This window comes from Labeo rohita, unplaced genomic scaffold, assembly GCF_022985175.1.
Source record: "Labeo rohita strain BAU-BD-2019 unplaced genomic scaffold, IGBB_LRoh.1.0 scaffold_532, whole genome shotgun sequence".
NCBI classification, from domain to species: Eukaryota; Metazoa; Chordata; class Actinopteri; order Cypriniformes; family Cyprinidae; genus Labeo; species Labeo rohita.
Genome location: NW_026129454.1, coordinates 1 through 53752, shown reverse-complemented (window position 1 = coordinate 53752; position 53752 = coordinate 1). Strand labels below are relative to the sequence as shown.

Below are 53752 nucleotides of genomic sequence, written 5' to 3'. Positions count from 1 at the left end.
AGCTGATCGGCATAAAAACAGAACCAGCATCATCCCAGGCCTTTTGTAACTGGTCTCCCATCCAAGGACAGACCAGGCAGGGGCCTGCTTAGCTTTACTGAGGAACCAGACTCTGGCTACTGCAGGCAAAAGACATTCTTTTGCTCTTGCCCCTGAATATAGCTGCTCTAATAGAGGGGTAGCGCATCCTGATAGCCTCAATATGGCCGTCAGGATGCGCTACCATCTTAAACAATAGGTCTAGTTGATTACATACATGTCAGGGAATGAGCGCCCCCTGTTGGTCGGCTTAAAAATAACTGGCCCCACCAGCATGCTTGGTCTTCTCATATTGGTCAGCCACTGTAGTACAGACCAGGGTCTGGTCTCCTTAGCTTTTAGTGAGGAACCAGACTCTAGCTACTGCATGCAAAAAGACATACTTGCTGTCGGAACTTTAATAAAGCTGCTCCAACAGAGTGGTAGCGCATTCTGACAAGCTCAATACCCACCCTCAGGATGCGCTACCATCCTTTACTCTAGACCAAGTTGATTATTAACGTGGGCATTAAGGACAACAGTTGGTCAGGAAGCCAGTTTATTTCCTCACCTGAAAGACGCTCCTTCTTACAAGGACCGTTTGATCGCTTGATCAAAAGGTTGTTTCTTTTTACAGTCTGAAGTCCGCATGGTTATACTAGGAATTTTGGAACCATACATGTCAGGAGATGAGCGCCCCCAGCTGATCGGCATAAAAACAGCATCATCCCAGGCCTTTTGTAACTGGTCTCCCATCCAAGGACAGACCAGGCAGGGGCCTGCTTAGCTTTACTGAGGAACCAGACTCTGGCTACTGCAGGCAAAAACATTCTTTTGCTCTTGCCCCTGAATATAGCTGCTCTAATAGAGAGGTAGCGCATCCTGATAGCCTCAATATGGCCGTCAGGATGCGCTACATGCGCTCAGTTGATTACATCTTAAACAATAGGTCTGGTTGATTACATACATGTCAGGGAATGAGCGCCCCCTGTTGGTCGGCTTAAAAATAACTGGCCCCACCAGCATGCTTGGTCTTCTCATATTGGTCAGCCACCGTAGTACAGACCAGGGTCTGGTCTCCTTAGCTTTTAGTGAGGAACCAGACTCTAGCTACTGCATGCAAAGGACATACTTGCTGTCGGTACTTTAATAAAGCTGCTCCAACAGAGTGGTAGCGCATTCTGACAAGCTCAATACCCGCCCTCAGGATGCGCTACCATCCTTTACTCTAGGTCAAGTTGATTATTAACGTGGGCATAAGGGACAACAGTTCGTCAGGAAGCCAGTTTATTTCCTCACCTGAAAGACGCTCCTTCTTACAAGGACCGTTTGATCGCTTGATCAAAAGGTTGTTTCTTTTTACAGTCTGAAGTCCGCATGGTTATACTAGGAATTTTGCAACCATACATGTCAGGAGATGAGATGATCCCCCTGCATGATCAGGCATAAAAATTTTGTCCATGCCATCTCAGCAGACCATAAAAACAGCATCATCCCAGGCCTTTTGTAACTGGTCTCCCATCCAAGGACAGACCAGGCAGGGGCCTGCTTAGCTTTACTGAGGAACCAGACTCTGGCTACTGCAGGCAAAAGACATTCTTTTGCTCTTGCCCCTGAATACAGCTGCTCTAATAGAGGGTAGCGCATCCTGATAGCCTCAATATGGCCGTCAGGATGCGCTACCATCTTAAACAATAGGTCTGGTTGATTACATACATGTCAGGGAATGAGCGCCCCCTGTTGGTCGGCTTAAAAATAACTGGCCCCACCAGCATGCTTGGTCTTCTCATATTGGTCAGCCACCGTAGTACAGACCAGGGTCTGGTCTCCTTAGCTTTTAGTGAGGAACCAGACTCTAGCTACTGCATGCAAAAGCATACTTGCTAGCGCATGCTGACAATAAAGCTTACTTTAATAAAGCTGCTCCAACAGAGTGGTAGCGCATTCTGACAAGCTCAATACCCGAAGCTCAGGATGCTCAATACCCCCCTCAGGATGCGCTACCATCCTTTACTCTAGACCAAGTTGATTATTAAGTGGGCATTAAGGGTTTTAAGGGACAGTCAGGAAGCCAGTTTATTTCCTCACCTGAAAGACGCTCCTTCTTACAAGGACCGTTTGATCGCTTGATCTTTTTACAGTCTGAAGTCCGCATGGTTATACTAGGAATTTTGAAATATACATGTCAGGAGATGCGCGCCCCCAGCTGATCGGCATAAAAACAGCATCATCCCAGGCCTTTTGTAACTGGTCTCCCATCCAAGGACAGACCAGGCAGGGGCCTGCTTAGCTTTACTGAGGAACCAGACTATGGCTACTGCAGGCAAAAGGAAAATTCTTTTGCTCTTGCCCCTGAATATAGCTGCTCTAATAGAGGGGTAGCGCATCCTGATAGCCTCAATATGGCCGTCAGGATGCGCTACCATCTTAAACAATAGGTCTGGTTGATTACATACATGTCAGGGAATGAGCGCCCCCTGTTGGTCGGCTTAAAAATAACTGGCCCCACCAGCATGCTTGGTCTTCTCATATTGGTCAGCCACTGTAGTACAGACCAGGGTCTGTTCTCCTTAGCTTTTAGTGAGGAACCAGTCTCTAGCTACTGCATGCAAAGGACATACTTGCTGTCGGTACTTTAATAAAGCTGCTCCAACAGAGTGGTAGCGCATTCTGACAAGCTCAATACCCGCCCTCAGGATGCGCTACCATCCTTTACTCTAGGATCAAGTTGATTATTAACGTGGGCATAAGGGACAACAGTTCGTCAGGAAGCCAGTTTATTTCCTCACCTGAAAGACGCTCCTTCTTACAAGGACCGTTTGATCGCTTGATCAAAAGGTTGTTTCTTTTTACAGTCTGAAGTCCGCATGGTTATACTAGGAATTTTGCAACCATACATGTCAGGAGATGAGCGCCCCCAGCTGATCGGCATAAAAACAGCACCAGCAGCATCCCAGGCCTTTTGTAACTGGTCTCCCATCCAAGGACAGACCAGGCAGGGGCCTGCTTAGCTTTAGCTTTACTGAGGAACCAGACTCTGGCTACTGCAGCAAAAGACATTCTTTTGCTCTTGCCCCTGAATATAGCTGCTCTAATAGAGGGGGTAGCGCATCCTGATAGCCTGAATACAATCAGGATGGCCGTCAGGATGCGCTACCATCTTAAACAATAGGTCTGGTTGATTACATACATGTCAGGGAATGAGCGCCCCCTGTTGGTCGGCTTAAAAATAACTGGCCCCACCAGCATGCTTGGTCTTCTCATATTGGTCAGCCACTGTAGTACAGACCAGGGTCTGGTCTCCTTAGCTTTTAGTGAGGAACCAGACTCTAGCTACTGCATGCAAAAGACATACTTGCTGTCGGTACTTTAATAAAGCTGCTCCAACAGAGTGGTAGCGCATTCTGACAAGCTCAATACCCGCCCTCAGGATGCGCTACCATCCTTTACTCGTTTTAGTTCATTTTACTGACGCATTTCAAAAACTTGCGTGTGGAGACGGAGACTGCTAAATGCGCACCCTGTTTATTTTCCTTGTTTTGCAAAAGTATAATGTTTTGTTGATATTGTGAGTGTACTCAAATAAAAGTAGATCCTCTACAGATTTAAATGATGTATTACTCTTATATGTACGATCAAAAATGAGGGAGCATTTTAGGTTTTTTTTGCTTGTGTCATGAAAATATGCATCGTCGACCCCGGGAGGTTAAAATCAACTCAATCTGAGTGTACATGCGTGAATCCAGCAGACCCATATGTATCAAATCACATGTGGGCCTCTGTAAGCAAAGATGCGGTGTTGACGACAATGTGAAATCTGAATGTGACCCTAAAGTGGCCCATGTAGTAAATAGTGAATATGGCCAAAATATTGCCAACCAAATGTGAGCCACCACTGGCACAAATGTGGCATTATCAACAAAGGCTAATTAGGGTGTAAACCAAATGTGGTCCACATATGTTTCAGCAAATGTGACCCACTTATCCTAAAACATATCTGGGCCAGTTTTGGCAAAATATGGCACAGTAAGCACTGGCTAATGTGGCTGTAAGCCTAAAGTGGCCCACATATGATGCCACAAACGTGGCCCAGTTATGCTAAAACGTATCTGGGCCAGTTTTGGCAAAGAAAGGGCATAGTAAGCACTGGCTAAAGTGGCCTGCATATGATAATACAAATGTGGCCTAGTTATCCTAAAACATATCTGGGGCAGCTTTGGCAAAGAAAGGGCACAGTAAGCACTGGCTAATGTGGCTGTGTGCCTAAAGTGGTCCGCATATGATGCTACAAATGAGGCCCAGTTATCCTAAACCATATCTGGGCCAATCTGGGCCAAGAAAGGGCACCGTAAGCACTGGTTAAAGTGGCTCACATATGATGCCACAAATGTGGCCCAGTTATCCTAAATTGTATCTGGGCCAGTTTTGACAAAGAAAGGGCACCATAAGCACTGGTTAAAGTGGCCCACATATGATGCCACAAATGTGGCCCAGTTGTCCTAAACCGTATCTGGGACAGTTTTGAAAAAGAAAGGGCACAGTAAGCACTAGCTAAAGTGGCCCAAATACAATGCTACAAATGTTGCCCAGTTATCCTAAAACATATCTGGGCCAGTTTTGACAAAGAAAGGGCACCATAAGCACTGGTTAAAGTGGCCCACATATGATGCCACAAATGTGGCCCAGTTGTCCTAAACCGTATCTGGGACAGTTTTGAAAAAGAAAGGGCACAGTAAGCACTAGCTAAAGTGGCCCAAATACAATGCTACAAATGTTGCCCAGTTATCCTAAAACATATCTGGGCCAGCTTTGGCAAAGAAAGGGCACAGTAAGCACTGGCTAATGTGGCTGTGAGCCTAAAGTGGCCCGCATATGATGCTACAAATGTGGCCCAGTTATCTAAACCATATCTGGGCCAGTTTTGACAAAGAAAGGGCACTGTAAGCTCTAGCTAAAGTGGCCCACATACGATGCCACAAATGTGGCCCAGTTATCCTAAACCGTATCTGGGACAGTTTTGACAAAGAAAGGGCACCCTAAGCACTGGTTAAAGTGGCCCACATACGATGCTACAAATGTTGCCCAGTTATCTTAAACCGTATCTGGGACAGTTTTGACAAAGAAAGGTTTTGACAAAGACACAGTAAGCACTAGCTACAGTGGCCCACATACGATGCTACAAATGTGGCCCAGTTATCCTAAACCGTATCTGGGACAGTTTTAACAAAAAAAGGGCACAGTAAGCACTAGCTACAGTGGCCCACATACGATGCCACAAATGTGGCCCAGTTATCCTAAAACGTATCTAGGCCAGTGTTGAAAACTCAGAAGCGAAGACCAGGAGACTCTTGGGTATCTTCAGCAGAGTTCTTTATTGAGAACACGCTGCATGGTGCTGCAGTCATCAAAAGTCTAACTAAGGCAGTGATACATTGTAGTTTACATACATTTAGGGGGCAGTGCTTAGAAATGGACACAAAGCACCTGGGTGACGACCCCAAAGAAAGTATGCAAATGAAGTATTCAGGTATTGCAACCTGCACCATTTACACCAGTCCTAATCCAATCACCATAACTACTCAACGACTGGGGCAGAGGCACCATTACAAACAAAAGGTGAACATCTCAGTAATCTGGCTCATTTGACTTATAATAAGAGAACAGGAACTGGCAGAAATCTCTTGCTACAAAGTTTGCTTGAGAGAATCATTTGTCTGATAACATCATATTTACCTTAAATGCTAAATATTTTAAACAGATTCTTAAATTTGTAATCCCACACCAGTTTTGACAAAGAAAGGGCACCGTAAGCATTGGCTAAAGTGGCCCACATATGATGCTACAAATGTGGCCCAGTTATCCTAAACCGCATCTGGGCCAGTTTTGACAAAGAAAGGGCACAGGAAGTACTAGCTAAAGTGGCCCACATATGATGCCACAAATGTGGCCCAGTTATCCTAAAACATATCTGGGCCAGTTTTGGCAAAGATATGGCACAGTAAGCACAGGTTAATGTGGCTGTGAGCCTAAAGGGGCCCGCATATGATGCTACAAATGTGGCCCAGTTATCCTAAACCGCATCTGGGCCAGTTTTGACAAAGAAAGGGCACAGGAAGTACTAGCTAAAGTGGCCCACATATGATGCCACAAATGTGGCCCAGTTATCCTAAAACATATCTGGGCCAGTTTTGACAAAGATATGGCACAGTAAGCACAGGTTAATGTGGCTGTGAGCCTAAAGGGGCCCGCATATGATGCTACAAATGTGGCCCACCCTTACGAAAAAGAAGTTTATTCAAGTGTGCTATTAGTATACTTCTTTTAAACTAAAAATAGGAAGGTATACTTTCAGTCTACTTTTTATGTACTTCTCAGAAATGTGCTTTATATACTTATCAGAAATATATTTAAAATGACATTTAAGTATACTTGAATTATACTTAGAAAAAGTATTTGAGCTATACTTGTGCTCTGAGAATCCGTGTTTTCATTGTTATACATGAGAGATGCTATTACACATCTTCTGTACAAAATTTCCAAAACACAAGCGAAGAAGAAACCAAAACAGATGCTTCCACACTGTAAAAAATGCAAATACATATTTTCCATTTTACGAAACATTTTGTCTCAAATACTAAAAAATGCTATTTTTTTAAACTAAAAACCCTTGTCAGACCAACAAAATCACACAAATGTTGTCCCAACTAGTCAAACACAGTTGTCTGGGCAAAGAATTTCATATTGTTGAAATGTTAAGGCTTTGTAAGTTCCCAGCATGCATTGCAGCATGAATAAATTATCCAGTTACTGTTATAGGATTATTGTTTTGCTGTTTGCTGACTTCATTTAAACTTTTTTTGTTGTTGTTTTGTCATTATTGTTAGTTATTTGTTGTACTGTGACATACAGATCTAATCTTTTTAATATTTGCTGATTGCCACCGTTCTTGAGGTTTGTGTATCTAGTTTTGAGGCCTAGATACTTTCAATTACTTATATGCATTCCCTGGATATCTTAATCTTGTAAAATGCTTTACAAACAAAGACAATGTTGTCTACTTATTAGACTAAGTTATTCATAATGTTTTGTATGTTCAGATATTCATATAGCTAAATATATACAAATTAATACCTAAATAGGGACACAGCAATATACTGAAAGTATGATATGAAGTTCACTTAAATAAAACTTATGAGCATACTTACAGTACAAAACTACTGATCTTGTAGTTTACTGAGACTATACTTCAAAATGTACTAAAAATGCATAAAAAAGTGTTTAATTAGTAAACTATCAGTATACCTATTACTTCACTTTTAGTATACTTGCAGTACAAACTGAAAACATAGATGTAAACTAGTTGTGTACTTAAAGTTTACTACTGTTATACTTAAAAGTATACTTTTATATACTAGAAAGTGGGGCAATTTAGTCCCAAGGAGTATTAAAGTAGTACACTGAAAAGTATACTACTAGTATGCTGATATTTGTATACTTACTACATAAAATATACTTAAAAATATACTTGAACTTTACTTAAATATACTTAATAAAATAAACTTGAAGTATACTTCTTTTTGGTAAGGGCAGTTATCTTAAACCGTATCTGGGCCAGTTTTGGCAAAGTCAGTAAGCACTTGCTAATGTGACTGTGAGCCTACAGTGGCCCGAATATAAAGTGACAAATATTGCATAAATAATTAATAACAATTTGGGCCACTTTTGTCAAATATATGACACAGTTAGCATTGGCTAATCTGTGTGTAAGCCTAACTTGTCCCACGTTTGGCATGACAAATATGCCCAATATATTCTAAAACAGATGAGGGCCACTTCTGGTTTGGATGTAGCACCTGACACTGGCTAATTAAAATGGAAGTTTTTAATTGTAAATATGGCCTAATAGAATTTGGCTACTTTTAGTAGGATCATAGGATGCAACACAGTTAACTGATGCAGGGTGATCTGGATATGATTCTTAAGAAGGCTACATACCCAGCAATTTATTTTTTGGAACATGCTTTGATGGCAGTTTTTTATATGTGTACTGTGCAGCATAAAAACAGAAGTGCACTATAATAATAGCTGTAACTGTCACGGTTTCGGTTAATTTGGACTTTTTCCTTTTTCACCATTTGCCTTGTTGTGTTGATTGTGTTATTCTGTTCAGGTGTGCCTAGGTAATTATCCTAGTTTGGTCTGAGTACTTATGTTCACTTTGAGTTTGTTTGGTCTTCCATCTACATATCTTGAATGTTGCTTTGCTACACTGTGTTTGGATTTACCCCTCTTGGATTAAAGACTTACGATATATAACCTTTTGTAGTGGACAGCACATTCCAGGGCCCAGTTTATGGCTGGGGCCCCTCCCTGACCACAATAGTGGTTTGCTACATTTTGATTGGATCTTGGTGGACTAACATAAGCAAACTGTCCAACGCCATCAGATAAAGATGCCAGGACAACAACCAGACATCTTGTAGAGGGCAAGAAGATCTTTGGTACAAAGCCAGGGAAGGACAGAACTTTCTATTGGTCAAAATGCAGTTTCTGCCCTCCACCCACCTTAAGACTGATTCCTAAGGTTTTGGCCTGTGACCATCCATAAAAATTCCTTAGGACCTCCAGACACAATAACAGTGGGTGAAACAAAGAGAAATCACAAAGATCCATCCGAATCCATTCATAACCATGTGTTCAAACCTTAAACTGATGCGAACCACAACACACACATCTTATACATACTCAGAGAAATAAGTATTCTTGGGGACAGCGATGTGTAGTACAACATCTTACACAAACTCAGCTGTTAATGGACAAATGAATGCATGCATGACAGTTCAACAGTTCAATCTTTTCTCATTATGTTTGGACTTAATGTGTTCGTAACATTGGCAAATGCATTCTGGTTAAGGTTTGGAAAGAAAGAAGGGACACTAACAGACAACTGGTTCTGAGTCTCCCATCCGGTGAGAAAACAGCAGATCAACCTCGGTTCTGAGTCCCGCGAGGGAAGGGTATAACAGCTACACTGTTCTGAGTCTGCAACCTGCAAGTGTGATACAACAACAGATATCTAGTCTGAGTCTCCAGCTTTTGAGGCAGCAACAGATGCGACCATGTTCTGAGCCTCCAGCCTGCGAGGAAAGAGATACTCTACGTTCAGAGTCTTTGCCCAGCGAGACAACAACAGATGCAGCACATCCTGAGTCTCCATCCTGGAGATACTAAGCAGATTGACCAAGTTCTGAGTCTATAGCCCAGAGAGGCAGAAGACACACAGACATTTTCCAAGAAAAATTCATTTTACTTATGTGCTGTGAGAATGACGTAAGAGAAGGGTATCAGGGCCCTAAATATAAAAATTTGAATCTTGGGAGTATGACGTAGCAGAATGTATTTATCTGACTCTTACTATGTGTGGAAAGTTATCGGTTAGGAGATGTAACCTTGAATTTACAAAAGACATTCGACTGAGTTTGTCTCTTACTCTGGTGAGAGTCAGTTTGATTTTGCCACAACAAAAACATTTCAGGATTTTTCTCCACATAATGCACTGATATGGTGCTCCAAGTTTGAACTTTCAAAATGCAGTTTAAATGCGGCTTCAAACGATCCCAAATGTGGTTGTAAACGATCCCAGCCGAGGAAGAAGGGTCTTATCTAGCGAAACGATTGGTTATTTTCTTACAAATAATACAATTTATGTACTTTTTAATGTCAAATGCTTATCTTGTCTTACTCTGCCTGAACTCCATTTTTTCCTGGTTCATAACAGTTAGGGTATTTCGAAAATCTCCCATCTCATGTTCTCCCTCTACTTCAAAATTGTCCTATATCGCTGTGTAGCGTCTGGACCAATCAGACATACATTAATTGTTACATTTAACAAAGAGTCTTTAAACACAACAGGCCAGCTACATGCTGGAGCTCTGGAGACAAACCCCCCCAAAGCAACTAACACCCCAAAAGGGCTCAGTTGCCAGGACAACGATCTGATACCACAGGTTTTATTGCTTCAAGGAATGCACATCTGGCCATGGTAAATTTGCCATAGGAAAGACACAATGCCTATAGAGATAGACTCCTTCCTATTCATTCACAGACAAACCTTTCTTTGACCTTCCTATCACACATAGCCCAGGTTATTGTGTACAGTATCACTGCAATGTATTTTAATTTTGTCTGTTGTATTTGTATTTGTCTTTCTACTGTTTTATGCATGTATTATGATAGATGACTAGTAGTATAACCCACCTATGTCATGCTTGGACTCTTTGAGTTCGTATTTTAATGATCTAAAAGATGGTGTAAATTAGATGTTGATACCTTTGCAACATGTTAGTGTTTTAAGAAACCTTAGTAGTTTTTGCATCAACACCCAATCGAATTACCTATGCAAATTACCATGCTCACAGACAAAGAGTCGTAAACTTTCTCTCCAAAGGTGAAAGTTACCATTGGTTCATGGACCTCCTGGAGGCACAGCCTCCAGAGAGTTTAAAGGCATCGACCCCTCTCTCTTCTCTCTCTCTTCACTTTCTCACTCGTCTGCAACATCTTCCGATTGCTGCCCGTGTGGAGGAACCCACGGGGAGCCGGAGCCGGCACAGGGCGTGCCCGGCGGGCCCGACAGGCCCAACATACAGAGCTGTGGCTCTCGACCACAAAGAGCCAGACAGTTCGACCTAACCCTGGAATTCATCTTCATGACTCGCCTCAGTCAGTCAGTGGTTCTTGGAGAACCTAAGAAGATGAGCTAGAACTCTTCAGGACTTCCCTAAGCGTGCGCCAGGCCTTGCGGCCTTGTCTTTCCATTCCCCAAAGATCACAGGACTTCAGCTGGGTCCCTCTCAGCTCTTGGTTCTTCCTCACTTTTCACATGGGAAGAAACTCCCAGTCACCAACGAGTCAGGACATCTTTGGAATTCATCATTCTTCAGACCCGGAAGAACGTGATTGCAATTCCAAAACCACCACTGCTCCAAACCATCAAGACTTTCAGAGACTGCATTTGGACACTTGTTCGACAACCAAGGCAATGCAAGTATCGTACACTTAACTAAACATACAGAGGTTTAGTATAAGCTGTAGACAGCACTGATGGTTTCACAGCAGGTGGTTAACTGACTCTTTTCATAGCTCCATGTTCCTTGTCTCTCTCTAACTGCTTCTCACTGACCCTTCTCCTATGTATGAGTGCTTTTATGTTTGTTGTTTAGATTAGTTATGTGTTAGTCCTTCGTTAATAAAACTCTTGTGCACAAATTACATGAGTGTTGATTCTAATTCTGCTTTGCAAATTAATGTCCCTTTACAATTCTGATTCGAGCTACATGCTCTAATGCAATGGTACTTTAAGAAAGTTATTTTCTGTGGCTAAGAAAATATCACTTCTTATAGTTGATATAAAGATTATACTGAATGTTCGCTGAGCGAACAGATTAGTTGATGGAAAATTGATTCTGCTACAGTTACTACTGGCAGCTGATATAAGTAATTGTAATTAATCATAATTAATTGTAATTATTTATATACATTTCCCTTTGAGCTAAAATTCGCTACAGCTGTTTACCCTTTTTCTTAAGAGTGATCTTCTTTGCATGTTCACTAGGTCGGTACTTCTGCAGCGATGTAGGATGAAGTTGAGGGAGCAAATGCGATTGGAGTTTTTCAACATACCCTAACTGAGTTAAGGCAGAACAAAGATATGAGCATTTGACATTAAAAAGTATTTAAATTGTATTTTTTTTATTGAAAATAACTGATTGTTTCGCTAGATAAGACCCTTCTTCCTTGGCTGGGATCGTTTACAACCACATTTCGGATTGTTTGAAGCCGCATTTAAACTGCATTTGGAAGTTCAAACTCGGGGCACCATAGCAGTCCATTATGTGGAGAAAAATCCTGAAACGTTTCCCTCAAAAAACACAATTTCTTTACGACTGAAAAAAGAAAGACATGAACATCTTGGATGACAAGGGGGTGAGTACATTATTGTTGTACAAATTGTTCTGGAAGTGGACTTACTGAAATTACTCTTATAAATACCTGGTTCACAAGCTATACTAAACCACCTTGCAAAAAATGCCTTCTCTTTCTCTACAGATGCCTCTTAAATGAGAATAAAGCAACTATTAAATGTCTTGCCGTAAAACTGACTGAGAATCTTGTTGATCATGTCAAAGTAAGTTTCTAAAGACCTGTTCACACTAAACATGAATTCAGTGGTACATACAGCTGCATTGTATGGCAGTGTGAATTGCAAATGGATTCAGAGACTATAAGTAAATTTTGGGTTTTTTAATCTGTCTTTGTCAGAAATTACTGCCACAGCTTGATGAGGAGATAAAAAAGCAGGTGTGGGACGTAAGAAATGACCTCAGGGAGTATGAGGAGCCTAAGGGAGCCAAACAATTTCTCACTAAAATAGAACCCCAAAACAATGCATCTTCTTGCTTCGGAAAATTATCATTAGAGGTCCAAGCTGCTGGAACCCTATTGTGTTTGTTTTGATTTTCTTCTCACTCCTTTATCTTTTTTTATTCTTTATAGTCCCAAATCTCATCTATTTTTCAAGCGCACACATACTCACCTCTGTCTGACACTAGGTGGTGCTATGGTTTATGGAAGAGTTCATCATAGAAATGGCACTTCTATTAAACTCGTATTGTTGCTGTGTTGTGAATGATTTTCTCATCTAAATGACTTTTTTTTTCCTTCCTCAAAGGCAAAATTTGCTCCATTATGATAATACTATAACATGCTCAAATTTTATCACAGATTTTAACAACATTCAATGGGAATATCATGTCCTTATCATCAGGGGAACTGGTTAATGCACAAAATTAGTTTGTCCAGCTTTGAGGGGAATTTAAGATGTGGCATGATCACCTTAACGATACAAAGCCATCCTGTGAGTATATTTTTTGACATTAAACATGCTATAATTTTTATATCACTGTTGTTTTGTAAGGTTTCTTAAGCTAATATGAATAAGTCAATTAATTTCATAAGAAATCCATCTTTTTCCTTAACAAGTTTATGGGTTGAAAGAGTTTGCCCAGAATTACAGAGGGTATGAAATGCTCGGCTTCAGCAACTACAGAGGGTTTGAATCATCTCTGCAGGTCCATGTAACCAAACTTAAGTACCCAGCCATTGCATTTACTCAGAGCTATAAGAGGTACCAACACACATCTTTCTGGTGTCCATTATAAAAATCAATCGACTGGACCACACCTGACTGACAGTTTCATCTAAATTTTGATGCTTGTGATAATTATGTCTTTTTGAATTATGTATTTCTCCTGAAGATATCAACCTCAGGTATTTCAAAGATGTGTGGTATAAATGTTTCCATAACAACCTTGTACTTCAAAATATCACTGAGGTAAATTTTGCTCCTGAGATATCTACAATATTATTCATTTAATATTTTTCAGCACTTTTTATGTTTTTTTTTTTTTTTTTTTGATGAGTCAGAATTACTATTATTATCATTTGTATGGTAATTTTTTGCGGCAATCAATGCCACAAATGCTTTTGATTGAACTTAATTTGTACTTAACCTGGAATATTCATTTAGCAAGTTCTCGTTCTTCTGTACATTTTAATTTTTTACTTCAAAGAACAAAATCAACAACATTCAGTCAAGTCAGCAAGTCAAGGCGGAGCAGAGGATCTCAGAGCAGTTTGCAATGGAAAACATGATCTACACTCAAGATCCCATCTACTTGAAGCTCTTAAATCAGATTAGTGAAGAGACATTTTCAGAAGATCAGCTACCCATCTTAAAAAGCAAATACAGTGAAATGCTGGAGGCATATTATGAGGTACAGCTTGTAGTTTTCAGTAACAAATATCAGTGTTTGTTCAGAGATTGTGTGGATGGAGTACACAACATCTTATTTGTTTTCTTTCAGATTGTGGTGCAGTGGATGGCTGACCAACTACCCATGATGATTTCCTTCTTCATGCTAAAGGAAACTGCTCAGTTCCTGTGTTTTGACATGCTTAGTTTACTGGATGGGGCAAATGTGAGTAAGCTTCTGTTCGAGGACTCTAAAATCGGTACAAGGCGCAGAGACCTACATGCTCGCCTGGACTGTCTGACTGCTGCTTATGAAGCCATTAGTGGTTTTGTTTAAAGGGATCTAATGACTAGGTTTTCAAACTTGTCCTGGTGGCCCTCCACCATTGTACATTTTGTACATCTTACTTATTAGTCACACCCAATTCAGGTCTGGGAGTCTCTGAGATGTGTGTTAGATAAGGGAGACATACAAAATGTGCAGTACTGGGAGGCCTCCAGGACAAGTGTGAAACCCCCTGGGCTAGAAGATTTTTAATCTGAAAATACATAATGCATTTGATAGCATAATTCATAAACTCTCTTTAGCATATTAATACATACATACATATATATATATATATATATATATATATATATATATATATTATATATGTATATATCTTCAAAGTAACCCTTTAAAAAAGGGCTATTGGCCTTGAAATAACCTAAATTTCATTCAGAGCACAACTCTTGACTGTTTCCATGCTGCTCACAAAGCTGAGTAGATTCGTTTTTTCATGGCTAAAATGCATCAGTGTCTTAGCTTCAGTACATTATTTTCTTATTACCTTGTGATCTAATGAAAATAAAATAATTATAATAAAGTATATAATAATAATTTTGTCCATATTGACGTGGTTGTGTCATTTTTGTCAGCATAGTTTCCTACCATGATGTGGTTCAACAGGGTGGCCAAGGAAGAAGACATGGTCATGGTATACTGAGGCTCGTAGTTGTTTATTAAAGCTCGTGTCAAAACTAAAACAAACAAACACACTATTGTGTGCAACAAACAGTTCCCCCTCAGTCGTTCACTCCGACGTTATGTCAACTGACGTGTTTGGGATCGTACTTGGGAGCCCAATCACCTATGAGCTAAAGAGAAAAGGCCAATGAAAACTGGTGAGTGGAGTCTGCACGGTAAGCCACTCTGCCGTACATACGGGTATATAAAATGGTGGCTCTCTTCAAAGAGAAAGAAGACAGTCTTCCTGCATGGTTGTGTACCGGCACCCCTGCCGGCAACGTTGCATACAGTGAAGCGCCTGCCTCTGCGGTCCTTCCCTGGGCAATCCAACCCTAAAAGAGCAATTTTCTACACGGTCGTTGAGAGCTTCTTGCTTCAGGGATGTCTTTCCGACCGTGTGTGACTGGATGCGGTGCCTATCTTGCTTCCTTGGATGGGCACGATCTCTGCCTCACTTGTCTGGGCCGCGATCACGCTGAAGCAGGGCTTGCGGATGCATCATGTGTTCACTGCGAGCGCATGTTCATCGCCACGCTTAGATTTCGCCTCTCTTACATGAAAGGCCGCCCTGTGATCTCGGCTAAGCCCAGTTTGACACGCTCTGAGAGCGCTTCAGCTGCGCTGGTCAGAAACCAGGGAGATCTGAGGATTACAGTGCGTGATGTTCCACTGGGCAAGCCCCCACGGAAGTCACGCCACTCCAAGCGTGTCCCCGTCGAGCTGCCGAAACAGGACACTCGCTCGTCTCAAGGCGAGCCTAGTGTCTCTTTTGGTGCTTTGGAAAATGATAGGATGTCCATCGCGGCATCAGAGGAGGATGTGCCGCCGGCTGAGGCTGATGACTCTGCTGGACAGCCCTCCACTGCGGGGGCTGCCCAGTCAGAGATTGACGCCGAACTGGCAGCCATGCTCCTCTGGGCGGCCAAGAGCATCAAGCTGGAGGTGCCTAAAGCAGATGATTGGTTCCTGGGTGCGAAGGGTGACATTCCACCTCACCCTGCCCCAGTGCCTTTCTTCCCGGAGGTTCATGAGGAGCTCACCAAGACGTAGGGTGCCCCCTTACGGCTCACTCATGTCAGAGTTCCTCTCTCCTCACTACCCTCAATGGTGGGGCAGCCAGGGGGTACGTCGACGTTCCCCAGGTGGAGCATGCGGTTGCGGTACACTTGTGCCCGCAAAACGCCGCCACCTGGCAGAATCGTCCGCGCCTTTCGTATGCTTTCGTCGGCTCTGGCTGTGAAGGCTTATGCCGCTGTGGGTCAGGCTGTCTCCGCCTTGCATGCAATGGCCATCCTGCAAGTCTGTCAGGCCAAAGCACTTAAACAGTTGCAAGAGTGTAGTCATGACCCAGGTGTAATGCAGAAACTGTGCTCGGTGACCGTTTTCGCTCTCAGAGCGACGAAGGTTACTGCGCGGGCCCTGGGTCAGGTGATGTCCACCATGGTGGTCTGGCTAAACCTGGCACAGATGTCTGAGTTCGCTTTCTTGACGCACCCGTCTCCCAGGTTTGGCCTTTTTGGCGACACTGTCAAGGACTTTTCTCAGCAGTTCTCGGCAGTCCAGAAGCAGACGGAGGCGATTAAACACATCTTGCCCCGCCGTGATAAAGCGTCGGGTGCCCGAGCTCTGCCTGCTCGTCGCCGAGGGCCCCCCCTGCAGCTACTACACCTGCTCCGCCCCCTGTAACACCGCAGGAGGTAACTCCTCAGCAGGAGCGTCGAGCTAGCCGTTGGAAGACGCCGCAGCCTGCTGCTCAGGCGTCCGCTAAGAGGAAGACCTGCAAACCTGCGAAGCGGCCCTGACATGGGCACCTGGAGATGGAGGAAGTTGTTCTTCGGTCGATTGTTCTGCGAACTTCGCCCCCACCCCCCGGGGAGGGCCAGGGGACGGTGTATTCACTGCCGCCACTGACCTCCGGGTCAGTGGTACCCACCTATTCAAAAAAGAGCAATTTCCTCCATCCCTTGTACCTCGAGTCCAGTTCCTGAGCGACACTCCGCTTCCTCAGCATCCGGCTCGGAGCCTGAATTCGCCAACGCGGGATCCAGGGCAGAAGGTAAGTGCTGCTCAAAGCAGCCCGGCTTCGCCCCCTGGGTTGAGCCCCCTGCCTCTCCTGGGCTGCCCCACTGCAGGTACGTCTACTACCGTTCCGCTGATCCTGCTTGCACGTCGGTTGGGGGCCTGCCTAGTGCCTCCCAGCCCGTCCCGCTGGTTGATCTGGACGGTACGACTCAGCTACGCAATCCAGTTTGTGAGGCGTCCGCCCAGGTTTACATCTGTCCAGTCGGACATAGACGCCTCTGTCCTACGTACGGAGATTGTGGTCCTCCTGGCGAAGGACACGATCAAGCCTGTCCCTCCAGCCGAGATGAAGACGGGTTTCTACAGCCCGTACTTCATCGTACCCAAGAAGGGCGGTGGATTACGACTCATCATGGACCTCCGAGAATAGGTCCCTTCACAGGCTACCGTTCAAGATGCTCACTCCAAAGCGCATCCTTTCATGCGTGCGTCACAAGGATTGGTTTGCAGCCATCAACATGAAGGACGTGTACTTATGTTTCAATTTTGCCTTGACACAGACCTTTTCTACGGTTTGCTTTCGAGGGTCGGGCATATCAGCACAAGGTTCTCCCCTTTGGTCTGTCCCTGTCTCCCCGCGTGTTTACCAAACTTGCGGAGGGTGCCCTAGCTCTGCTTTGGGGGCGGGGCATCCGCATCCTCAACTCGCGAGATCTGTTGTGTCAGCACAGGGACCTTGTGCTTCAGCCCCGGAATGTTGCCTCCTCTTTAGCCCCTGGTCAGACCCTGCGTTCCTACGGGCAGGAGTGCCCTTAGGACAGGTGTCGAGGCATGAACTAGTCAACACAGACGCCTCCACGATGGGCTGGGGTGCCGTTTGCAACGGGCAGGCAGCCTCGGGCTCCTGGACAGGACTGAGCTGATCTGGAGTCCAATCGGCCAGGCTTAGGTAGTCCTGTTTGCCTCCCCGGAATCCTCCCACTGCCAGCTCTTTTATTCTCTCCTCGGCAGTGACGCACTGGCACACAGCTGGCCTCGGGGTCTTCTCAAGTACACCTTTCCCCCAGTGAGCCTCCTTGCACAGACTCTGTGCAAGATCAGGGAGGACGAGGAGGAGGTTTTGTTGGTTGCGCCTTACTGGCCCACCCGAACCTGGTTTGCCGACCTCATGCTCCTCGTGACAGCCCCTCCCTGGAAAATTCCCCTGAGGAAGGACCTTCTTTCTCAGGGGATGGGCACCATCTGGCACCCACACCCCAACCTGTGGAACCTCCACGTGTGGCTCCTGGATGGGACGCGGCAGACCTTGCTGGCCTTCCCCCTGGCCGTGGTAAACACTATCACTCAGGCTACAGCCCCCTCTACGAGGCAGGCCTACGCCCTGAAATGGGGTCTGTTCATTGATTGGTGTTCCTCTCGCCGAGGGGACCCACAGAGATGCTCAATCGGAGTGGTGCTTGCCTTTCTGCAAGAGGGGTTGGAGTGGAGGCTGTCCCCCTCCACCCTGAAAGTGTACGTTGCAGCAATTGCGGTAGGTAGGATGGTAGGTCTCTAGGCAAGCATCACTTGGTCAGTAGGTTCCTGAGAGGTGCTAGGAGGTTAAACCCTCCTAGGCCGCGTCTCATTCCCTCTTGGGATCTCTCCTTGGTCCTCTTAGGCCTATGGAGAGCCCCGTTTGAGCCACTCGGTTCAGTCGAGCTGAAATTTCTATCATTAAAGACAGTGCTCCTGACCGTGCTCACCTCTGTCAGGAGGGTAGGGGACCTACAAGCATTCTTAGTAAACAAAGCGTGCCTGGAATTCGGTCCGGCTGATTCTTCACCCCTCCGGTTGTGGCATCATGTCTCAGTATTTGTTCCATGGGAAAATTCTCTAAACCTGTGTTCCCCTAAAACTCTTTAAAAATGTTCTATTTACTTTCCCACATTAGTCGAAGTCTTCTTAATGTGCTCCGCCCCCCAACGGCTGCTTCAGAAATCTGGCACCCCTGGTGGGCCCTTTTTCCGGGCCTATAGGGCATTGGGAAGGTTACGTGTTGAACCATTTGTTCTGACACGCTTGCCTGTCAGCATTTATGCTTCAGCTACGTAACGTGGTTCAAGATTGTGGCGTTTTCCATGGGTTGATCCCAAATACGCCACTCAATGTAACGTCGAAGTGAACGACTGAGGGGGAACATCTAGGTTACATCTGTAACCCTCGTTCCCTGAAGGAGGGAACGGAGACATTTCGTCCTCTTGCCACAATCCTGAACTACGCTGAATGCCAGGTTTTCGGCTTGGCTCCTCAGCAAAAACTTGAATGAGTGGATGCACGCCGCCATCTTATATACCTGTATGTACAGGGGAGCTGCTTACTGTGCAGACTCCACTCGCCAATTTTCATTGGCCTTTTCTCTTTAGCTCAGAGGTGATTGGGCTCCCAAGTACGATCCCAAATATGTCACTCGACGTAACGTCTCCATTCCCTCCTTCAGAGAATGAGGGTTACAGATGTAACCTAGACGTTTCTTCTGGATGGAAGAAGTTGGCCTGGTCTGATGAATCATGTTTTCTTTTACATCGCATGGATGGCTGCCCTTACGAAAAAAGATTATTCAAGTGTATTATTAGTATACTTCTTTTAAACTAAAAAATAGTAAAGTATACTTTCAGTCTACTTTTCAAGTACTTCTCAGAAATGTGCTTATTGTACCTCTCAGAGATATACTTAAAATGCCATTTAAGTATACTTGACTTATATTTAGAAATAGTCTAAATATATTTAAGCTACACTAAACTGATCTTAGAGAATCCATGTTTTCATTGTTATATGGTAGGGGGCACTATTACACTGCCTTCTGTACAGAATTTCCAAAACACAAGCGAAGAAGAAACTGAAACAACAGATGTATCCACATGTAATCTAACATGATCATTGGACATAAAAAAATCTTCAAAACTGTGTAACGTTATAAAATATCGACCCATGAAAAGGTAATATTGACTGTCAAGCTTTGGGGTGTTGACTGACTCCATCTATGTTTTGATTATCATTATGAATCCAGTTCAGTCATTTTTCTGCATTTTGTTCAAAATATTGTTTATTTCTATTTTATTTTATTTATTTTTTATTTGTGAAACTTACCCACATTCAAGTGTTTATAAAAAAGAATGCATGAAGCTAGAATAAAATGTTTTTGTTTACAAGCAGATGCCCTTTTCTTTTTTGTTTTCTATGTTCAGATATTTATATAAAAAATATATATACAAAAATAATACCTAAATAGGGGCATAGTAGTATACTTAAAGTATGATGTAAAGTTCACTTAAAGAAAACTACTGTTAAACTTGAAGTATAAAGAATTGAGTATTAAAGAAACAAAATAAATAAAGGGTTTACATGGATTTAGGGGAATAAAAGAAGAAGAAGAAAAAAAAAGAACATTAAAAGAACAAGAATAAGAATTGTTATCAAGTAATCAATCTTAAATGCAAATTATATATTTTTTTTATTTTAAAATATGCACCCATTCAATTTAAGTTGATAAAAATGCTTTTGTCATTATAATCAATTATGAATGACACGAATCACGTAAATGACAGACCTACTTTCAATTCAAAACAGCAGAATTTGACCAGGAAAAAAAAGAAAAGTTTTATGTCATAGAAGGGGAACACCACGTTTCTTAGGCTGATGATACATGGGGCAACTTTTGGTAAAACTGTACAATACATGTGCAGAAAAATTAAACCCGACAGGTCACGGCGGCTAGGCCTATAAGTCACATTTTATTATATTCTGAAATGAACAGGCCTACAGCGTAATGTTATAATGTTCCAACATTATTTCCCTCACTCCACAACAAATCCTTTAACTTTAACTGTATTCAGAACCGAACGAGGATGAAAAAAAATAAAAATAAATAAATAAATAAATTTGCCTAAACAATCAACAAATTTAAAGCGAAACTGAAAGTAAAGTTGGGCTTATGTAGACTACCTCTCTCCCCACAAATACAAATGTTTCCATATCTGCAATGTATTTGAAGCGAAAATATTATGCATTGGGTATGCTTACTACTGTGTCCCTATTCAGGTATTAATTTGTATATATTTTGTTATATGAATATCTCACCATAATAAACATTATGAATAACTTAGTCTAATATGTAGACAACGTTGTCTTTGTTTGTAAAGCCTTTCTCAAGATTAAGATATTCAAGGAATTAACATAATTTGATGAAAGTATCTAGGCCTCAAAACTAGATACACAAACCTCAAGAATGGTGACAATCAGCAAATATTAAAAAGATTAGATCTGTACGTCACAGTACAACAAATAACAAACAATAATGACAAAACAACAACAAAAAAAGTTTAAATGAAGTCAGCAAACAGAAAAACAATAATCCTATAACAGTAACTGGATAATTTATTCATGCTGCAATGCATGCTGGGAACTTACAAAGCCTTAAAATTTCAACAATATGAAATGCTTTGCTCAGACAACTGTGTTTGACTAGTTGGGACAACATTAGTGTAATTTTATTGGTCTGACAAGGGTTTTTAGTTTTAAAAAAATAACATTTTTTAGTATTGGAGACAAAATGTTTCGTAAAATGGAAAACATGTATTTGCATTTTTTACAGTGTGGAAGCATCTGTTTTTGTTTCTTCTTCGCTTTTGTTTTGGAAATTTTGTACAGAAGATGTGTAATAGCATCTCTCATGTATAACAATAAAAACAGATTCTCAGAGCACAAGTATAGCTCAAATACTTTTTCAAGTATACTTAAATGTAATTTTAAGTATATTTCTGTATATATAAAGCACATTTCTGAGAAGTACATAAAAAGTAGACTGAAAGTATACTATCTTTTTTTTATTTTAAAAGAAGTATACTAATAGCACACTTCAATAAACTTCTTTTTCGTAAGGGATGTACTTTTTCAATCAACACTTCTTTATTTACCTCAAGTCTGCAAACACGCTGAGATGCTTCAAACTGCGCGCCGCACTTCATTCACGAGAGAGGCGGGAGGATTAATACGGTTTGACTGACAGTTTAATGAGCCAATGGCGTCACGAGGTTTAGTGGCGGTGACGTCGCTTACTGACCCAGGATCAGTGATCCGTAGCAGTTATATTTCCGATTTGAGCTTAAAGTATAGAAAAATATATAGCTTTTAGCTTTTGTTGACGCTACCGCGCTACTTGATCAAAATAAGAGCTTACCTACTGAAAAGCTATTTGATTCAGAAAACAGCGACGCTACCACCACGCTACTGAGAAATGTAGTTAAGCTAGTAGCGTCACTACTTGTAGCGACGCTACTGCCCAACACTGGCAACGGCATACAGGTATGTTAGAGCAAGGCAAAAGAGTAGTCCGTAAAGCGGGCGTGGTTTTGTGTCACTTCTGGCCGTAGTTGCATCACTTCTAGCCACAACTAAAGTTGCATTCCAAACGGGATATATCGCCCTCCAAAGGGCACTTCGGAGTGAAAACAATCATGGTCACCATACTGAAGGGTCATTCCAAACCAAAGTGCTCAAAACTGGCCACTTCAAAGGGCCCTTCGGAGTGAAGGATTTCGAAGGGTACAACTGATGGACACTTCGGGCCCCCATGATCCTTTGCTCTGATTCTTTCCATGATGACGGTGCCTCCGTGTGGTCATGGGTAAACCCTTTGAAGGGATTAGGGCATAGGGATGAGCCCTTCCGAATAGAACACAGGGGCAAGTTTTCTCAGCTTCTTAGTGAATACTAAGCACCACCTACTCTACACTCAAACAATATGCTGCCACCTTGTGGTTAAACTCATCAGCCTGCGCCATCTAGAGTTTCATGACAGAACTTGGCATTTCATGTTTCATGTTAACGTACAAGGCACTGCATGGTCTAGCTCCTCAGTATTGGCTGAACTTTTAATCCCCTATACACCTACACTGTAATAAATAAATAATAATAAATAAATAAATAATAAATAAAAAACAGAATTTGTTGAGTCAGCTTAAAATAATTTGTTACCCTGCTGCCTTAAAATTTGAAATTTGAAATTCAACTTGAAATGTTAAGTTGTACTAAGTAACAACTTAGATATTTGTGTTTGCTAAACTTAACAGATGGGTAAGTAACCCAGCTGCCTTAAAATTTTAAATTGATTCAACTCAAATATCTATGTTGCCACTTAGTATAATTTAACATTTCAAGTTGAATAAACATTTTTTGAGTTGACTGAACTTCAATTTTTAAGGCAGCCAGGTTACAGATTATTTTAAGTTGACTTAACAAATTGTTTTTTACAGTGTAGTCACAATTTGCGATCTTCTCAGAGCGGTCTTTTAGTCATTCCCAAAACACGGCTGTGTTCTGGGGGAGATCGGGCATTTTCATCTTACGCCCCCAAATTGTGGAATTCCCTCTCGCCTGACATCAGGGAAGCTAATTCGTTAGGAATTTTCAAATCTTGTCTTAAAACTTTTTATTTTCTGTTGCTTTTAACTGATTGTTATTCTGTAGTTTTGTGTATTACTTTAGAATGTTGTGTTTGCTTATGTTGAAAAGCGCTTTGAGAAAGTTCTCTTTTAAAGGTGCTATACTGAATAATATTATTTATTTATTATTAAAATTATTATTATTATTATTTCTTCTCTCACTTTTTATTTATTCATATCATAAGTTCATTTAACACTGTAAATGAAATTGCATTACTTTTGATTCACAGCTTCATGCACTTCAGGAAATTATAATGGTTGACATAACTTATGTCAACATACATATATATAACATACATATAACAGAAAAATATGATGTATATTTTTTAAGCATGCATTCAGTGGTTAACTTTGCTCTACTACTCCACCTAGGATTAAATGTCACTTGTGACTGCAAGTACTCATGTTGAGTAGCAACAGGACCTGTAAGTTTCTTTTCAGTTCAGAAAGAGAAACTTCTATAGTACTGTGTGAAGTAGTTTTGTCATTTTGCAAGAACTCAGTCACTTCCTGTGCACAGCTTGTCATAACGTGCATTTGGAAAAAAGGCAACACATGTCAAACATCTTTCCAAACATTGTTTATTAACCTTGTCCAAAAGACAACATTTAATAACATGTTTTATTCCAAACTCACTTCATAATGTCAGTCGAGTATTTGAAATAAAATCCTTCTGTGAGATGATGGGGCTTCTTACATATTATTTTATGGTATTCTACGCAGTGACAAAGGCTGTGTCAATTAGCATTGCATTATAAGTATACTTTATTATAAAGAAAATACATGAGAAGGCTCGAAGAAATCAAATAAACCATGTATTTTTGTAGTCCTTAAATTAATGTTTGTGTTTTTGTTTGTGTTTAACACCATGCGAGCTTCTGGAATGTCCTGCACCTCATGGAAGAGGTCAGCCACCATGATGCCAGGCTCCATCTCCAGCCAATTACAACTCTCTCATACTACATTCCATTCCTGCATCATCCAGTTGGGCTCTGCTGCAAAAATGGTAATGAACTGCAATATTGTAGACTTTGTCACAGTTTAGTCATAGTGTGCGGGGAATGAAGCAGGAGGAGAGCGGAGATCCAATAAGTGCAGTTTTATTTAAATAATCCAAAGTGTACATAAAACAAAAAAGGGAAACAGCAGGGAACCAGCAACCACGATGAAAGGAACAGAATAACAATACAATCACCGATAGAAACACAAGGGGACAACCAAACTTAAATACAACAACAAACCAATCAAAAACAAGACAAGTGATAATGATTAGACAATGACATGACTAACGAGGACAGGAACAGGAAGACCAAATATGGGCAAACACCGGGATAACATACACAAACAGTCCAAATAGTACACAGGTCTGACACTTTCTTCCGTCTGAATCATTTAGTTAAAATTGCAACAGGCAGAACAAATTATAGTTAAAAACTTGTTCTGACATGATCTGTGTGTTTCCATTCACATTCTTATAACAGGTGTGGTACACTATAAATTCAGTCTGACAAACTTCTTCAGCATCACCACAAACACTCTGTTTAGGAGAAACCTGAATTGCACAGTTTATTAGAGACATTGAAAAGGAAGGACATCATAAAGGACATATTCTTAGAACAAACTTCTTATTCATTTTTTTTTCACCTCTTTTCATTTTTTGGAAAATGTCCAGTTCAGACGCAATCAACAAAATGCCCAGTTCAGGTGCTTTCTCATCTCCAGATCAAAGTAGTGCTTATGATGATGAAGATAGTGATAGTTCTCAAAATGAAAGGTTAGTGTACATTTTATTTTTTCTTATTATTAAGCTGAAATTGAGTTAGCAAGTTAATTTATTTTTGAGATAAATATTTATCATCATAAATATTTATATGTTCTTATAAGCCTGGCTTATTTCTTGCTATGAGATCTAGATAAAACAAATAAGTAATAACAAACATGATAACTTCATACTTTTACTTCTGTATACATACAGTTTCTCTTAGACAGCTTTGTGGTTGCATCTATGGTATAATAATAAAAAAAAATATTAATTTTGTTTTTCCATTCTTAATTTGTGCTCATAATCATTAAAAAAAACTTCAAGGGGTTATGAACTGTTTATTTATTTTTTATTATTTTGCACTGTTCACTGATGATCACTTGATGTTCACTGGTGACTTACAAATGAGGACAATGGAAGCTATTAAAATCAACAAAAGAGCAATGATATGCATTTCTTTTTTTTTTTTAATTTTATTAGAGAAATTAAAATATATAAGAAAATGTATATAAAATTATGGAAACTGAAATGAATAATATAGTGCAATCAGTTTTACAAATAAAATGTAAATTTTTATCTTTATAGTCAGAAAATGAAGGGAGAGGTTCACAGTCATTTAGAAGAGATCATTCGTCCATACATTGATCTGATTGACACTCTGCGGTCAATTGGCATTCAGAAGGACTTGGCGTTACCAACTATTGTAGTGATTGGAGACCAGAGTTCTGGAAAAAGTTCTGTGTTGGAAGCGCTGTCTGGAATTGCATTACCAAGAGGGAGTGGTGAGGACTGGTTTTACTCTCCTTTGTTATCTCTGCTATCATACCTGTTTCACACTGCAAGTGTGAGTTGCATGTCATAGCATAGCATAGCAGCAAATACAACTGTGCATTCACACCAGCATTGTTTATGTGCTACTATCTCCTATGCAGAAATTACTAAGTAACTAGAGTGACATGATGTCCAACAGAATTTAGCAACCTTCAACCAGCTCCAGCATACTCGCCTGCATATTTCTGTAGACTGTAATCAACTGCTTCAGGTGTGTTTATTAGGGTTGTAGCAAAATTTTGCAAGACAGTGGCTCTCCAGGAACAGGTTTGAACATGACTGGTATCCCTTACCAAAAGGAAGTATACTTCAAGTTTATTTTATTAAGTATACTTAAGTAAAGTTCAGGTATATTTTTAAGTATACTTTATGTAGTAAGTGTAGAAATATCAGTGTACTAGTAGTATACTTGTAAGTGTACTATTTCAATACTCCTTGGGACTAAATTGGCTCACTCTCTAGTATATAAAAGTATATACTTTAAGTATAACAGTAGTACACAACTATTTTACATTTGTTTTTAGTTTGTACTGCAGCTATACTAAAAGTGAACTTATAGGTATACTGATAGTTTACAAATTAAATACTTGTAGCATTTTTAGTACACTTTAAATTATAGTCTCAGTAAACTATTAGTTTAGTAGTTTTATACTGAAAGTATACTCGTAAGTTTTCTTTAAGTGAACTTTACATCATACTTTAAGTATACTACTATGTCTGTCACTATTTAGATATTAATTTGTATATATTTTGTTATATGAATATCGAAACATTTAAAAAAAAAAAAACATGCTGTGCCCATTTTACTCAACAAAATTGAGGCAGCTATTTACATCAGACTTTTACATTTTTTAAACTTATTTTATTCTTGTTTGTTCTATTAGACTTTACATGTTTCCAACTTGAACGCTTAAGTAATGGCAACTCAGTTTTTTTCAATTGGCAACTCAATTTTTTCAGTTTACAAAATATAGTTGTAAGTTCGTAAAATAAGCCATATTTTTATTCAATTTGTAGTTAAATATTTTTAAAAATGTTCTACAATAGTGTAATGAAACAGTAAACAGGTGTCTCAAAACAAACCATTTACTTTACAATGTTACAACAGTGCAAAAAAAACGCAAATTACAGTGCATTATTAACACTACTGGTAACACTTTAGTTTAGAGACCAACTCTCAATAATAACTTGCTTATTAGCATGCATATTTCTAGCATATTGACTGTTTATTAGTACTTATAAAGCACATATTAATGAATCAACACTTTAATTCTAAAGTGTTACCATATATCCTTTTCAGATGAATGCATTCACCTTTGCATAAAGCTGTTTACAAGCTTCATGGGGGGAAAAAAAAAGTGTTTTGATAAAATATCAATTTCAATTTAAAACATTATATCAGCAAATAAAAATGAATAGCATTCAAAAGCGTTTTACAGAGTAAACTTTGAAACTTAAAATGTATGTTCTGCAGTCCACAATATCTTAACACTACAAGCTAAGCACACTTCACTTCAGTTAGTTTCCCTGAAAAAAAAAGGAAATTCTGTCATCATTTATTCACCCACATGTTGTTCCAAACTGGTAAGACTTTTGTTCATCTTCAGAAAATAGATGAAGATATTTCAATGAAATCTGAGAGGTGTCCGTCCCTCCCTTCACAGTTTATGCAAGGACCACTTTGACGCATCAAAAAGTTTGTAAAGAGATCATGAATCTATAAGAAATGAGCAAATTAGTCAAAATTTTCTGAAGTGACTTGATCACTTTATATAATGATCGGATCTAACTTAGCTACTAATTCACATATACACAATCGTCACGTTAGCAGCATGTTTAAGCTTCTGCAAGAATTAATGAGGTTTGTTCTTATGTGTCAAGCAAGTACTTCTGTTTATGTTTACTGATCAATATTTATATGTGAATAAAATGCTATTCAAACTGTTAGCATGCTAACATGCAAACTGTTAGCAATGCTACTCAAAATTCAAACTGTTCATCATATGAAGCAATCATGGCTCTGCAAAAACTGTTTGATTATGAACTTTTTAAAGCATCGAAGTGGTAGTTGCATGTACTGTCAAAGGAGGGAGGAAAATCTCTCAGAATTCATTTAAAATATGTTCATTTGTGTTTCGAAGATTAATAAAAGTCTTACAGGTTTGGAGTGACAAACAAGTAAATTATAAGAATTTTCATTTCTGAGGTGTGGGATTGTTGATGGGAAGCGATTGGATCTTCTTGGATTTCCAGGGCATCTTCATCATTCAGATCCTGTGAAGTAAAAACAGTTTTAGTCGACATAAATTTTATTTTTAAATTTTATTTCATTTCAATTCATTTCATTGGAAGTGTTGATTTAGAGTGACTTATTTCTTTATTATTATCCTATCCTATTCTATTATTTTTTATTATTATTATTATTATTATTATATTCTAAAACAACTGCTTGTCCACCGAAATAAATAATAACAAGCACAAACTAACTGTTAACTGGTAAGAAGTAGAAACACAATTATATTTAATTTATACCTCATTACAATAGTGCCTTTACAAAATTCCAGCATAAATGTGGTCATATTTAATGTGATTCTTACCTTTTTCAGTGCAGTTGGTCTCTGACGGAGAAGATTTTAGTCTCGTCTCTTGCTCCTCACGTAATAATGCTTCAGTAGTGCCCCAGTCATAATGAGAGTTTAATTTTGACGTCAAACTCCTTGAATTTAAAACCAAAAAATTTAGCGATTACTGCATGGCATTTTTCCCAAAACACGTGTCTCAGCTCAGTCATTTATACAAATGCTTTAGGATAAACTTTTTTCCAAACGCTTAAAGACAAACCTATTTCAAATATTGATATTTTCTTGTTACAATTACAACTCCACTGAGTCATTTTTCTCAGTTAGGGTTTCTACTTGTAAACAAAAACATTTTATTCAGCTTCACACATTCTTTTTTTACAAACACTTGAATGTGGGTGTCACGATTACACAAAACAAACGAACAACGACAAAGTAAAACGTGAAAGTCTTTAATAATCCAATGAAGCGGGGTAAACACAGGAACACGGGGTGGCAACATTAAGGTTCGACAAGTCATCATGGTGAACACACACAATAAATAGACATGGTGATTACAAACTCAGGTGCAGGCAATTAGGGATAAACCATAGTACACAAAACAGCCGACAAACAAGAGAACAGAAAATACCAAGTTTTAGGAGGGGGTTTTGGAGGAGGACGGACTCCCGGGAGGAGAGTCCTCCTCATCCTATCTGTGACCCCAAAAACAGCAATATGATTTGAACTTTGAGTTTTGCAATCTGTCACACCCGTAGTTTTAAGTAATTTCTTACCCATTTTTCAGTTTGGTCTGAATATAAACGTCTTGACTATGCATTTGTGATTTTATGCATTAAGTTGCTGCCCAATGATTGGCTAATTAGATATTTGCATTAATGAGTAGGAGTACACTGTAAAAAACAATTTGTTGAGTCAACTTAAAATAATTTGTAACCTGGCTGCCTTAAAATTTTAAGTTCAGTCAACTCAAAGTTTATTCAACTTGAAATGTTAAATTATACTAAGTGACAACTTAGATATTTGAGTTGAATCAACTTAAAATTTTAAGGCAGCTGGGTTACTTACCCACCTGTTAAGTTCAGCAAACACAAATATCTAAGTTGTTACTTAGTACAACTTAACATTTCAAGTTGACTAAACTTATTTTAGTTGACTGAACTTAAAATAAGGCAGCAGGGTATTATTTTAAGCTGACTCAACAAATTGTGTTTTTTTTTTTTATTTTTTACAGGGTACCTCACTAACTAACCTTACACATTTTTATAAATTCAATATATAAAGCACTTGTTTCAATAATTTTCCACAGTTAGTTTTCTTTTGATTGCTAACTCAGTTATGTTTGATAGGAATTGTCACTAGATGTCCATTAGAGCTGAGGCTGAAGAAGCAAACAGGAGTCAACTGGAAGGCTGTTTTAACCTACCGTAAGAAGAAAACTGATTTATGGATTTATCATTAGTTACACAATATTAGTAAAACTGCTTGCAATCTCTTTTTCTTAACTTGAGGGGTTTTGTGCAGTTGGCTCAAAATGATTAATCTTACAACTGGATTTTAACCACGTTGCAGGGCCTGTTAATGCCAGCAGAGCGGCAAGTGGACAGGCAGCACAGTCAACTCAGTATGAGAGGAAATTTGAATTTGAAGATCCTTCATCAGTTGAAAGACATGTTAAAACAGGTTAGTAAAACTGCATGTTGCAAAGCTGATAGCTAGTGTGATATTTGAGTATAAAAGTATAAAAATACACACATCTTTTACATTTGCACAAATACAGAATACAAATATTGGGTAAAATACTCAATTTTAAGACTACATTTAGTAACTATTTGTATCTATCATTTTTAATATTGAATGAAATGTTTAATTAAAATCAATATTGTAAGGTCCATCCAATTGGCCCAACGAAGGTATCCAATGGTGGCTGAAGGTTTTCTGCAGGTTTGGTCTTTTCGATTTGCTAAGTAATTTAATTTCAGTTAAACTCTGAATTTTGTTCCTCCACCTAAAACTGGACTTTTAGGTGACAAAGAAAAAACATTCTTCAAATGAAGGCAGGGGCCCTTGTCATCCAAGATGTTCATGTCTTTTTTTCTTCAGCCGTAAAGAAATTATGTTTTTGAGGGAAACATCTGAGGATTTTTCTCCATATAATGGACTGGTATGGTCCCCCAATTTTGAACTTCCAAAATGCAGTTTAAATCCGGCTTCAAACGACCCCAAATGCGGTTGTAAACTGAAACGATTAGTTATTTTCATAAAAATAATACAGTTTATATACTTTTTAATGTCAAATGCTCATCTTGTCTTACTCTGCCTGAACTATTTTTTTCTGGTTCATGACAGTTAGGGTATGTCGAAAAAGGAGCGTTTAAGATTAAAAAGTATTTAAATTGTATTTTTTAAATGAAACCAATCGTTTTGCTAGATAAGATCCTTCTTCCTCGGCTGGGATCATTTACAACCGCACTTGGGATCGTTTGAGGCCGCACTGAAACTGCATTTTGGAAGCTCAAAATCGGGGCACCATATCAGTCCATTATATGGAGAAAAATCCTGAAATGTTTCTCTCAAAATACATAATTTTTTTGCAGCTGAAAAAAGAAAGGAAGACATGAACAGTGGGAGTCCGCATCTGTCTCACCTCCCCTGAGCCCATTGAGTTTTAACATCCCCTTAATTGAGAATGAATAGAGGAAAATCACATGAGAGGAGCTGAATTGGCTGTGATTGGTTAATGCGATAGATCCCTCCTCTTGTGTTTGTGTGTGTTGCTGAATCAGTCTGAATGTTGGTGACCAATATTTTACCAAGCTTTAAAGACTGATGATCCGAAAAATTTCAAAAATAGTTACATTTAACTACTAAAAAGAAATACTGAACATAAGTTCACAAATAAAATATATTGTTTAAATTGTTACTGCCTTGAATTATTATTTTATAATAAATGTAAAATGCTTAAAGGGGTCATCAGATGCAAAACTCTCTTTTACATGTTGTTTGAACATAAATTTGTGTTGGGAGTGTGTGCACACAACCACCCTATAATGACAAAAAGTCCATATAAATCATAACCCCTTTTTTCAAATCAAGCCATTCTCAGCTTCTTGACTGTGTGAAATCACACCGACCCAGATTGCTCCCAAGATAGTTGACACAGCCGTCTTACTTTAGAGTGCTGAGCTAAGTGAGCTGTAAACAGTCCAACCGTCATTGTTTCGACGCCAGAACAGGGATGTAGACAAGAATGTCTCCGATTGGGTGATTGAGGTGTTTTGTTGCTTGGTGCAATTATGAACATAGCAGTCATCATTTAATCCCGACATCTGAGCCACTGAATACGCAAAGGATTAACGTTACTTTCATTTTTGAAGGGAATACGCCCTTCGATTTACATAAATGTGTCTATATTTACGGGAATCATTTGTGATCCCACTTCACCTACAGAAGAAGTGAGTATAAGGGTTTTTTAATGAATCTTTGCAAATCGCCTTTCCTAATAATGTGCTTGTTAGCAAGTTTCGTGGTTAAATGCAGCTAAAGTAAACAGTCTGCTTATCATCTCATGGCAGAGAGGGGCGGGATGAGCAGAGCTCATTAGCATTTAAAGAAACATGCAAACAAAACAGCTCAAGGTGAAACGTGTTGTATTACACTACCATTGAGAAATTTTAACAAACGTATGTTATAGACTTTTCATTAAGACCCTTAAGAATCATATCAGCTTATGTAAAATGGGCATCCAATGACCCTTTTAAAAACACTAACTTGATGGGATTCATACTTGAAATTTTTTCTTCAAAGCAGGGCCATTTATGTCAGTCAAAAGGGCTAAAGAGAATCTTAATGCTCGAATACTCAACCATTATTCACACTGTTAAACAACATTTTTATACTTATAAGTATAGTTAATTATGTGTATGTGTTACAGCCCAGAATGAGCTGGCAGGAAAAGGATTAGGAATATCTGATGAGCTCATCACTTTAGAGGTCATGTCACCAGATGTGTGTGACCTCACACTGATTGATCTACCTGGAATTACCCGAGTCCCAGTAAAAGGACAGCCAGAGGATATTGGAGACCAGGTAGGCAGTATGATCTGATTTTGGATTTCATATTTAATATCAAGCTCATATCAATCAAGTTAAAGCTATCGCTATTTCTTGTAGATCAAAAGTTTGATCATGAAATATATTGAGAAGCAAGAGACTATAAACCTGGTTGTGGTCCCTTGTAACACTGACATTGCAACAACAGAAGCTTTAAAAATGGCACAAGAAGTAGATCCTGAGGGCATAAGAACTGTCGGTAATGAAGCAGATTATCCACAAAACAACTAATATCTCACCAAATATCTTATAGGATTTCTGTCAGCAAAAACACATTGTAAAAAAATAACTATTTTTCATTCTCAAAGCCATTTTGACCAAGCCAGACCTCATAGACAAGGGAACAGAGATGAGGATTCTAAAAATTGTCCACAACAAAGTGATTCCTCTCCGCAAAGGTTACATCATGGTGAAGTGTAGAGGACAACAGCAGATTGACGATAAAATTCCTCTGGAGAAGGCGACACAAATGGAGAGAGATTTCTTCCAAAACCATAATCATTTCAGGTTGCACATGGAAGAGAATATATATGTATTTTTTATTATTTGTTTATGAATTCATTACTTAAAAAATTACTTTAAAACACATATTTGTCATTAAACCAAATGACAGTTGACAACTGAATTTGCATTGACCCCATTGCAAAAGTTTGTCTCTGCTAATGGACCCTTAAAAGGGGCATTTATTAAGGTTTTTGTGACACTCACACTGGTCGAAGAACTGTTATGACTTTTTTCAAGGACTACCTTACCAAGCTATGCCAAAAAGTGCCTTATTTTTTTTCTACAGATGCCTCTTGACAGAAGATAAAGCAACTATGAAATGTCTTGCCATCAAACTTACTCAGGAACTTGTTGATCATATCAAAGTAGGTTTCCAATTTCTGAAGTTTATTGAAATCTTTTCAAGCTCAGCATGAATTTAGTTGTACACTGAATATTGTGGCAGGATGAATTGAGAGACTTTTGCTAAAAAATCTTACCCACCATTGCCAGAAATTACTGCCACAGCTTGATCAGCACGTACAAAAGCAGTTGTGGGACGTGAGGAATGAGCTCAAGCGGTATGAGGGCGGACCTCCACAAGACCCTAAGGAGCCAAACAATTCCTTACTCAAGTAGGATCTCACATCATCATGACTACATCAAATCTTTTTGCTTGTGAGAATTAGTGGGTTCAGGCTGGATCTTCACTGCATTTGTTCTGATTTTTTCCTCCTCCTTTATTTCTTTGTTACGGGAGGAGAACTCTAAAAGGTAGTTTAGAGTTTATTTTAATCAAAGTTTTAAATTCAGTGACAGTCTCAGAATTGGAGTCAGAAAGAGCTTAACTGCCAAGTGTGTTTGCACACACAAAACATTTTTCTTGGTAATGACGCTTCCAATGTGGACATATAAATACAAGAACAAGACACATAACAATAAAAATGGAAGAATAAAAATATTTTAAAAGTATGTAGACTGGTTAAGTCAAAATACAAATATTCAAAAATATATAAAGATTATGGTGTTATCAACCTGATCTCATGTTATGGTTTCACAAGCAAGGACCACACCACTACCAAAATGTTAAGGAATAGGTTTTCTGTATTTGCTTTGTCATTATGGTGTATGAAGTGTAGACTAATGGAATTGGTGGAAAAAGGTTATGTAAAACAGTTTAAAATAAGGCAGCAACATAAAATGTGTGTGTGTGTGGGGGGGTATGAGTACTTACGCAAGGCACAGTATTGCACCCGAACCTCGGCTAAGAAGTCAACCCCCTGTTTTAACTGTCCTGATGGGATATGCTTTTGCTATTTGATAACACAACAGGATCATAAAACAAATTACATTTTTTTTTCTCACAGACCTTAAAAAAATTCAATGATCAAATCAACTCCTTATCATCAGGAGAGCTGATCAATGAGGACAATTTGTATGCACAGCTTCGTGCTGAATTCAAGAAGTGGAATGATCATCTTAACCGTACAAAGACATCCTGTGAGTATATTTTCAATTCGAAGAAACATACTTTCACTGTTGTTTTGCTTTTCTAAAAGTCAGTAATTCAGTAAACCAAGAAATCATCTGGTTTCCAAACAAGTTTCCAATTCAAAAGACGTGAGTCTCAAAAACAGAGGGAGGGAACTGCCCGGCTTCAGCAACTACAAAGTTTTTGAGACTGTTCTGCAGAAACATGTGGCCAAACTTGAGAACCCAGCCAATGACTTACTCAAAAACATGAAAGGTACCATCACACAACTTTGTGTTCAAAGATGTTCTGGTTCTGAATGACTAACAATTTTAACACATGTGGCTGTTTGTCTTCTTGTTTTATGCATTTCTCCCGAAGACGTCACCAGTAGACATTTACTTGATGTGGCCCACCAGTGTTTCCAGAACTTCCCTGTCCTTCATGACATCACTGAGGTATATATTTGTCTTATTCCATGGTCTGCCAGAATACTGGATTCTGATTGGCTGGCAGGTATGCAGTAAAACAATTTAATGCACAGGTAGCTGTGCACATAGATAAACTTGCTGTCAATGCTTCCCTGCGATTTTTAAAATTAAAATAGCCTAGATACTAGATCACTACATTATATTCCTCAGCAATGAGGTGGTAAAATCGCTGTGAATTAAGTAGTTGTTTGTAGAGAGAGACGCAGCATGCAGGTCACGTACATACAACTGCCATCTCTCTCTCTCTCTCTCTCAATCAGTTGATTATTTATTAAAATAAATGCTATAATTCATTCAAATAATGTGATCTTTTCACACTATTTCATCTCTGTGTCTGATTTGAAGCCGGCAGAATGCTAGAGCAAACGTGCTGTAACTGACAAAAATAATTTTTACCCATTTGGTCAAATACTGCGCTGCAAAAAGCAATACTAGTTTTAACTTGTCTATAACTTGGCAAATGACCAACAGCTTGCCATGCATTCAAAGATTTTAAATGCACGATGCGGGGGCAAAGAACCACCTGACGCGAAGTGCAATTAATGGCAAATATTGCCATTTTTAATCCAGTTTTAAGTTTTCCTTTGTCTGTACTTCTTTACTTGTCTCTATAGGTCAAAATCAACAACATTCTGTCGAGTCAGCAAGAGAAGGCAGAGCAGAGGATCTCTGAACATTTTGAAATGGAAAACTTGATCTACACTCAAGATCCCATATTCCTGAAGATCTTAAATGAGATTGCCAATGACAAATTTTCAGAAGAAGAGTTACCTATGTTTGACAAAAGGTGCAAGTACAGTCATATGCTGGAGTCGTATTATGAGGTAGATATTTGCCTAGGTTTCAGTAACAAATTGCAATGCAGTGCTTGTGATTTGTGGAAGTAACTTAAAATCTCATATCTCCTTGTTTTCATTCAGATTGTAGTGCAGCGGATGGCTGACCAACTGCCTATGATGATCACCCTTTTCATACTAAAGCAAACTTCTCAGCTCTTGGCTACTGACATTTTAGGTTTATTAGATGGGGCAAATGTGAGTGAGCTCCTCTTTGAGGACACTGATGTTAGCAAAAGACGCAAAGACCTGCAAGCTCGCTTGGATCGATTGGCCGCTGCTCATGAAGCACTTACTGATTTTATTTGAGGGATCTATTGACGAGAGGATATTATATGAAAATACATTAAATCTTCCATATTAATATTATTTTAAAATGTATCTGACAACTGTTCTATGCAGATTTAAATTCTAGGGGAGGTAATAAATTATTTTATTCTTGATATATTGCTAGATTTTAAGCTTCTGAAACTTCCATGCCTTGCAATGTTGCTCACCAATGCAGTACTTTGTATCCAAGCCAAATCTATAGGCTAAAGCAGGGCTGATACCTACAGTTTGTTTTCGAAGATCACTAAAAACTTAAGTGCTTTGATCATAGTGTGTGAAACAAACAAACAAAAAAATTCCTTAATGATTGACCTGCTTGTTTTATATTTGTCAGAATAATATTAAGTTTAAAGCAATTTTTAACAAATTGTATCCAATAAACCTGCTGCATTCCTGTGATATTTTTCTATGGACCAGAAACTGTTTGGTTATCAACACTCATATCAAAATATCTTGTGTTGTTCTCAGGAAAATATATCTTTTTTCCAAAGAAAGTTGTTCCAAGCCTGTAACTTTAGGGTGAGTAAATGATAACATAATTAAAATTTTGGATGAAATACCCCTTTTAGTTTTGCATTCTCTTAATACAGCTAAAATGCCATGCTGATCTTCTATTGGTTACTCATCTTCTCATGATAAAAAATTAGCAGAGCAAAATTCACCAAACTTGAACTTTGGAAGGCAGTGAAATTTGCACCATCTTGCATTTCCTGTGTCGCACTTTTGTATGAGCATGAACGGAAGTCAGTGGATTGAAAAGTATAGGGTGGCTGACCCTTAATGCACTGAAATGACTTTTGTCTGGTATGCACAAACATAAAAAAGAGAAATAATACAAGGAGTGAATAGTTCCAGTGAAATCAAATTTCAAGTACTGTTTTTTACATACACAAATTACATGTGGCATTTCAACTTATAATTTATGTTGACTTTTGATCTTATACATTTATACATCAGAGAGTTCATTAAAGAAATGACTGAAAAATTTAATGAGGCTCACCTTGGGAGAGAACTGGTGACCTTCAATAACTATTGTGTGTTTAAATCAATGGTGGAGAAACATGTTGGAGACCTTAAACAGCTTGTTTAAATACTTTGAAATTCATCTGAGGTAGCTGAATGAGCTTTACATGCAGGATCCCATTTTTACCTAGAAAACGGTATACTTCAAGTTTGTAGAAAACAGGAGTCCATTAGTTTGGATACAGGAGAGCAGACTTACACCAATGCATGAAGTGCCTGTGTCCAGCACATGAATGCATCAGAATATACCTCTGAGAGAGAAGTTGGATCTATGTTTTGTTTTATGCTTGATCATTAAAATCAACATATGTAGATCTGTTTAAAAAGGAGAAATCCACTTCCAAAACAAAGATTCACATATAATCTACTCACCCCCTTGTTATCCACGATGTTCATGTCTTTCTTTCTTCAGTCATAAAGAAATTATCTTTTTTGAGAAAAACATTTTAGGATTTTTCTCCATATAATGGACAGGTATGGTGCCCCAATTTTGAACTTCCCAAATGCGGTTGTAAACGATCCCAGCCGAGGAAGAAGGGTCTTAATTAGCGAAACGATCGGTTATTTTCACTAAAATAAAAATACAATTTAAATACTTTTTAATCTCAAATGCTCGTCTTGCCTTGCTCTCTCTGAACTCTGTGTATTCTGACTCAAGACAGGGTATGTCGAAAAACTCCAATAGTATTTTCTCCCTCAAATTCAACAATGATTTCAAAATCATCCTGCGTCGCTGCAGAAGTACCAACCCAGTCTTTGCAAAGTGGACATGCAAAGAAGATCAAACACCCTTAACCAAAAAGGTAAAACAGCGATATAGGACGATTTTGAAGTTGAGAGAGAACATGAGATGGGAGTTTTTGGACATATTCTAACTGTCATGAACCGGAAGAGTAAGACAAGATGAGCATTTGACACTAAAAAGCATATAAATTGCATTATTTTTATGAAAATAACCAATCGTTTCGCTAGATAAGATCACTATGTAGTTTTTTTTTTGTTTTTTTTTTTAATTTTTAATAAATCTTCTTAATGTTCAAAGTTAAGGCTCAATTTATAAATAAATAATTATTTAAAATAATGATGCCTAAAAATAACAGAGTATTGTCTCTCTATCAATATGTAAATGACAAATCATAAGTGATAATTCACTTGTACCACTGAAAAAAAGTGCATTTACAATTAAAAAAACAAAAAAACAAAAAACAAAAACTGATTTATAAAATAAACCTGCAGGTCCTGCAGAGTTTAGCTCCAACCCCAATTAGACACACCTGAACCAGCTAATCAAGCTCTTACTAGAAACACGGGAAACTTCCAGGCAGGTGTGTTGAGGCAAGTTGGAACTAAACTATACAGAAAACCGGTCCTGCTGGGGCCTGTTTCATAAAACAAGTTTACCAAATAAGCCAGACTTATTTCAGTTAATCTAACTTATTCTGAACCAAACCAACTGGCAATAAGTCATACAAACTGAAATAAACCTGGCTTATTTGGTAAACTTGTTTTATAAAACAGGTCCCAGGACCGAGTTTGGGCACCCCTGATCTAAATCAACACAAATCAATTTATAATACAAAACAAGTTCATTTTTTAGATGGCTCTCTGATTATCTGTTTATTTAAAGTATTTTAAAAACAACAACAAACTTTTGACCATTTTAATTTTCATTTAATTATCACATTTGATTATATAACAGTTAGCTCTGGTCATTGAATTTGTTTGGGTTAAAAGAGTATTGACACAGAAATTCTTTTTAAAATGAATTTTGTTAAGTGTAAATAATCAGAACTCAGCTCTGATCCATCAAAAATAATCTTTTCAGTACAAATTGCCAGCTGGTCAAACTGAAAAACAAACTATATATCAGTAACTAAAACTGTAGTGTTTGAAAATTGCAACATGGGTTGCACACTGGGTGATGCAGGGACAAAGATCTTGTAGTACTATTTTGTCAACCAGGAAATACCAGAATATGCTGCCATTATGAATAGTATTTTTATTATTATTTTTTTTTTGTGAGGCAAAACTAACCCACAAGCCTTTAACCCATTAAGTAGGGTGACCAGACGTGCCACTTCCAGGTGACACGTTCAGCACAGAATTTCTAAATTGCCTAAAATAACCAGTTGTTGGTTGTTTGCACTGCACCGATCGATCACTTATGACATCAAAGTACCACAAGAGCTAGAGAGCAGAGCAGACAGCTCCTAATATAGTCATCCTGAAAGGTAGGCCATTTTGTGATTCAGTACAGTTAGCTACTGACTGCAGTAAATGGCCTCAGTGGATTTTTAATATTAATTTTAGTGTATGTTGTATAAAACAAGAGCATGATTTCAATTGTGGGGACCTGAAATTACCTTTCCAAGGAGCCCAGAATAGCTAGCAACACCTCTGTGCGTGACTGACTAGAGTTGACCATCTGCTGAAGGAAATGTCTTTGATATAAAAGATTTTTACATTCCTACCCTGTGGGTAGGCACACCACGTACACACAAATATAAGCTATTTCCAATGCAAATCAAGTCCCCTCAGAACTCCCTCTGGATATTTTAACAAGAGTTATGAAAATCTGTGACGTGTTCAGTCTGTTCTTTACTTTCACTTCATTTTCTTCATGGGTGTGATACATTATAAATTAAACCTGACAAACATTCTTTGTGATTTCTCTTCAGCATTCACACAAACTATGTTGGGGTAAAACCCACAATTGAAAAATTTATAAGAGGAATCTAATAAAGGACATTTTTCTTTTTGTTTTGTTTTGTTTTTTTAGAAAATGGACAGTTTTAGAATCCGTTTTTTCTCATTTCCTTCAGATCAAAGCAGTGTTCAGGAAATTTTGAAGACACTGATATTTCTTAAATTGAAGGGCTATACTTTATATTTTGTTCATTACTCATTTTGTATTAGCCTATTGTTAATTTATTATTTGCTTTTTGCCATAACCATGGACCTGTTTTGTTGTTTTCATTCCCCATGTGTTCTGCAACCCAGTTTGTATCTAGGTGTGTTCGACTTAACGCAGCGCTGCACGGTTAGAAATTTTGTCCGACTTGAGACGGCACCGGTGCCACATGACTCTCACGTGTGGAATCAAAGTACCGCAATAGCGATTCAAGAGCAGCCGACTGATTCAGCTGCTGCAGTTTCTTTATCTGTGATAAAACATGCAAACAACCCGAGAGCTTCACTTCACTAACAAGAGAAAAGTGTCTGACTAGACACCTCTGTTTTCAACTCCGCCCCGACTGCTCTTGGGTAATCTTGTTGATCGCTGTCTGTAGCCGTAGTTCAAGTTGAACACACCTTCTCTCTTTGATTAGTTAGTTCACCTGTGTCTTGTTAATCATCCACACCTGTCTGTCCCTCGTTAGCAGCCCTACTTAAGTTGGAGTCTGTTTAGTTTACCTTTGTCCAGTACTGAATGTATGTGATACGATACATGTGTTTCCTGTCTGCCATATAATACTCTCTGTCTGGATTATTAAAGATGATTGCACTATATCTTTTTCGTCCTCATCGTGCATGTTTGTAGACCACGTTCCCATGAGTCATGAGATATTTATAGACTATTTTACTTGTTATGTGCTTTAGATAAAACAACAATAAGATAATGAGATAAGAACCCTGGTTGTGGTCCCTTGTAACACTGACATTGCAGCAACATAAGCATTAAAAATGGCACAAGAAGTAGATCCTGAGGGCAAAAGAACCATTGGTAATGATGCAGATGACACAATAACTAATATAAAATTTGACCAAAAATCTTACAGGACTTCTGTCAGCAAAGCACATTTAACAAAGTATTAACACAACAAATACTATATAATACTAATACTAAAAATACTGTATAACTGATATAACGTTTTTTCAGCCATTTTGACCAAGCCAGACCTCATAGACAGGGGAACAGAGAAGAACAGTCTGGCCATTGTTCACAACAGAACCAGACTTAACAAATTGTCTGTCATGTCATACAAAAGGCAACTGCGCACTGGAGACACGGGCACCTTCAAGCATGTTTTTTTAATTTTGGTAACCCCGTGGACCTCCCACTCCTCTTGCATGTCATGTGCCACCAAATTCCCCGGTGATGCTGCTGGCCCGTCTCATGGCAGACATAAATGAGAAACTTGTAACCCGAAGGGTTCGAATCTCAGGTCCAAGATTGTAGGTGGGGGAGTGAATGATCAGTGTTGATCTTGCTCTTGAGTCCCTTGAGCAAGGCACTAAACCCCTGGTTTGTGTTCACTACTGTGTGTGGGTTAAATGCAGAGCACAAATTCTGCATATGGGTCACCATACTTGGCCAAGGTTGTTTGCTCAGTCAAAGTCAGACTCTGAGTTGACTGGTCCGCCAAGAGTATCGGGCTGAAGTGGAATCCTCCAGCCTGTCCTGCATGTACAGCAGGCCAAAGCACTGAAAAAAAACTTCACAAGGTAGGAACTGTAGGAATAAGTAGGAACTGTGCATGGTTACTGACTTTGCCTTCCAGGAGACATTGTGGGCTGTTTTGGTGGCACTTTCAAGAACGTTGGCCAGCAGTTCTTGGCAGTCTAAAAGCAAACACATCCTGCTTTGGTGTGATACAGATCATTTCCTTGGTTTGTATTTGAAGGTCAGGCATACCAATACAAGGTCCTTTCCTTTTGGGCTGTCACTGTCTCCCTGCATGTTTACCAAAATTGCGGAGGCTGCCCTTCCCCACTTCTCATCTTTCTTGATGACTGGCTCATTCTAGCTCACTCTTGAGATTTGTTGTGCTAGCACAGGGATCTTGTACTCAAGTACCTCAGCAATCTGGACAGGACCTTGTCTGCAGTGGGTCACTGGGTCACTGCTCCAGGGCAATCATGTGTTGGTCTGGACGGACCTCACCACAACAGTCACCTACATCAACCATGAAGGTAGCATGTGCTCACACTGCACATGGCACTTCTCATGCCATCTCCTTCTCTAGACTCAGCAGTGGCTTAGGTTGCTCCATGACATTCATATTCCAGACAAACTCAATCAGGTGGTCAGTGCACTGTCACAGCTGCTTACAAGTCCTTGGAGAACAGAGACACCATTCCCAGGTGGTCAAGCTGATTTGGACTTGATTGATGGAGGCGGAGAAAGACCTGTTCACTTCCCAGGAATCTTACCACTCACTGCTCTTTTACTTACACTTACTTACATTTACTGCTCCCTGGTGACACAGCTGTCCATAGGGCCAGCGCAAATATGCATTTAGACACTGTCACTCAAGTCTGAACTATCTCTACTAGGTGAGCTGATGCTTTGAAGTGGAGTCTGTTCGCTGAGTGGTGTTCTTCCTGCCAGAAAACCCCCTGGAGATGCCCGATCAGCTTGGTGCTTTCCTTTCTTCAAGAGAGGTGGGAGGCTGTCCCAATTCACTTTTAAAGTGTGTGACCACCATTTGCCTCACACAGTGCAACACATCTTCTTCGCATAGAGTTGATCAGGTTGTTGATTGTGGCCTGTGGAATGTTTGTCCACTCCTCTTCAATGGCTGTGTGAAGTTGCTGGATATTGGCAGGAATTGGAACACACTGTCGTATACGCCGATCCTGAGCATCCTAAACATGCTCAGTGGGTGACATGTCCGGTGAGTATGCTGTCCATGCAAGAACTGGGATGTTTTCAGCTTCCAGGAATTGTGTACAGATCCTTGCAACATGGGGCAGTGCATTATCATGCTGCAACATGAGGTGATGGTCGTGGATGAATGGCACAACAATGGGCCTCAGGATCTCGTCACGGTATCTCTGTGTATTCAAAATGCCATCAATAAAATGCACCTGTGTTCGTTGTCCATAACATACACCTGCCCATACCATAAATCCAATGCCACCATGGGCCACTTGATCCACAACGTTGACATCAGCAAACCGGTCACCCACACAATGCCATACACGCTGTCTGCCATCTGCCCTGTACAGTGAAAACCGGGATTCATCCGTGAAGAGAACACCTCTCCAAAGTGCCAGACACAACTGAATGTGAGCATTTGCCCACTCAAGTCGTTACAACAACGAACTGCAGTTAGGTCGAGACCCGATGAGGACAACAAGCATGCAGATGAGCTTCCCTGAAATGGTTTTTGACAGTTTGTGCAGAAATTCTTTGGTTATGCAAAACGATTGTTGCAGCAGCTGTCCGGGTGGCTGGTCTCAGACGATCTTGGAGGTGAAGATGCTGGATGTGGAGGTCCTGGGCTGGTGTGGTTACACGTGGTCTGCAGTTGTGAGGCTGGTTGGATGTACTGCCAAATTCTCTGAAACGTGTGTGGATATAACTTGTGGTAGAGAAATTAACATTCAATTCACGGGCAACAGCTCTGGTGGACATTCTCGCAGTCAGCATGCCAGTTGCAAGCTCCCTTAAAACTTGCGACATCTGTGGCATTGAGCTGTGTGATAAAACTGCACGTTTTAGAGTGGCATTTTATTGTGGCCAGTCTAAGGCACATCTGTGCAATAATCATGCTGTCTAATCAGCATCTTAATATGCCACACCTGTGAGGTGGATGGATTATCTCGACAAAGGAGAAGTGCTCACTAACACAGATTTAGACAGATTTGTGAACAATATTGAGAGAAATAGGCCTTTTGTGTACATAGAAAAAAGTTCAGCTCATGAAAAATGGGGGCAAAAACAAAAGTGTTGCATTTATAATTTTGGTCAGTGTATATTAATTCCAGTTGCATTAGTCTATAAGAGAAAGTAAGTCATATACACCTAGTATGGCTTGAGGGTGACTAGATCATGTTTATGTGAATACTTGTTAAGCTCTGCATTATAACGTTTTTATGTGTAGTTTGACTGGCGACCTCAGATACAATCAGTGTTTCACGGAGGGCACCCACAGAAAGCTGTTTGCAACATATTTATCTCAGTTTTTTTTTAAATTGAAACTAAGCCTACTTTGACAAGTCAGTCATATGTTTTCACTTTTTATGACACAATCGTAACACAATAGCTGTGTTTATGCACCTGGACACTGATCTTGCTCTGCGGGCATATCAAGTACACCCACATGCATGCAGACTTCCTATAAAGTTGCGTTACTATTTGTAAATGTAAATGTATATGTAAAGTATATGTAAAAACAAAATATGAAAATGTCTGACATGTTTATTATGAACATTATCATCATCATGGGTGTGATCCACTATAAATTCAGTGTGGCACAGTTTTCAACTCTCTTTGATTTCTCTTCAGCATCAACACACACTGTGAAACCTAAATTATATTTTTTTAGAGACATAAAAAAAGGATATTGGGTAACACTATGTTTTGATAGTCCACTTTAGACATTCTACTAACAGTAAGTAACTTTGCACCTGCATGTCAACTAGTCATTAGAGTATTAGTAGACTGTCTGCTTAATATCTTCTCTCTTCTAAATCTTGCAAGTATATGTCAACTTATTCTGCTAACCCTAATCCTAACCTAACAGTCTGCTCTAAGAGTAAGTAGACATGTAGTTGCTAATTAATGAGAATTAGTTGACATATACTTGCACAGTCATTTATAGTTAGTAGAATGTCTTAAGTGGACTATCAAAATAAAGTGTAACCAGATATTGTCTGTTTTTAGATCTAACTGTGTTTTCATTTTCCCAGAAAATGTCAAGTTCAGGCATATTTTCTTTATTCTCCTCTTCAGATCAAAGAAGTGACGATGAATATAGTGACTGCTGTCAATGCGAAAGGTTAGTATAAATCTTAATTTGCTTATTTAAACTGTTTTTGTGAGAAAAACATGCTTTTTAGGCCTATAGTTTATTTTTTATGTACAACAATTATAAATGTATATTCAAATAGCAGATTTAATAATCATTCAAAGCTCTTTACATTTGCATGATATCAAAAAAGCAAAAAATAAAATAATTTTGAAATTCATCATAAAGTAAATAAGAAAAAGAAATGATAAAAGTGGATTAAAACAAATTAAAGGCAAAGTATGAATGGAATATATAAACAAAGGGTTTTTTTTTGTTTTGTTTTTTTTACAAATGTTTTTATCTTTACAGTCATGAAATGAAGGGAGAGGTTCACAGTCAGTTAGAAGAAAGCATTCGTCCTTATATTGATCTGATTGACGCTCTGCGGTCAGTTGGCATTCACAAGGACTTGGCATTACCGACTATCGTAGTGATCGGAGACCAGAGTTCTGGAAAAAGCTCTGTGTTGGAAGCGCTGTCTGGAGTTGCGTTACCAAGAGGGAGCGGTGAGCAGTGTTGAGAAAGCTATTCCAAAAATTTAAAAACTACTCTATAGAAAAGCTTCAGAGGGAAGTGGTACATGGAAAAAAAAAACAGCTTACTTAACTGAATGTACTTTATATTTTTTTATGTATACTATTTTAAAGCTGTAGCTGTTCATACGCATATGTGTGTAAGCACATTTCAAAGTGTAACTGATTCATTTGCATGAATGAGTCATTTAATCTGGAACCGCTCCAACAGATTCAAATTCAAAATGATAACTTGTGACTTCAAATATTTAATCCGGTTGAAAATAACAAAATCAGAAAAGTAATTCATTCCTGAAACTGACCACACTCTTTCTGAAAAGAAAAAGGTGTAAAGTTATAGAGTTTTACAGTCACCTGCCATTAAAAAGCACTATAATGTTCTTGTCACATCCTTTTCTGCCATTTTCTTCTGATTGCTAACTTAAATGTGTTTTCTATAGGAATCGTCACCAGATGTCCACTAGAGCTGAGGCTGAAGAAGGTACCAGACGTCAACTGGAAGGGCGTTATATCCTACCGTAAAAAGAAAATTGAATTTGTAGATTCATCATTGGTTCAAAAATATGTTGAAACAGGTTAGTATAAATGTTTGCAAAACTGTTTTGGTTTTCCAAACTGGTTAAAATATTGAAGCCTAGTATGCATGAATGTGGTTAAGTAATAAATAATGGCACGTTCAATAATGGCGCAAATACCAGTCATTTGACGAACACAAACATTAGTAAATCGCACTGCGTGATTCATTTCAATTTCTTCCATAAATTTTGTGCCTAAAAGGGAAACTCCTACAAATGCATATTTAATAAGGTCAGGCGCAAAAATAACGGTGTCTTCACAAAATAACTAATTCTTTACTGCACATCATTAGTAAATCCTGACAATACTATTTTAACACAAATAAATGGTTTCTGCTGGTGCAAGCAGTTAGTAAATCTGGCCCTAAAAGTTTTGATATACATCCTTTAGGGATAAATACAAAGGTGTACTACTTTTTGAAAAGGTACTACCCAAGTGACAGATTTTGCATGTTTGTTCTGAGAGTGTATAAACATGTATTTTGGTTCCCTTCGTTCAATGTTACATTGACATTTGCATTAAATGTTTCACTTGGAAGCCCCAATCACTTCTGAGCATTACAAAAAACAGCCAATTATTATTGGCGAGTGGAATGTGCATGCCAAGCCACTCCCTGTACAGGTATATAAGATGGTGGCATGCATCCACCCATGCTTCAGAGCAGTTGCTTTGTGGACGCCTTTTCTGTTAAGAAAAGAACAAGAAAAAAACCTACAAAAATGACAGACTACAGGAACTTCTTGGCTCTGCGGTAGTTTCCTTACCTCTGATGACGGGCACGATTGGTGTCTCACGTGTCTGGGCTGTAAGCATGCTGAGATGGCTTTCGTGGATGGGTCATAACCGCATTGCAAGTACATGTCCATGATTATGCTGAGGTCACGGCTCTCATTTATTATGAGGCTTCCTCTGAATTCTACGCAGTCCGGTTCCTCTGGTCATCAAGCCAGCCCCCACAGAAAGTCCTGCTCCTTGCAGCATAGTGCCACTGAGTTCCTGCATGAAGGTACCGAGCAGCCCCCGCAGCAGCAGCAACTCAGCTAGAGTCAGAAGCTGAGTTAACAGCCATGATCCTCCGGGCAGCCAAAAGCATGTTTACAAGCTGAGTGATACACATTATCACTCAGGCTAGAGCTCCCTCTACTAGGCAGGCCTATGCTTAGGTGGAGTCTGTTAGTTGATTGGTGTTCTTTCTTGTTGAGAGGACCCCCAAAGATACCCAGTCAGCATTGCGTTTTCCTTCCAGCAAGAAATGTTGAAGCATAGACTGTCCCTCTCCTCTTTGAAAATGCATGTCACCGCCATTGCAGCATATCACACTGCAGTGGATGGAAGACCCTTGAGGATGCTTGACTGGATCATAATGTTCCTAAGAGGTCCCCCAAATCACACCTCATTCCCTCTTGGGATCTCTCTGTGGTACTTAGGGATTATGGAGAGCCCTTTTTAAGCTGCTTGATTTTTGGTCAACGAATCATGCCTTGAGTTAGGGCTGGCTGACTCTCACATTACTCTGAGACCCCAGCCTAGTTATATGCCAAAAGTTCTCACTACTCCTTTTCAGGACCAGGTGGTGAACCTGCAAGCACTGCCCCAGGAAGAGGCAGACCCAGTCTTTATGCCAGTATGTCCTGTTTGCACTTTGCACATTTATGCAGAACTCACCCAGAACTTTAAACGCTCTGACCAGCTCTTTGTCTGCTTTGGAGGTCAGCAGAAGGGAAAGTCTGTCTCCAAACAGAGGTTGGCCCACTGGCTAGTGGATGCCATTGCCTTGGCATACCAGATTTGAGGCAAGCAATGCCCTCTGGGGGTGAGAGCTCACACCACACAGTGTTGCCTCATCCTGGGCATTTTTGTACTGTGCCTCTCTTGCAGCTGCGGGCAGGATGACACTTAATACCTTCTCAAGATTCTATTATCTCCAGGTGGAGCTGGATTCCTCCCATGTGTTGGGTTTATGAACAGGTAATTCACAGAAGGACTGGCTTGGTGTCTCGCTTGTGGTGCCATTCCCTTAATTAGGATGCATGTGTCTTATCTTCTTCCAGTCAGTTCCCTGTCTGGTGAACCCTGGTTGAGTTCCTCCAGCACTAGGTGGCTTTCAGACTCAGTGGAGGAGTCTCTTGCCAGATCCAGTATTTGTGTTGTATGCAAAGTGCCCATGCATTAGATCCCCCTTGGGTAATCTTGTATATTCTATCCATGGCTGTGTCTTTCCATGTACAGCTCTGCTGTTATGTTTTCCTCAACTGGGGTTAAGACAGTGATCTTAGACTGTGCTACAATCAGTCTTGTGATTTTCACATTCCTGCATGGATATGTCTCCACACCTCAATGATTGCTAAAGCAAATGTTGTGAGAATGTCAGAACACCTTTCTCAGCTTCATTAGTAAGTACTTTATAGTTGACTGATTCACTGGCTTATGGGATTTTAGGAAGGTTATGGATTGAGGTGCATGTGTCATGGCACGCTTGATTGCCAGAACTTGCACCTTCAATTCTCATACCACAGTTCTGGTTGTGGCGCTTTCCATACCCTAATCACAGTATCGACCTAACATCAAATTTGACTTGCTAAAAGGTAATGTTTCGGTTACATTATGTAACCCTCGTTTCCTGAAGGAGAGAACAGAGACGTAGACTTTCTCACCTCACACTACCATTTTATATACCCGTATGTATGGAGAATGATTTGACATGCAAATTCCACTCACCAGTAGTGATTGGTCATTTCTTGTAATGCTCAGAGGTGATTGGGGTTCCCAAATGAGACCCCTAACATTAATATCGAAGTGATGTATCCTTCATCAAATGAGATTTACATGACGTAACTGTAACAAATCCTTCAAACTTAACTGTATTCAGAACAGAACATTAATAAAAACTAATAGTACAAAACACATTTTAGTAGTGTTAATTATAAACAGAATTTACTATAAATCCTTATATAAAAGCTTAAAAAAAATGTAACTATAATTATATAATTATGTAAATGTAACTACTGCCATATGTGGAAATATGCAAAATAAACAGGGGCTCACATACTTCTTTCGTTTTGCACGAATCCAAATGAATTAGTAATGCTTTGCATGCTTGACTTTAATTGTATAATATGTAGCTTTTTGTATATTTAAATACAAATTATTTAAATATACAAAATATTATTTCTCCCTTTTTGCCTTGAAATTTTGTAATTTATACTATAAAAACAATCATGTGGTTAAACTTAATTGCCATCTTTTCATACGATCTCAAAGTTCAAAAACTACCATTAACATTAGGTGTTACTTTTTAAAGTACATATTTTTAATTTATTAATATACTACAATATGAAAGTTAATTAAGCAACGTATCTATTACAGCCCAGAATGAGCTGGCAGGAAAAGGGGTAGGAATATGTGATGAGCTCATCACTTTAGAGGTCATGTCACCAGATGCATGTGACCTCACACTGATCGATCTACCTGGAATTGCCAGAGTCCCAGTAAAAGGACAACCAGAGGATATTGGAGACCAGGTGGGTCAAATAATCTGATTTTGCTCGCACGGCATCATACTTGTCCAGTTTTAAAACATCATGTCTTGTAGATCAAACAGCTGATCATGAAATTTACTGAGAAGCAAGAGACTATAAACATGGTTGTGGTCCCTTGTAACACTGACATTGCAACAACAGAAGCATTAAAAATGGCACAAGAAGTAGATCCTGAGGGCAAAAGAACTGTTGGTAATGTACTATCACCATATGAGCATCTGTGTCAACAAATGCACTTTATTTATTTATTTATTTATTTTTTTTTTTTTTTTTTTTTTTTACTGTTTTAACTGTTTACAGTATTGGCCAAAATCATCAGCACCCTTCCAATTCTGTCAGAAAATGTAACCCTTCTCTCAGAAAATTGCTCCAATTGCAAATGTTTTGGTATTCACATCCTTATTGTTTTTGTTTGTACTGCAACTACACCAGTGTTGGGCAAGCTACTTGGAAAATGTAGTGAGCTAAGCTAACAGTTACTCTTCATTAAATGAAGCTTAACTACACTAAAGCTACAGCCTTGGGTAATGTAGCAAGCTAAGCTACAGCAACATGGCAAAAGTAGTTTACTACATCTAAGCTATTTTTTACATTTTCATTTTTCTGTTGAACCAACATCATACCAAGTCAATGCTCTCTCAGTGATCAATTAAATTGTCAGTCATACAGGCATAAAAGTCCAGTTTAATTGTTTATTCAACCACTCTTCCAAACCAATTTGGCAACAAAAATCAGTATAATGTACAGGGCTGGGTTTATCTCATATTTTGGGGGGTTGAATTCTTTCTTGAAAAACATTTTTAAAAAAAAAAAAAAACAATGGCACCTGTTTCAGAATGTTAAATGAATAAAACAGGGAAAACACAAAATTTTTAAATAAAATAATGTATACATATAATTGAATAACACAGTCTATATATGAATGGGTATTTGTCAACTGATTGCATGCCATCAGAGTTTACAGTGTTGACAGCTTCGTAAAAAAAATAGCCTAATGGAAGTGCTGTAGTTTTGCTGTATATAGCTACTGAAATATGACAGACCGCACAAAAACAGCACTTTAATTTACTGCCATTTTTAAAGATAGTAATTGATTTCATGAATACAAGACTGTGAATAAAAAACAAGTGCCAAATGTAAGCCAGATTTGGCCCAGACCCTGTTATTATCTGGGAAGCAAAGCTAAATTCTATTGTAAATTTGTTAACTGACAGTAAGAATATTTAACCGAATCAAGCGGCTATTTTCGTTTGCCGAAGTTTTTTTTTAAAAACATGCTAACATAAATTGTACGTCTTTGAGAGGAAAAATTAAACCCGACAGGTCACGGCGGCTAGGCCTATAAGTCACATTTTATTATATTCTGAAATGAACAGGCCTACAGCGTAATGTTATAATGTTCCGACATTATTTCCCTCACTCCACAACAAATCCTTTAACTTTAACCGTATTCAGAGCCGAACGAGGATGAAAAAATAAATAAATAAATAAATTTGCCTAAACAATCAACAAATTTAAAGCGAAACTGAAAGTAAAGTTGGGCTTATGTAGACTACCTCTCTCCCCACAAATACAAATGTTTCCATATCTGCAATGTATTTGAAGCGAAAATATTATGCATTGGGTAAGCTTTGTACTTCATGCACGTCGACGGAAAATGTGCCACGGGACCGGTGTTCACGCTGAACTGCACGTAACACACTATTTAAATACTAGTGTAACTTTTGGGTGACTGCGTTTTATTTTTCAAATGAACAGGCTGCAGTGATAGTGCGCGATCAAACAGCTGAACAGCATATTCCGGCATTTTGGTCATAGTAAAGGCATAATTCGATACTGCAAAGTCCAAAGCAGTTTGAAGTGTCAAGAATATTAGCAAAGATTATTATAATTCGTTTAGACTAGAACACTGTTTAATTCTTATTTCGCTATGGAACCTGATCGTTTTTTTGTGTGTGTGTGTGTGTGTGTGTGTGTGTGTGTGTGTGTTTGTTTGTTTGTTTGTTTGTTTGTTTTGCTAAGAACGAACCGAAACATTTTGCCTTTCGCCATGAATTTGACAACCCACACCCACCCACTCCCCATCTCGTTCTTCTGAGTTTGAGATCTTCCCAGAGCACTAGCCTGCTTCAAAGACTAAAATCAAGGCGCCCACCACTAGTTCAAGTGCTAAGTTTTTTTTCTCAATACCGCTACAATAGAGGCAGTACGTGCATTGCATTCACGCGTTTGCATTGCAGATTATACAGTTTTCTGTTGCTACGTGGGCGCTCAGTTTTTTTCTGACATTTAGCTAAAATATGAAGATTCAGCGCTTCACATAAGCAATTTGGTTGTCTCGACAACAAATGCTAGACTACGACACTTTTCTCATCTCCAAGAATGCAAAAAAACCATTAGCCTTTATAAATACAGTGCTGTATTATGAATACAGAAAACATGTACTTTTTCAATCAACACTTCTTTATTTACCTCAAGTCTGCAAACACGCCGAGATGCTTCAAACTGCGCGCCGCACTTCATTCACGAGAGAGGCGGGAGGATTAATACGGTTTGACTGACAGTTTAATGAGCCAATGGCGTCACGAGGTTTAGTGGCGGTGACGTCGCTTACTGACCCAGGATCAGTGATCCGTAGCAGTTATATTTCCGATTTGAGCTTAAAGTATAGAAAAATATATAGCTTTTAGCTTTTGTTGACGCTACCGCGCTACTTGATCAAAATAAGAGCTTAACTACTGAAAAGCTATTTGATTCAGAAAATATCGACGCTACCACCACGCTACTGAGAAATGTAGTTAAGCTAGACATGAACTACACAAAAAAGGTCATTCAGATTTGAAAGATGTCTTCTTCCAACTGCTGGTTTTAGATATCTCCACAAGTGTTCTATGGGATTCAGATCTGGACTCATTGCTGGCCATTTCAGATCTCTCCAGCGCTTTGTTTATAACCATTTCTGAGTGCTATCTGAAGTGTGTTTTGTGTCATTGTCCTGCTGGGAGACGCAGCTTTCTGACACTGGCCACTATGTTGATCCCCAAAATTCTTTGGTAATTGTCAGATTTCATGATCCTGTTTACACAGTTAAGGCATCCAGTGGCAGAAGAAGCAAAGCAACCCCAAAACATCTTTGAACCTCCACCATGTTTGACTGTAGAGACTGTGTTATTTTCTTTCAAGGCCTGATTTCTTTTTCTGAAAACAGTGCCATGACGTCCTTTACCTAAAAGCTCTACTATTGTCTCATCTGTCCACAGTACGTACTCCCAGAAGGATTGTGGTTTTGTCACATAAGTTTTGACAAACTCCAGTCTTGCTTTTTTATTCAGTAGTGTCCTCCTGGGCCTCCTACCATAGCGTCCCTTTTCAATCCGATGGCGATGGATAGTGCAAGCTGACACTGTTGTACCCTGTGCCTGTAGATCAGCTTGAATTTGTTTGGAAGTTAATCAGGGTTCTTTATCCACCATTCAAACAATCCTTCGTTGTAATTTTTCATTAATTCCGTCCATGTCCAGGGAGGTTAGCTACAGTGCCATGGGCTGTAAACCTCTTGATGATATTGCGCAGAGTGGACACAGGAACATTAAGATCTCTGGAGATGGACTTGTAGCCTTGAGATTGTCCATGTTTTTCCACAATTTTTTCTCTCAAATCCACAGACAACCCTTTACACTTCTTTCTTTTCTCCATGCTCAATCTGACACAAGGTTGAGTCAACTTTTCTCCATTTTAACTGGTTGCATGTGTGATTACTATATTGCCCATCTATAACTTGCCATAGGGTGTCAAAATGCAAATTACAGTAGCATCACATGCTTGAAAAGCAATTATTTCTTACGGTGCCAATAATTTTGTCCAGTCCATTTTTGAGTTCTGTGTGAAATTTTATCAAGTTTGACTTTTCTTCTGTTTATTTTTTTTATGTGTCATTGCAGTGCAAACAAAACTAATAAGCATGTGAATACCAAAACATTTGCAATTGGTACAGTTTTCATTTTCTGACGGAAATGCAAGGGTGCCGATATTTTTGGCCATGACTGTATATTTCTAACATTTAACTATTTTTCATTCTCACAGCCATTCTGACGAAGCCAGACCT

At 39.2% G+C, this 53752-nt stretch overlaps 1 protein-coding gene and 1 pseudogene across 1 annotated transcript; both read left to right on the top strand.

Annotated features, from left to right (window-relative positions):
* Positions 1–24859: 24859 nt before the first annotated feature.
* On the top strand, positions 24860–36796 carry LOC127161038 (interferon-induced GTP-binding protein Mx3-like; annotated as a pseudogene).
* Positions 36797–44489: 7693 nt separating this feature from the next.
* On the top strand, positions 44490–53747 carry LOC127161037 (interferon-induced GTP-binding protein Mx-like; the record flags this gene model as incomplete). The annotated part of the gene is made up of 7 exons (XM_051103678.1): positions 44490–44600; positions 44899–44987; positions 45309–45505; positions 45973–46107; positions 49475–49629; positions 49701–49839; positions 53731–53747. Coding segments are annotated over exons 2-7 (729 nt in total), but the record flags the coding sequence as incomplete, so codon positions are not given.
* Positions 53748–53752: the final 5 nt, after the last annotated feature.